The sequence below is a fragment of the Ammospiza caudacuta genome, chromosome 18 (assembly GCF_027887145.1).
Source record: "Ammospiza caudacuta isolate bAmmCau1 chromosome 18, bAmmCau1.pri, whole genome shotgun sequence".
NCBI lineage: Eukaryota > Metazoa > Chordata > Aves > Passeriformes > Passerellidae > Ammospiza > Ammospiza caudacuta.
In genome coordinates, this window is record NC_080610.1 from 11,561,213 (window position 1) to 11,628,959 (window position 67,747).

At 50.8% G+C, this 67,747-nt stretch overlaps 7 protein-coding genes across 9 annotated transcripts in view; 4 read left to right on the forward strand and 3 right to left on the reverse strand.

The window, feature by feature from the left end:
* Positions 1-758: 758 nt before the first annotated feature.
* Positions 759-2,606, forward strand: C18H12orf76 (chromosome 18 C12orf76 homolog). The gene is made up of 2 exons (XM_058816489.1): positions 759-870; positions 975-2,606. Exons 1-2 carry the CDS (start codon positions 771-773, stop codon positions 1,058-1,060), a joined length of 186 nt encoding a protein of 61 aa, XP_058672472.1. The 5' UTR covers positions 759-770; the 3' UTR covers positions 1,061-2,606.
* Positions 2,607-3,518: 912 nt separating this feature from the next.
* ANKRD13A (ankyrin repeat domain 13A) lies at positions 3,519-16,026 on the reverse strand. The gene is made up of 15 exons (XM_058816488.1): positions 15,476-16,026; positions 13,113-13,245; positions 12,870-12,994; positions 12,382-12,427; positions 11,605-11,748; positions 11,011-11,206; positions 10,365-10,431; positions 9,440-9,521; positions 8,707-8,765; positions 7,963-8,099; positions 7,509-7,666; positions 6,995-7,099; positions 6,677-6,828; positions 6,404-6,468; positions 3,519-5,649 (listed from the first exon to the last, which is right to left on the reverse strand). Exons 1-15 carry the CDS (start codon positions 15,569-15,571, stop codon positions 5,451-5,453), a joined length of 1,764 nt encoding a protein of 587 aa, XP_058672471.1. The 5' UTR covers positions 15,572-16,026; the 3' UTR covers positions 3,519-5,450.
* A 509-nt stretch (positions 16,027-16,535) lies between these two features.
* On the forward strand, positions 16,536-40,524 carry GIT2 (GIT ArfGAP 2). Of its 3 annotated transcripts, none has more exons than XM_058817015.1 (20): positions 16,536-16,666; positions 20,810-20,943; positions 21,429-21,541; positions 22,213-22,318; positions 22,620-22,706; positions 22,843-22,973; positions 23,434-23,528; positions 24,069-24,114; positions 24,885-24,936; positions 25,399-25,471; positions 25,798-25,895; positions 26,160-26,271; positions 26,727-26,869; positions 27,585-27,734; positions 29,070-29,318; positions 30,588-30,677; positions 32,971-33,053; positions 33,208-33,390; positions 37,082-37,145; positions 38,349-40,524. In XM_058817015.1, exons 1-20 carry the CDS (start codon positions 16,615-16,617, stop codon positions 38,559-38,561), a joined length of 2,274 nt encoding a protein of 757 aa, XP_058672998.1. In that variant the 5' UTR covers positions 16,536-16,614; the 3' UTR covers positions 38,562-40,524. The 3 variants fall into 3 exon arrangements, with proteins under 3 accessions (XP_058672998.1, XP_058672999.1, XP_058673000.1); XM_058817016.1 differs by having other exon boundaries at positions 24,888-24,936; XM_058817017.1 differs by lacking the exon at positions 30,588-30,677.
* A 334-nt stretch (positions 40,525-40,858) lies between these two features.
* On the reverse strand, positions 40,859-45,313 carry TCHP (trichoplein keratin filament binding). The gene is given in 11 exon segments (XM_058816866.1): positions 40,859-41,296; positions 41,741-41,827; positions 41,898-42,083; positions 42,248-42,329; positions 42,552-42,724; positions 42,983-43,049; positions 43,350-43,462; positions 43,670-43,828; positions 44,032-44,100; positions 44,676-44,732; positions 44,885-45,313. Coding segments are annotated over 11 exon segments (1,455 nt in total). The 3' UTR covers positions 40,859-41,263.
* A 1,148-nt stretch (positions 45,314-46,461) lies between these two features.
* GLTP (glycolipid transfer protein) lies at positions 46,462-49,164 on the forward strand. Its single transcript, XM_058816855.1, has 5 exons — positions 46,462-46,601; positions 47,275-47,336; positions 47,530-47,663; positions 48,152-48,302; positions 48,466-49,164. Exons 1-5 carry the CDS (start codon positions 46,499-46,501, stop codon positions 48,646-48,648), a joined length of 633 nt encoding a protein of 210 aa, XP_058672838.1. The 5' UTR covers positions 46,462-46,498; the 3' UTR covers positions 48,649-49,164.
* Positions 49,025-57,957, forward strand: TRPV4 (transient receptor potential cation channel subfamily V member 4). The gene is made up of 18 exons (XM_058816492.1): positions 49,025-49,080; positions 49,425-49,955; positions 51,419-51,531; positions 51,714-52,143; positions 53,206-53,378; positions 53,536-53,688; positions 53,798-53,938; positions 54,130-54,428; positions 54,854-55,033; positions 55,117-55,275; positions 55,383-55,475; positions 55,632-55,705; positions 55,791-55,956; positions 56,149-56,215; positions 56,423-56,736; positions 56,862-56,989; positions 57,180-57,301; positions 57,556-57,957. The coding sequence occupies exons 1-18, from the start codon at positions 49,025-49,027 to the stop codon at positions 57,687-57,689; spliced, it is 3,333 nt and encodes a 1,110-aa protein (XP_058672475.1). The 3' UTR covers positions 57,690-57,957.
* Positions 57,958-64,030: 6,073 nt separating this feature from the next.
* The window catches only part of FAM222A (family with sequence similarity 222 member A), a 12,515-nt gene continuing 8,798 nt past the window's right edge, over positions 64,031-67,747 (reverse strand). The window contains 1 exon segment of the mRNA XM_058816922.1: positions 64,031-65,241. Within this exon segment, the coding sequence (XP_058672905.1) occupies positions 64,031-65,241 (1,211 nt within the window).

The window sequence follows — 67,747 nt, forward strand, 5'->3', positions numbered from 1 at the left end:
GTGACGGTGATGCTCGGAGATGAGGGGAGGGAGAGGAGCCGGAGCTCGCAGTGTTCGTGGAGCGCCGTGCGGGGCTCAGAGCTCGGGCTGGGCTGGGGGACAGCGGGGCTATCGCTGTCCATGGGGTGCTGTCGCTGTCCCGACACACTTTGTCCTGCTAAAACCATCCAAAATCTGACCGAGCCCGGGGGTGGGTCCCAGGTGCTGCTGAAGCCGGGCAGGTCGGTGCCTCCTTCCGCCCCATTGGGGGTGATGCAGGGAACAGGCATTTAAAGAGGGAAAAACCCCAATATATCTCATTTTAAACCAAGACCCTGGCTCGGGACGAGGCATCCCTGGGCCGTATCAATCAGCCACCTGCCGTGGCTTCTTATTCCCATCACTCCCAGAGCAGAATCAGCGCTCCTCGGTGTTTAGGGACCTTAAAACACCGGGAAGAACCCACGTTGGTGACAGCGGGGGCTGGGGAGGGGACACACAGGGCTTGGGGAGGACACAGGGGACTTGGCGGGACACACGGGGCCTTGGGGGGGGGGGGGACACGGGAATTGGGGGGACACACAGAACTGGGGGGCAGAGGATGCCCGCGGGGTGGACGCGCGGGTCTGCCCAGGGCGCAGCGCTCCCGGTGCCGCTCCCGGTGCCGCTCCCGGCGCCGTTCCATGGCCCCGCTCCCCCGGAAGGCCGGGGCCGGGGCGGGGCGGGCGGCAGGAAGGGGCAGGGCCGGTGCCGGCGCACAAAGCCCGGCGGGTCGGGGCTGTCGCGGCGCGATGGGGCTGGCGGCGGCGCGGGGCTGGGCGCTGTCCCCGCTGTCGCCGGGCCCGGCGGAGCGCAGCCGGCCCTACGCTGTGCTGCAGCACCAGAACCTGGGTGAGGAGCGGGGGGCACCGGGGACAGCCCCGCCACGACCCGGCCGGGGGCTCGGGAGATGCTCGGGGAGTGTTGGATTAATGTTCTTTCTCTTGCCGCCGCAGTGCTGCTGGGCAGCATCCTCAGCGCTCTGCTGCTCACCATCATCCTCATGGCCATCTGTGTGTACCGGCCCGTCCGGCGGCGGTAGCGGAGCGGGACCCGCCGGGGCATCCGGAGAATGCTGCATCCCACCCGGTTCTCCCGCCTGGAATCCGCCATCCCAGCACCGCTTCAGCCCTGCCGGTTCTCCCGTCTGGTTCCCACCGTCCCGGCTCTGCTCCGGACCCAGCAGGTTCTCCCCTCCGGTTCCCACCGTGCCGCCGCTGCTCCGGTCCCGCCCGGTTCTCCCGTCCGCTCCCGGGGATGCGCTGAGGATGCGAGCGTGGCTTTTCCCCGGTCTCTGCCCGTGCTGTATCCCGTGGCTCCATCGTGATGTGGCTTCCAGCAGTGCTCTGGCGGGATGCTGGAAATCATCCTCTTCCTCAGCAAAGACTCCTGAAGCTCCTGGGGCGTGTCCTGGAGCAGGGGCTGAGCAAAACCTCCCAAATCCCCGCGTTTTGGCGAGGCTGATCCCACCCCGTGTGTTCCAGAGCATCCCCGGGCCGTGCAGGCACCCGGGGCCTCGGTTGGCACAAGGACAGGGCGAGACTGGCGGCATTGTGCGAGGAGCAGCTCCACGTGCTCGGTCACACCGCCTCTGCTTTTTGCTTTCTGATTAATTCAGGTCCCTGTTTGAACGCCTGGGGGTTGGACGAGGCTTGGAGCAAGCTGGGGTAGTGGGCAGGGGGTAGAACAGGATGAGCTTTAAGGTCCCATTCAAAAATATTCCAAAGGTAAAAGCTCAGTGAGCCAGCCAGCAGTGGGTGGAGGGTCTGGCCCGTTCCTGCCACTGATGCATGATCTGATCCTGGTGTAGTTTTCCCAAGCCAGGCTTCTCATTCCCAACGTTATTTGCTTTAACTCCTGGCTGAAAAGCCCCAAATAATTTCCCATCAAACCAGCCCTGCTGAACCTGCTGGGAACTGGGGTGCAGGTGAGGGGTTCCAGCCTGTGCTGGTCACTGTCCTCCTGCAAACAGGAGCCTCCAAAGGTCTGCCAGCCAGGCAGATGCTCTGGAAGAGTTTCAGCTCCAGCCAGATCCATTTTATGCAGTTTCAGTAACAAGTGTTTACACTGAATCCCACTTCCATACGAATGCTGCTATTTTGTTTTGCACTGCTACAAGTAGTAACTGGATTTTACTAATTATTACTTTAATATTTAACATAGGGGTGTTTTGCTTAGTAATTTATTTAGAGTTTTAAAGTGTAACTTCCAGAACAATTGTTGTTGACCTGTTCTCAAGCCCTCGTGCTGCCTCTGAGGTGTTTTCTGTTTCAAGGACACAGAGTGCTGGCATTGAACAGGGATTTTCTTTGTTTTGAGAAATGACAGATGAGTTGTTAATCCAAGAGTGAGGCAGCAAGGCAGCACTGTTCTTTCTATTGCTTTCTGCTCTTCTTTTGATTCTTGTGTTCCTGATTTTCCTTGCTCCTTCATCTCTGTGAAGCCTGGCCTGCAGCCTGTGCTGCTCGTGGGGGTGGATGGTGAAGCTCCCAGCCCCAGCTCTGCATTCCCAGGAGCAGAATTCCTGTTTGCTCTCATTCCTCACTCCCTGCTATGCCTCTTTGTACAAATAAAACGCTCAGTAAACAATCCAGGCTCTTATTTATTCAATGGCTGTGCTGTTTGTTATTAACTGGGCTGGAAAGGGGTGAGGCTGTCCTGGTTCCCACCTCTGGTCCCCTCATGGCTCCTACCTTGTTTTTAGTGGGATTTGCAGTGCTGGGAAGGCCAGGGAAGAGGATGGCAGTGCTGGGGGAATGCTTCCATGGATGTCTGTCAGCAAGGAGCCCTTTAACAGCACAATGGAAGCACATCTTACAAAGGTTGTGCAGTTTCCAGCAGCTCAGCTATGAATCAAAACTCAGCCAAAGCAGTGGAAGAAGGGTTTCCAAATAAACAAAATCATGAATTGCTGATGTGAAAAGCTTTGAAATGGGGTCAAAAGCACAAAAAAAGCAGTCTTGCTTTCAGGAACTAGCAGCATCAAATTAAAGAACCTTTAAAGCTGGTTATAGTTTGAGAAGAAGCTACAGGTGTTTGTAACTCTGAGCTTCTCTTTCCTACATCAGCCTCAAGCTGCCTCAGAGAGAGGTTGGACTGTTGTTACACAACAGTCTTGGCTCTAATATTAAACACACTCAGAACCCTCTGCTCCTCTCTTACAAGAAGCTGCAGAGAAATTAATAGGATTTCCTGCTTTTCACTGCCTTAACTTCTGTGTTGTACTGATCCCCCCTTTTCAAGACAGGGAGACTCAAAATTTGGCTGAAAATGTCCAAAAGCCAGAACTACCTTGGAGCATTTCAGATTATAATGTCACTTTAATTTACAAAAAGACAGATAATTAGTAAAAAAAACTACTCTAAATACAGTTGAGAAAAAAAATTCCTCTGTGTGGTGTAATGTGCAGTACCTTTGGTTTTTCTTCCAGTACACAGAGCATGTCCATCTTACACTGAAAGGGTTAAGTCAGGCTTTAAGAGAAGCAGCACCTGGCTGAGGGAAGCAGGGCCTTCTAGTTTTAGCTGGAATGATACAAATGTCAAAGAAAGCAAAAAAAAAAAATCCCCAAAGCTAATCCAATTTATTTTACAGTCCCAGACTAAGAAGCAGGAGCGTAACAAAACTTCAACTGAAAGTGCTCAATGTTCTTTAGTTTAAATATAAAACCAGAACAAGTCAGCTTGAAAAAATGCTATTTTTACCCCTCTTGTAACCTTTGAAAAGCTTAGCAGAAGACAGGCAATGCCAGGCAGGGTTTGTAAAGGCAACAGCACTCTTTATTGCCACTGGAGGAATGCCCACAGCTCCATCTCCTGCCTCCCACCCTGCCAGGAGCTCAACACGAGATCTCCTCCCTTCTCCCAGCTGTGACAGTCACAGGAATCCCCTTTTGCAAAGAAAGAAATCCCAACCCAGCCCCTGTGCAGGACAGTCCCCATTCCAGCAGCTGTTTTCAGGGATGCAACTTGTGCCAGGGAACAAACCCAGTGTGGAGAGGCCAGTCCTAGTGTACACTGAAGGAATTGTAATCATCTCCTATGTAAAACAATGGATTATTGGTTTAAAATAGGCTTCCAACTGCCACACTGGTTATGATCAAGTCCATTTTAGAGTGATTTTACATTGGTTAATTAATAGTTGGTCACCCAGAAGTGCCCTGTTCAGCCTGAGGAACAGGAGCAGTGTTAGGAGCAAGCTCAGAGCAGCTGTACCAAAGGTCCCTCCAGCCCTGGCAGGCAGAGCAGAGGGATATTGCTCACATTTAACAAGTGTAAGGCTTTCCTGTGGCTGTTCACCGTGTACCTGTGGAGTGCACTTGAGAGTCACAGTGTGAGTACTGTAAACACCGAGAGGAGTGCAGATAAAAGAGCTACAAAGATCCTGCATGGCCAAAAACCTGAGGAAAGCTGGTTAAAACAGACCTAGGAATCGTTGCAAGACCAGTTGGATGAGTGTAGGCCTAGTGGTTTGGTTTAAAATCAATAAAAATATTCAGGTAAAAAAATAGATGTATTCACATGAAGGACAAGAGCTGGGGATTTAAAAAGCAACACACGTTCCCCTTGCAGAATGAAAACTTCTCTTCCAATAAGGACACATGAAAAACTCCCCTGAATTCTTTTCCTGGCTGCATTTAGCACCCACAGTCAGGCATGCACACCAAGAGATCCCAAAGAAGCACCTGTATCTATCTATGCCTTAATTTCTTGCTGCCCTCTGAGCAGGGGAAAGAGCTGGTTTGGAATCACTGCAGAAATTGCTGCTGTGCTGGACAGGTGGTCCCATTTCAGCATCTAAAATGTTACTGGCTACTTGGTTTGTCCTTTTTTCAGAAAGCACTAGTTTAATCTGGAGCTTGGATGAGCTGTTCAAGTATAAAATTATCCCTCTTAAGCCAAAAATCTCAATAACTAGAGGAGAGAGAACCATATCTAAACAAAACTAACAGAAACCATCTGTCAGCATGAAGAACTACAGTGTGTGTACAGGCAGGGAGATGCTCTCCCATGAAACAGCTGGAAAAACAGGCAATGGCTTTGAATTATTAAGAAATAATGAAGCAGATGAGTATTTCTTTGGTAAGTAATGAACTTTCCCTCCTGAACTCCCCATAAATCAGGCTTTCAAGCTTTACTGCAATCCTACATCCTGATGCAAAGCAAAATTTCCATCTGCTCTTCAATAAATAAGTTTAGATAAAAACATTTCCTTCAAAGCTAAGACTGCATGGCTGGGGAGCCAGATGTGGAGTCCTGTGATCTACAACTCCCCCAAACAAAAATAAATCAGGTTTTTGCGGCTGATGCCAACTTAGAAGGCAGCAAAACGTTTCCTTAAGCAATCCAGGAGTGGTCTTCAGACTGACAGCTCTGACAATCTCCAGTTTGACACAGATTTGGTCATCCCTGCTTCAGGAGGTCACTTAGGAGTTATTTTTCCACCAGAGAGAGCTGTAAGACTTGCTGAAGCTCTGCATCCTCCTGTTCCTGACGCTGCTTCTCCTGCTCCTCCTGCTCCCTCACTGACAATTCCATGGCAAGCTGCAAGTCCTTCTCAAAGCTGGAGGCTTCACTGGAGGTGCTGCTGTGGGAGATCCCTGATCTTGACAGAAAGCTCTCCTGAAGTGCCCTGATGGAAAAGAACAACTCTGAGAAGGAAAAGAGACAGAGCCTGACTCATATTCTTTGCAATGATCCTTCCTGGCAACTGTTTTAGATTCACAAATCTGAAAATCTCTCCCAGAGGGGAGAAAACAGTTTGAGGATATGAGAGCAGCTGTTCCAACACCTGTAAAATTCCCAAGGACAAACAGGGATTCCTTTGAATCATTCATAGATACCAACAGTTGTATTTTCAATGGGGCTCTAAAAGCATTCTCACCCAGTTTAAAGGATTTTTCATGTATAGAAGAAGATTCAATTCTCGGTTTCTTTGCACTTAACTGCAGAAAGACTTCACAGACATCAGAGCCCATTTTTAAGTGCCCATTAAATCTATGTTTTTAAGGATTACATAAGAATTTTGAAAAGAAAGAAGATCTGCCTTGAAGTATACAGCCTCTAATAACCAAAGATTCAATGGAGAGGGACCAAATTCAGAGTTTTAAGAGCAGAAGAGGAGTACTGGGTTTGTATGTTGGGTAAAGAATCTGCTGTGTGCACAGACTAGCCCCACAGCTGGAAAGAACTACACAACATAAACCAGGGAGGCCCAGTTTGGAGTCCTTGTTTTCTTGGAAAAGTTGGAAGAAGCACAAGGAGAAAACCTCGAGTTTTGTGCATTTCCTCATATATATTTAAAAAAATTGCCAAATTGCTCCATGGTACTGCTGGGGGTAGTTTTGCTCTGTCACTGCAAGGTTTGATGTGGAAAAAAAACTTACTTCTGATACTGCATGTTGAAGTCTGAGGAATATGCAACTGCTCCATTGGAAAGCATCTCCAATTCCTAGAGATGGGCAAAGAGACAATTCCACAGCAGTTATCAGATCTGCAGAGTAACTCACTGAAAGCAACCCTTAAACCACCTTTATTTCTTCTTTCAAATACATTATTTTTATCTTCTAAAGTAGAAAAACTGATCCTACACTGGTTTCCTTCAGCTCTTTCTGCACAGTCCTTGCCCAAGCTGCCACAGTACAGACCCCAGCACTTACTTTATTTGCACCAGATTCCAACAAGCTCTGCTGGATGGCAAACTGCATGATCTCATTATCCTCATCCTGCACGTGGATGTTCCTGCCATCATCCTGGACGTGGTAGGACTTGGGGATCTCAAACACCGACTGGTCAACCTCAAAATTAGCACCTACAGGAGGCAAATAAAGTGAAAAACACACTGTGCCCTGTTTGCAACAAGGTGTAACTGAAAATTCTGATGAACGGTTTTGCACCTTGCAGCTCTTCGTGTTCCATTCCCTGCAGTTCAGCTTCTCCCTCAGGGACAGGGATGTAAAAAAGGGGAGATCCCTTACCTGCATCACTCTGTGCACCTCCAGGAGAGGGTCTCTCAGCTGTCCTGCAGCTGTTGACATTTTCAAAAGTAATTCGAGCATTCAGCACATGAAACAGGGGAATTTCTGTAAGAGGACAAGATTTCTGTCAAAATGAGAACAAATATTTGCTTCCACAACAGCTTCCTATAATGATAAAGCACAGAGGAACTAAACTCACCAATAAGGTGGCTTTAGTAATTTATTGTTTTATTATTTATTTAGCTCAATCTCTCTCTAAATCTCTTATTTTAAAATAACATTTGCCAAATTTAAGGCACTGAAGCTAAGAGGAAAAGGGCTGACAACAGCTCATTCTCACAGAAATGACATTGTCTTTAAAATGATATTTCTGGATTGACTCCAGATGTACAAAACAATGTTTTAGGTAGCAGTGAGACAACTAAAAAACCAATGTGGTTTTTTGTACACAATACATTACAAAACCAAAGGGAAAAAAATGGACAAGGTTACAATAAAAATTGCTAAATGTTACCAATTTTGACAGGAAATCCTGGTGGAAATTCCAGAGTGATGAAATCCCTAAGTCTGGCAAAATGAGCACTGGTTCTGGCCATCAGGTCAATGATTGGAGTGACTTGTTCCATAAGAGACAAGGGGAACTCTTCACTCATCCACAGGGTTGCTTTAAATCTTAAAGACAAAGTAGGATAAAAACATCCTAAATTCACAGTTTAGGAACAGATGTAAAGCAAAACAGGCAGCTGGGCAGTGATAGGAGATTACTAACAAGTCACAGCACCAGCCCAAATGTTTGCTTTGACTCAGTGGAATTAAAAATATATTATAGCTGAATACTTCAAGATCTCTCTTCTAATTAATTGTGAAAACTGGCAGAAAAACCACACTGGATATTTGTAAAAATGGTTTCCAGGGATTAGATAACTGGGAAGAGACACACTAGAAATAGTTAAAATGGTATTTCTCACTTCTGTGTTCTAACAGTGACTTCCTTTGGTCTTCCTATGTCTCTGCCTTTCAAATCAAATTCTGGGTTGAAGTATTCCTCCAGAGTAATAGCAGTGGGATTGTTGGTTGCAGCATATTCTGTAGTTCTGGATGTACTCTGGAAGGAAAGAGAGGGAAAAAAACAACCCAAAAAGTAATGAACAGTGGTTACTACAAGAAACTTTAAATTTGCCCTTTGTGAAGTAACTCCTTCTCTATTTCAGTGACACACAGCCATAAACACCAGCTGTTATTAGACTGAGGTTTTATTCTGTTTTACTGAGGTTAAAAATCTCAAAAATTTTTAGATAGAAAAAATCTTAGACACTTTAAAGCTGGAAACCAACTAGACATACACACGAGTCACAGCATTTCCAGGCTCCAAATCCTTTACTAAAGTCAAAACCTGGATGGAGGATTTGAACCCAAAATCTCTAAATCCCTGTAAATGTGCAATGCCATCCTGACAGAGAGCCAGCAAATCCATTGTCCACTGCTCTTTCAGAGTTTAGAAGCAAGGGAGCTCCTAAAGCCACATGGAATCATGGAATGGTTTGGGCTGGAAGGGATCTCAAAGTTCATTTATTTCCAACCAAACAAAAACACCCTCAGGGCAAATGAAAACCTCATAATGAAAACTGCTGCCAAACTAAGGAAACAAGAGGTGACTGCACTCACCAGGAATTCTCCTGGCACAGTGACCTGTGCTGACATCAGACACTCACCTGAGCACCACATTCATGCTCCACTGTCCCCAGGAATGATTCCAGAGGGCTCCTGTCAGCTTCAGGTAACAGGAGAGGAAACAAAAACAGCCATTAGCATTAATTAGCAGTAAAAAAGGCACTCAGGCCAGGCTTCCCACCCAAAGGGAAGTTGTTCAGATCTCCTGTGAGCTTTACCAGGCAAGCCCAGGACCTAGAGTCCAAAACAGGTACAACACAGAATAGAGCAAAGAATTTCAGTGGTTTCTATGATTAGCAAACACCTTTATGAGTCCCAGTGCCTCAGTGGCCTCAGGATAGGAGAATTTCCATATAAAGTTACTGGCTGGTCACCCTTTAATCTAATTCAAATACCAGAAGAAATTAGTAGACCAAAACAAAAATTCCAAGCAAACAAAGCCTCTGTGAATCTTGTATCCATGGCCAAAGTGAAGTAAGGGCAGGAATACATTCCTGAGCAGAAAAGTGCAGCCTTTTAAAACTGTCAGCAAACTTTCAACAGGTTTGAAGGGTTTTTATTCCCTGTAAATACAGGGATAAAACCAGGTTCATTTGTAGGTTAAGAGTGAAATAACGAGCTGCCTCAGACACAGAACACATCAAAAAAACCAGGGCAAAGTCAGCAAGAAGAGAATTTCCTTGTTTGCCTGCCCAGTTCTTTAGACACAAAGGAGGTGTCAGACGACCAAAGGGAGATTTGTATTTATTCCCAATTTTCCTCTGGGGAAGATACCTTTATATCTCCTCTTCTCCTCTTCTGTCAAATGCTCTGTTCTGATTCGTGTGATCACATTCACGTTGTTTGCTGTGTAGACCTTAAAAAAAACCACAGGGACAAAAACCAAGCAACATCACAGGTTAAAAAAAGAGTTCCCCAGTAAAACATCATGTACACAAAACTAACTGAACCAACCTCAACACCAGACAGGCATTTCCAAGAGATTTTAAGAAGTTATATTTAGTAACAGTTTGGGAACACTAATGAACCCTCTGTCCAGCTGAACAGCCCTGCAGTCTTATCAGGAAAACCTTCAGATAAATGTAAAAGCTACTCAGCACTTACTCTTATGGTGAATTAAATTACAATATGTAATTTATTGCACCAATTCCCAAACCTGGAGTAAACACAGAATCAGGGAAATTAAACCTTGTGATTCTGAATCTAAACTCCTACCACAGTAAGGTTGCACAACCACCTTGAAAAATACTTCACTGAGGTGAAACAGAGGTCAGAACCAGTGTCAGGAGGAACCATTCTAAGCAGTTCGTGAATTCATGATCCACTCATGGCTGCTGGTCCCTTGCAGTGCTGTTATTATCATATTATTATTATTATATTCCTCAACTTTCACCCACTGAAACAATGGCAGTGTTCAGGTGTGAGTTAAGGGCAGCCCTTGGAAGGGAAGGACCACAGGCAGCTCTGCTGGATCTCCTGTCCCTCCTCTCCCCTCTCTGATCCCCCTGAGGACATTCCTGCACTTGGCTCCATCCCTCCCACAAGCCTGGAGGTTCCTCACTCCAGCCCAATTCTGCTGGCAACACAATCAATGTCCCAATAGGAATTTGAAGACCTGAAATAGTCAGGAAATACAGAAAAAACACAGCCAGAATCCAATTTGCGCCAACATCTGTCAGAAGAACAGAACAGGATTTACCTTGGCTTCATAACCATTGACACCTTCTGATTTTTCTGTCCTCCATACCCAGAATCCAGATGTGGTTCTGACAAAAAGGGAATACCACAAGTGTCTACACAGCTGCATTTTTATACAACCCCCAGCTGGTTCCTCTAAACCTCATTTTAAACAACATTTGACAGGTTATTAATCCCAGATACCTGGATAAATAGGTGTGTAGTCATTAAGAAAGACAAATGTGTCTGTTAAAAGACACACTGTGCATATTTACTTAAAGTATTCATGTGAGAGTTGACTTATTTGGTACCAAATCCAAGTTCTTGTCCATCAGTTCCAGCATATGAATTTGTGTGAAATGCATATTTGCAGTGAGCAATTGACTCAATCCTAGAGGCCTTTTCCAACCTTAATGATTGTATCCCACTAATATGATAAACTAGAAGTTTTCTTCCAATGATTTCTTTCAACTGGGAACTTTTTGCTAAGCAATAGTGGCAATTTGACCAAACCATATTTCTTCATCTAGTGATTTATGAAGCTTAAATTAATTTCAGACCTAGCCCTAAAAGTTTTAATTACCAAAACTTTTGTGAGTTTGTCATTAAAGCTTTTTTCAGACATAACATCAAAATGCTTATTTGCTAAGAGAAACTCCCTGTCTTACCTTTCAAAAGCAATGTTTTTGGTATCAAGGCACGTGCTGATGATTGGGGATGTGAGGCGCCTCTCCACATCTTTCCTCTTGGGAGTCATGGATCCTAAAGTCAAACGTTTCATGTGCTGGGAGATCTCAAACCTCTCTGTTGTCACAAACTTGTCATCGTGGTTGATCTCAATGAGCTCTGCCCAGCCACCAGAGTCTGGTGGAAGAAAAGGAACATTTCAAGTTAACATTTCAAGTTAAAAAACTCAGCAAGTGCTCCAGGGTGAAGAGCTGGGGGTATATCATGTATCAAACCCAGCTGTTTCTGCACTCAGCTGGGATCAAGCTTGGAGATGGAACTAAAATTATCTTTTATATGTAGGGCAGCAGAAAAGAAGGAGGGAAACAGTAAAATACTGACATTTTACCCCATCACTAAATTTTTACCTCAGATTTACTCAAAGCAAAAAAGTTACACCATCATAAAACAGCATCTCTACGACACACAAACAACCATAAAACCTTCATAAAACACAAGAGGCCTTTTTGGTGTAAAATCAGGATTTGCTCACACAGTATTTGGGGGTGAGTGGTGCAGACAGGTGAACTCTTTACCTTCTCCCTTGAAGATGACAGTCCTCCTGCCCCTCTCCCAGCTCATGTTCTCAAAGCCCAGCAGGGTGATGTCCACGCGCAGCTTGGCCCGGCTCTTCCAGATGCGGCACACGTCGCTCGGGCACACCCTGGAAACCAGGGGCACTGCCAGAGAGGGAGAGATGGAGAAATGGGAAGGGAAAATGGGCAAAGGTGCAGCACAGAGGGAATGAATTCTAGCACAGGGATTGCTCGCTCCTGGGAAGGCCATTCCAGATGAAATGAGATACTGATCTTCTTTAGATTTAAGAACAACCAGCTTAGCGTACAAGTAGCGTAATTTAAAGATGAATGTGAAAAGCAGGAAGATATTTGTTCAGACTGAAGGGTGTGAAATGGCATAAACCCCATGCCTGGCAGTCTAACAGTTTTATATTTTAAATATTCAGTCAGCTGTGAGGCCTAGTGTTCATTCTTTTCAAGGAAAGGCAGGTACTTCCCAAACAACCAGAGCATCCATAGATAACACATGATCACATGGCCAGGGACAGGTAAAAAAAAAAAAAAACCAAGAAAAGTCCTCAGCAACTGCAACAACAGCTAAATTCTCCACTACCAAAAACTAACCAACCAACCACACAGGAAACAAAGTATAATTGTGCAACAAAAGCACAAGAGATCATTTAGAGATGGAGGAGAGGAAGATTCTGTGGAGTGGATACTTCCCTGCCTGTGTTGTGGGACTTTTAAAACTCATTTTTACAGCTTGGAATTGGTAACAAGGAGCAGGATCCTTACCCCAGCTAGTGAACTCCCATTTCATTTCCACATAAAAGTCAGGAGTCTGCAGAAGGAAAACATCAGATGAGACCTCATGAAATAGTTTGACATTCATTGCAGCATTTCCTGTGAACATTTTAGAAAAAGGAAAAAAAAAGGAGAGCAGAACTGAAGAAATGGTTAGCCAATGCTAAAACTGAAATTGAAAGTAGCAACAGCAGGCACTGCCCTGGCCCTGCTGCTTTCTGGGGAACTGTTCTTCCTTGTTCTACTGGAGTGGCAGTAATGCCTTCAAGATTCAGCCTCCAATGTTTGAGTACATGCAAAGGATTTAAATAAAGTTAAGAAAAAGCCTCTGTATCCCTCAACACTATGGAATATGCAGGTTGGAACAAAACACAATTGCCCAGCTGATTGCAATAGTTCACTTAACTGAACTACTTGAATGAGAATTCAAGCAGTGACTTCAGTCTGGAGTGAGAGTTTACACTTCAATAAATCATTACCTCATTAATTTTCTGCAGTAACTCAGGAACTCCTCCAAGGGTCATGGAGGTCTGCTGGTAGTCCCGATGCTGCAGGATCAGCTGCACCATCTCTGGATCCCCTGTGCTCACAGCCTCGTGCAAAACTGAAAGAAACCCAACCACAGCCTCGTGTCACTTTGCTGCCCAAAACTCCCCATAAAAACACAAAACATCTGCTGCTTGAAGAAAAACACCCCAGGTTGTTCCCCTGGCTGTCCTTACCCGTCCATCCCTGTGCATTCTCCTTGGTCACATCTGCCTTGTGCTGCAGGAGGACCTTGGCAGACTCGATGTAACCCAAGGAAACAGCCAAGTGCAGCAAAGTCCTGCCCCGAGGGTCCCGCTGGTCAACGTCCTGCCAGTGCCCAGGAGAGAGGAACAGAGCTCATCAGAGCCTGCACACACACAGGGCTAACCCAGGAGCCAGCACTCCCTGCCAGTGCCCAGGAGAGAGGAACAGAGCTCATCAGAGCCTGCACAGACACTGGGCTAATCCAGGAGCCAGCACTCCCTGCCAGTGCCCAGGAGAGAGGAACAGAGCTCATCAGAGCCTGCACAGACACTGGGCTAATCCAGGAGCCAGCACTCCCTGCCAGTGCCCAGGAGAGAGGAACAGAGCTCATCAGAGCCTGCACAGACACTGGGCTAATCCAGGAGCCAGCACTCCCTGCCATTCCCATGGATCTGCTCCCAAACTCTCCTGCACTGCCCCTCTGCAGGGCTGGCTTGCTTCCCCACAGAAATAAAAGGAGAAGCAGAACAGGGCCTAGGAAATGACACAAAATCTGTAGGACAGGAGTTCTTGCTGGTGCTTTTCAATTCTCTCTCTGTCTCCCCCCAGAAGGCTCAGGAGGAGATGGGGGCTCTCATCCATGGGCATCACCCCACAGACAGCCTGAGACCCCACAGAGGGGTTAAACTGTACAACAAAATGGGGAGAAAACAGGAAAAAAAGGCAACAGGGCACACAACACAGCTTTTGGACAGCACTTTTGGAAAGGACAGAAGCAGATGGTGTTTCACAAAGCACACACAGCACAATGAGGAGTGAGGGCATTCTCTACAAGTCACTAAAAATAAAAAATAAACTACACAGGCACAAATATCCAAAACATGCAAGCACAACATACTCATACCTTACACATTTTTCACTATTAGCTTAGAGATTTGAAACAGAAGAGCATCTATAACTAAAGGAAAAGGGGAAAGTCAATAGCAGAATGAGAAAGGAAGGTTATTATGCACGTTAACAGCGTTACCTGACAGCTTCAAGTCAGAAATATCTCACAGAGAGTGGGAATGCTTCTCTTTAAAGCATCTACTGGGGTGGAACATTAATTAATTTGCTCCTCCACCTCATACAGCTGCAAAGAGCTCCAAGGGTCCCTCCCCACTGAGTTTGTTGCTGTTCCCTGGTCCCCACATGCCCAACCCTGTTTGCCACCCCAGCTGCAGCTGGGAGGTGCCTTTGATCCCTCCCCGCAGCAGGAAGCTCATCCCAAAGAAGCAGGGGGAAACAGATCTTTGGAATACTTAAAAAAAAGGAAAAAAAAAGGTGTTTAAAAGCAGGTAAAGGAAGTAAGAGTCACATCCATCTTCACACACTGCTGGTGTGCACAGGGAATGGAGGGAGGAAGCAGCACTCCACAGGTGGGAGCTGCTGAGTGATCCCTGTTTAACCACAAACTCTCACAGGTGTCAGAAATAATCACACAGGAGCAACGTGCCAGTGAGGTTAAAGGTTTTGGTTAATGCAGAAGGTGACATGAATTAGATAAAAAGTGAGTGCATTCCAAAGATTCTCCCAAACCAGGGCAGGAACATGCTCTGAGCAGGAATTAGTAAGTCAGGTGCACCGTTAGAGCTGCAGGTGACAGTCAGGAGGTGGCACAGCTGGCCTTGGGCTCACCTACTTGTGGTGTCAGGTATGATTAATTAATCAGCTCTGCTTATTAACTGTACCTCACTCTGGCCCTGGTCAGAGCTTTTCCACAGTAGCTCAGCCAGAAGGATTTTTGCTGCTCAAGCTCTGCTGCAGCTTTCAGGCCATTTCCTTACGTCATCATGTCCCAGAGAGAGGACAGCTTTGTGTTTTCTACTCTCCAGCACAGAACAATGATTTTTTTGTTGTTGTTGTTGTTACCAGAGATGCTGAAAACATTCCAACCAATACAAAAACTCTGCCCTCAATCTTGGGCAGGAACAAATCTATAGGATGGTGCTCAGCAAGGTAGGGGCTGGTTTGATGTCCAGCAGCACCAGCCACTTTTGCTGCACGCTGACTTCCTATTAAGATAAACACTATTTATTGTTTTAATAAATAAATTAACGTCCATCACAGCTGCTCTTCTTTAGCTACTCCACAGCTGCACTGGAATGCTCACAGCAAAGCTTTACAGATAGGAAGCCAACAGATAGGATATGTTAGTACCCGATATAAAAATATATTCCTACACCTTCTTACATCACTCCCACACCACAAATAAACAGGTAACGAAGTGCAGGGATCCCTCAACCTCCTGGCAGTACCACCAGGGTGCTTCTCGCCGGCACAGCGAGGGCCAGCAGCCCCCAGCCCCCGTTACCTGCTCCTGCAGCTCCTCGTCCAGCCGCCTGTAGTCGTTGTTCCACACCAGGACGTGCAGGGGGAAGGCGCTGCTGGCCCCGCCAGGGGAGCTCATCCCGGCACGCACCTGCGGAGGGGCAGCCGGGGCCCCTCACTCTTCCCTCTCTGGGGGCTGCAGACCGCAGGTTACTCAAGCCTTGACTCCTTCAGCTTCTGCTCTCTGCGGGCACCCACCTGGCCCAGGTGTGTGTGTGTGTGTTTGTGTGTGTGTGTGTGAGAGCCACAACCCTCTAGGAACCGTTCACCCCTCTCCAAGGGGAGCCCCATGCAAACCCCACCGAGGGGGTCTCCCCTGCTCCCGAGGGTTTCCTCCCGGAGCCCCTCAGCGCCGCTCCCGAGGGTCTCCCCTGCTCCTGGTGCCCCTGGCAGCCCCTCACTGCCGAGGGTTTCCTCCCTGAGCTCCTCAGCGCCGCTCTCGGGGGTCTCCCCTGCTCCTGGTGCCCCTGGCAGCCCCTCACTGCCGAGAGTTTCCTCCCAGAGCCCCCTCAGCGCCACTCCCGGGGGTCTCTCCGCTTTCGCCCCCTCAGCCGTCTCCGTCCCTCTTCCCTGTCCCTCCGGGGACGGATGGGACGAACCACAGCGCGGCCGGAGCGGGGGGGGGGGCTCCTCGCTGTCCCCCGCACTCCACCGCCACCGACAACCGCACGGAAAGCGGAAGCCGCTCCCCCTCCCCCTCTGCGGGCGGACAGATGGAATGTCCCGTCCGCAGCTGTCCCATTGCCTTCCGCGAGGGGGGAGCGCTCAGCTCTCACCCCGCCTTCTCCCGGCCTTGGTTTCGCTCCCCCGCCCGCCATGGCGGGTGAGGGCAGGGCTTGCTGCACAGCGGCATCCTCCACCAGGCTTACGGAGCCCCGTCTCTCCCGTCACCCCGCTAAGAGGGCGCAGCCGGCGGGCTGGCGCAGCCCCGGGCGGGAACGCTCGGTGCTGCACCGCTGAACCAGAGCTCAGTTAAAGTCAGGCCCATGCCAGCAGTAAAGATGGCGGCATGGGCGACATGCGGAGCGGCACAGGGCGGCTCGGTGCGCATGCGCGGGGGCCGGCCCGGCGCTGGCGGGGCCCGTTACCGGCCCCGCTGCCGCCGCTGCCGCCGGTCCCGCGATGGCGAAGCGCCTGAGGAGCAGCGAGGTGTGCGCCGACTGCAGCGCTCAGGGTAGGCACGGCACCGCCACCGGCACCGCCAGGGCTCGTCCCGCCGACCCCTCTCGGGCCGGGGGCCGCGGGGGCGCCGCTGGCCCGGGGGTGTCACCGGCCCGGAGCGGCCGCCGCTGCACCTGTGAGGGAGCGGGAGGGTTCGGGTGGGAAGGGACCCAAAGCCCATGGGCAGGACAGGTTCCAGCAGCCCGGGCTGGGACCCTCGCAGGGCTGGGATAGAACTCCGGGTCACCGCCGCCCCTCCCGAGCCCGGGGCACGCAGAGCTCCGGGATATCCTGGAGATCTCCGGTGTGGAGGAAACGCGGAGATCTCCAGCTTGGGAAGGAGGAAAGCTGACAGAAATGCACCGGCTGAAAGGTGGGAGGAGGGCGTGGGTCGGGAATGTGTCACTGGAGGGACAGGGCTGCTTTGGGGGAGCGGGGAAGGCTCGGAGCTCTTCATCCGTTCCCTCCTCATCCTCTCAGGTGAGCTGGGACTTGTCCCACGGCCGGGTTGGGTGTCGGTGCCCCAGACTGCCAAGGAAAGTTGTGCTGAGGTGTCTGAGACACTCAGTGTCTGCTCTGGGCTGACACATATCCCACTCGGATCAGTTTGGGAGTGTATGGAAACAGATCTTGTCTTTAGAAAGGCTGTTGCATCTCCTGACCATCTGTAGTTCTGCTGCTCTTGTATCTAAAACTATCCTGGTTTATTTTATCAGCTCTGTATATTTTCTCTCTCTCTAATTTTTACTGGTTTTGTTCTGGGCAGGTTCTTCCAATACAAATAATTAATTATGCACGTACTGAAATGAATTGAAACACTAATTATTATTACATGTGTCATGTAGATGTCTGTGTAATGTAGATAACACTTGAATTGGCAGAAGATAAGATGTGGGAGAAGGGACAACAACTTTAGTTAAATCTGAGTTATGTTTCAAAAAACGATAAAAATTCTAAATTAACTTCCAGGAAGTTACTTTCTTCTTTTTATAGGAAGAATTCTTCCCTAGCAGAGTAGTGAGGCCCTGGCACAGGTTGCCCAGAGAAGGTTGTCCCATCCCTGGAAGTGTCCAAGGGCAGGCTGGACAGGGCTTGGAGCAGCCTGGGATAATTGATGGTGTCCCTGCCCATGGTAGGGATTGGAACTGGGTGAGCTTCAAGCTCCCTCCAACCCAAACCAGTCTGGGATTCTGGGATTTTGCTTGAACCCCTGTAGAAATTTGGTTTTGCACTCAGTGGAGCTGGCATCTCTCAGGCAGGCAATTTTCCCTATCACACAAGGCAGCCTATCTATGCTTGCACACCTCGGGGGTGTTGTGGCTCGCAGATAAAGCTGTGTGAATTGTGTTCCTTAAGCTCCTGGGGTATCAGAATCACTGTCTGGTAATCCTGTAACCCTGCCTTTTATTGTGCCATTAGAGTACTGCCAGCTCTCTACTTATTTACTAGAAACCTATGGCTTATCCACATATATATATAAATCTTAACTTTACTTATTTACTAGGAATCTGCTGGCTTATCCACATACAGAAAGAAATCTTAATTTAATCTTTTTGTAAATAAAACCAATCAACCCTTTCCTTTAGCTAAACCAGAGAATTTTTCCCTGGGTGCAGGGGGGCTGTGTCGGGAGACCTGGGGGCTGCACCAGGGTGGGTGTGCCCAGCACCTGCATTAATTATTGCTTCCCCTGGGAGCTCCTCAATGCCCCCTTTGTCTCTGCAGAGTGTGGAGGGTTTTCTGTGACTGGGGGTGATCTTAGAGCAGCTCTTGTGCTGCACTTCCTATCCCGAGGCAGGAGCTCGGTTCTCAGAGCCAGGGCCGGGTTTGTCTCCATCTCACACTTCCTGTTTTGAACCACCCTGCAGGTTCCTGAAAGAAACCAGCCCAGCCCTGCAGCTTCTCCCCCAATTGTCCTTTGTGTCAAAAGCAGCGTGGGCAGCAGGGCCAGGCTGGGAGCTGCACACTGAGGGTTGCTTTGAGTTGCTTTGTCCAGCTCTGGGCCCCTCACTCCAGGCAGACATGGAGCATGTCCAGGAAAGGGAATGGAGCTGGGAAGGGGCTGGAGCAGCTGAGGGAGCTGGGAAGGGGCTCAGCCTGGGAAAAAGGAGGCTCAGAGGGGACCTTGTGGCTCTGCACAACTCCCTGAGAGGAGGGGATACCCTGGGGGTGTCAGGCTCTGCTCCCAGGGAGCAGGGACAGGAGGAGAGGGAACTGCATCAAACTGGGCCAGGCTGGACACCAGGAGGAATTTCCTCATGGAAAGGATGCTCAGGGCTTGCTCAGGGCAGTTTGGAGTCCCCATCCCTGGAGGTGTCCAAGGAATTCCTGGATGTGGCACTCAGTGCTCTGGGCTGGTGACAAGGGGATGATCAGTCACAGGTTGGACTCAATGGTCCCAGAGGTCTTTTCCCACCTCAGTGATTGTGGGATTCTGTGTATTTTGGTTAAACATATTCTGATCGAGTCCATAATTAGACCTCTCTTAAAAATGACTCAAATTCCAGGACAGACACTTCATTGCATTAAATTTAAACCTGAAACATCCAGGGGCACTGGGTGTTGTGGTGGAGATAAAGAAAACCCCAGTGCTGACTGTTGATAATGCAGAGCAATGCTCACAAACAGCCTGGGAATGGGCAAGAGAAGGATCCCTAAGGATCCCATCCATGTGTGATGGGTTTGTCTCTAACAAGAAGGGACCAGGCTCATTAATCTGGAAGGCTGCCTCAGTTTGGGTCATTAGGTTGCCATGAAATCATCTTCACTTCATTGCTGTTCTTTTCTTCTTGGAAATCAAAATTGCTAAATAATGGAATGATTTTACATTTTGTAATTTGTTGTTTAACAAATTAATTCTTTTTTTGTCTCACTTGCTTTAATTTGGCTCTGGGCTGGTTCTGGCGGGTCAGGAGATGCTGCTGTCCCTCCTGGCTCAGACAGGTTTGCCTGCAGCACACCCAGATCACCAACTCTGCTCAGAAACCTGAGCAATCACATCTCATCTGCAGGGATTCAGTCCATTTGTGTGGGTCAGAGGAGACTTTTCCATATGATGCACCAGTGCTCAGATGTGTTCTGACAGGACTCAGAAGTTCTCTCATCAGATACCAGGCAGCCTTGTGCTCGCTTATTTGGCCTCAGACTCATCTCTGCATTTGAAATTAAGATTTTTCCAAAATAAAAGAGATCTTTATTTCCTTTTTTGTTCTGGGAGGTGCTGGGTCTGAAGCTCTGTCTGGTTCCTCAGTTGCCTGTTCCTTTAGGGTTCTGGCACGTTGAGTTTCATGTGTCACTGACAGAAATTGCAATTTCTTCTGGAGACTGAGCTCTGAGCAGCTGAGGGACCTGTTTGGTGTCCTGTGGGCATTTATTGTTTTAACCTAATCCACCATTCCTACTTGATTTTATGCCTTTTGATGTTTGTAGCTCATATATATTATTTACTACTTCACTTCCCATCAGTTTTCTTTCTGGGCTGCTTATAAGATGGTTCAGTTCAGATCTGCTGTGAGATGAAGTTATTTTCCTTGAGAATTCTGGATTTTGTTGAGCCTTTGACTTGGCACAGATGTATCCTTTTTTATTATGACACTCTTGTGTGACTTTATTATTTAAAGTGAAAATTTAAAAGATGTTGTTATAATATAGAACTAAAAACTGAGTAGTAGGGGGAAAGGCTGAGTGCTGTGACAACTTTTTGTGTAGATTTTGTGTTTCTAAAAAGTATTTTTTGACAAGTTTAAAAAAAAAATCCCAAAAAACAGAGTTTTTTTCAATGAGCAAGTAGGCACTGTTGTTAGGAATACTTCTGTGGGAGTCCACAAATAAAAAGAAAAGCAATTCAAGGTGCTGATAAATTCAATGTTTTGTTATGTTTGTGAAAGTATTTTCACAAGAAGAACTGCAAGCAGTGGGGCTTCTCCCCAAATTTCCACTGCAGATCTTCTCACTGTCCTTGGCATCCCACATCCCCCATGAGTGCCAGGACTGGTGTTTCCCATTTTCCCAGCATCCAGAGCCCCAGCAAGGCTGTGACATCCCCAGGCTCACACAGTGGCCAGGCAGGGAAGGTTAAAATGCTGATTTTAGACTCTGCTCTTGCAATCCAAGGTCGTGTTGCTCCCTGTGTTCTAATGGATGGCTTCTTTTGCAGATCCTTGCTGGGCATCCATAAACAGGGGGATCCTGATCTGTGATGAGTGCTGCAGTGTGCACAGGAGCCTGGGCCGGCACATCTCCCAAGTGAGGCATCTCAAACACACCCCGTGGCCTCCAACACTGCTGCAGGTACAGAGGAAAGCTGTTTTTCTTCATTAAAACCAGATTTTTTTTAATGTAATTTAAATCACTAAACCTTTTTTTGAGAGAGCTAGTCCTTTTAAGCTTTTTTTCTAAGTTATTCTCATTTTGTTTCTCTTGTTTTGTTGTGGTGGATCACTAAAGTCAGAATTACTTTTGTATTTTGAATTTGATACCTTTGCTTTGGAAGGTCACTTCAACTTTTCTTTCACTGTACATCTGTGAAAGAAATTCCACTACACATCTGCTTTAACCTGAATTTTCTTTTCACTGCAGGTGCTGTTGGGAAGAGCAGAGAATTTTAAGGGAGTTCTCACTAAATTCCACATAACATCTCAAACATGTGCCCAGTTATGATATCCCAGCAGGTTACAGATGCTGGCACACAGAGTGGGAATCTGTTGCTTGAAAATAGTTCCAGATAGTTGATTAATGCAGCCAGCAGCAAAATATCTGTGTGTTCTGGCTTTCAGATGGTGGAAACTCTGTACAACAATGGTGCTAACTCCATCTGGGAGCACTCCCTGCTGGACCCTGCGTCCGTGATGAGCGGGCGGCGCAAGGCCAGCCCCCAGGACAAAGTGCAGTAAGTGGGAAATGCAGAATTGTTATCTTACAGAAATGGGATTGTTTCATCCAGCAGTGACAGGGCAACGCACAGGAATCTGTATGTGTTTCATCATTATTTTTTTCTTTTATTTTCAAGTATTTTCTTTTTAATTTTTAGCAGAAATAGGAATACGGTGCTTGAATTCTCTGGATTACGGATTCCTGTTGAATAGTGAGGAGCTCTGCTTGCACTTTAGTCAAAGGACTTTTCTTTGTCATATGCTTCAGTTAACTGAATGCTGCCAACAAAATGGAGTTTGGTTGAGGAATTAAATAAAAGTTCAGATATTTTTGTCCCTGACTATGGTGCTTCATTTTAAAATGTAAATAACTGTGTAGAGTAAGCATAGATCTTAAGTTGGCATGATTTTAAAGTCTGTATTTCTTTTAAGAAATAGATACCACGTGCTACAGCCTGCAGATATTTGATGATTGTAACAGACTTTTTCTCTATATAGTCAGACAATCTGCACTGGGTTGTTTTTTAATGAAAATATTTTTCCATGCCTAACTTTGCCATCAGCAACACAAATCTCTGATTCGGTCTTCACTTGTGAAATTTTTCTTTTTCTGGAGCTTCTGTATTACTTATGAAAACACTGATATTTCTTTCCTTTCCCTTCTTGCTGCCTGGATGTCTCTGTGCAGTCCCAACAAAGCAGAGTTCATCAGAGCTAAATATCAAATGTTAGCGTTTGTGCATCGCCTGCCGTGCCGGGAGGACGACAGTGTCACTGCCAAGGATCTCAGCAAGGTCAGTGCCTCCTGGGACAGCACAGGCACATCTCACTCACTTCCCCTGCTGGCTTCTGGCTTAACTGTTTCTGCTTTTCTGCACATAAAGCTTGACTTCAACATGAAGCTCCTTTTTTGTGGTTATCACTGGAGGTGATGACTGAGAGGCATTAATTGAGATGAACTTGGAGAAAAATTTTTACACAAAAGAGCTGTAGTGAGAACTCTGCATACTCTTGTTTCTCAAAGCATGGTTGAAAAACAACTGTAAAATCACTGTTGTTGCTGCTGTGTTAAATATAATTCTGCTTCTTTTTCAGCAACTCCATTCCAGTGTGAGGACAGGGAATCTGGAGACCTGTTTGCGACTGCTCTCCTTAGGAGCTCAAGCCAACTTCTTCCATCCCGTAGGAACACTTTTTTCATTATTTTGATGATATACAATCAATTCCAATTAATATTATTTACACTAATTCATGTTATATTTCAGTCTTCTACTCAGATTTGTTGGTTAAGGAGATATTTTTCCTTAATCTCTTGCAGGAGAAAGGAAACACCCCACTGCACGTTGCTGCTAAGGCAGGACAGACTTTGCAAGCAGAGCTGTTGGCAGTTTATGGTGCTGATCCTGGCACACAAGATTCCAATGGGAAAACTCCAGTTGATTATGCAAGGTAGGAGTCTCTGATGGCCATAAAATCACACAATGAACCTGCTAAAATACGTTTCTGTCCTGAAATAATTTGTCTGCTAAATGCTAATTATACTTTTTCCCAAAGGAAAGAATGAGTAAAATGAGGAATAAGTATTTTCATCAGATCACAGCCTGTGTTCTGTGTGCCTGAGATATCAGCTATGATGCCAATGACAGAGGCTGTGCCAATCTAGCAGCTCACAGGAAATCAATTAGAGAAGAGTTTCTGCAAGGTCAGGCTCCAGGAGTGAGGGTTAGCTGGGGAATTGCTGTAGGAATGTCCCAGACTGCAGAGATGGATTGAGGCACAGGGGGTGGAACTGAGCTCTAAATCTGTGATGGGTTGATGCACCAAACAATGCAGTGCTGGCTTGTACTAAATGTGTTTGTGTGACCATTTCTGAGTGTCACTGACTGTCCCCTGTCCTGTGTGTGAGCAGGCAAGGGGGGCACCACGAGCTGGCAGAGAGGCTGGTGGAGATCCAGTACGAGCTCACAGACAGGTTGGCTTTCTACCTCTGTGGCAGGAAACCAGGTGAGCACCACACTGCACCCTCAGACCTGTCACTGGCACTTACAGGACATTCAGACTCTGCTGTGTCATATTTGTGCACTGTACTTTTTGTAACCCTTCCAAATATTCAAACAAAATACACATAACCAAAAAAAGTATAAGATGCATCATTAGGGATGATGCATTTAAAATTGGGATAAAACTGCAGGGTTTTAAATAGAAACAAATTAAAAACAAATTTCCTTCCTTTTTTTCCACAAATACATGTTCTTTATATACTGTAGAAACTCTTCCAAGTAGTTTCTTCTTATTGAATTGCAACAGCAGGGGAGTGTTCTGTTAAGTGGGTGCTTTTTGAACACAAGCACACTTACAGATTTTTAACCATAAAGGTACCTGTGTTAGAATTTAATTTTCTTTTTAATGGACTTTCAATACAACTAATAAGCCTTAATTGATTAATTACATGCAAGATAAATTATTTAGTGTTCCCTGATGCTTGTTATTGAAAACTGTTGGCCAGTACCAACCTAGTAAAGTGCAATTTGTTTTCAACTCTAGAGCACAAAAATGGGCAGCACTTTGTTATACCTCAGATGGCAGACAGGTGAGTTATTGATTCCATCACATGTCTGAAAACATCTAATAATTAAGTTTTCTTTCCTTTCTGAAACACCTTTTAAGCTTGTTGCTATTCTAACTTTTTTATGTGTGCCTTTATTGCTCTTGAAAGCTCTTTTTTCAAAGAAAGAATATTGGGATATCAAAAAAATCAGAAAATGATAGAAGCTGATTGTATTTCTTAAAATGCAGGGAGAAGGTGAGGCATTTCTGGGAAAGGAAACACATGGGGAATTCCTAAGAAACAGATTGTGGAAATAATTTAAGGACCAATTGAGTCTTTTCCTGATTTTTTAAATGCTTTTAACTTTTGGTTGTGATCAATGAAATCAGATTTGTATAAGAAGTATCAAGTACTAATTTTAAGTTCCTGTTCCTCTTTTCTTGCTGTGCAATTGGAAATAAGACGGCTGTAAGTAAACCACTGTCCAACCTCCTGCTTGCAAAACTTGTGTGAAAAACTTCAGTAACTTAAAAATTGTGTGGGTAAAAACCTGTGGGTATTCATATTCCAAAGAATTTTTTGTATTATTTCATTTTAAATTTAAAAATAAAGCTTAAAAATATGCTAATTGTGATGTTATAGTAGCAATATTAATAACATCAGTGTGTTAAAAACAATGCTAAAAATACTGAAATATTTGGAGGGTTAAGGTAAAAGGGACATTTTAATCACTGAGTTACCAAAATGTAGAATTTTGATGTGTAGAAGCCATGAAAGGCTGTAGATGTAATGATCACTTCTTGTTTTCATAGCAGTCTGGATGTATCAGAACTGGCAAAAGCAGCCAAGAAGAAGCTTCAGTGTGTAAGTAAAACTCCTTTTCTAGATGTGGCACACTCTCATCTCTCAGGCTCCCTAGCACAAGTATCTCTTGACCCATCTGCTCTAGGAGCAGCTTGAAACACACAAATATTTTGTGATCCTTCACTGTTCTTTAGAGTTCATTTGGTACCTCATTCCCACAGTGCCTCTGCCTCACCCCAAACACAAAAAGTCTTTTTGTGGTCAGATGGGAGAGGAAAAAATAAATCTATTAACCAGGAAAGGAGGAGTGTAGAACAGGATGGTTGCTTCTGTACCTAGAAATGGGGTGGTCATGCATGTCTGCTGCCTGTGCAGGCTGAGAAAGGAGCTTTTCTATGGATTACAGAGGCAGGAGAAAAGAGCAGAGTTGTGCTCTTACACTTTCTCAGTTATTTTCTGTTATCAGAGATCTTACTGGGTTTCATTTCTTTTCAAACTGTATTTATTCTCCTTTACCTTTAGCTAAGCAATCACTTATTTGAAGAACTTGCCATGGATGTGTATGATGAAGTTGACAGAAGGGAGACAGATGCAGGTGAGTGAGACTTTCTGGAATGAAATAAAACAAGTCTGGATTGTCACTTTACACACAAAATTCCAATCCAAGCACATGTTCTGTTCAAGTGCTTCTGTATTCAGCAGTTACTGCTGAGGGGAGTTCCTTTGTCTTGCATTGCCTGAAGGGGATGTTAATTGAAAAAAATCTTGTGTTTTCACAGAGCAGAGAACCCTCTGGGGAAAAGCTTTCCTCTGAATTGATTGTGTTTGTGTTTGAAATTGCAGTCTTTTATTTGACAAAGAAATACTGTCAAGCAGCACAGGAAGGTTATTCCCTCTTCTCTTTTTTTTCCTCTGGAGCAGTTTGGCTTGCTACTCAGAACCACAGCACACTCGTGACAGAGACCACTGTGGTCCCTTTTCTTCCTGTAAATCCGGAATATTCCTCAACCAGGAATCAGGTATGAAATCTTAATACTGTAAAAATAACATAACCCCCCAGATAATTAAGTTGGCCTAAGTAATATTGCTTTATTGCATTTTATTATTGTAGAAGAATTGCATCTGCTTGGAAAGAGGTTAAAATAATTTCATATTTGCCCTTTAAATCACACTTTTTGCAGTAAATGTAGTTGAGCAGTCAACTCCAAGTGTGTATTTTAGTTTTTTGCTGTTCTTCTGATACAGGATGTACTTTTCTTTCCTCTGCTTTATTCTGCATTTAGGGAAGGCAGAAACTGGCTCGATTTAATGCCCACGAGTTTGCTACACTGGTTATAGACATTTTAAGTGATGCCAAACGAAGACAGCAGGGGAATTCTCTCACTGGTTCCAAAGGTGAGTGAGCTTTTCTTGCCAGCTCCTTTGCAGGCACTTCTTCAGTAGTTCAATCACTCCCAGAGCCCCTCAGCAGAGCTGAATTATGAGAGAGATCTATAAATTGTTTTCATATATCTTTTTCCCTCTGGAGACAAAATATCAAAAAAATCTTTTCTAACTTTTAATATTTCCCTATATTTTTCATTTGCATGCTGACATCCATTAATCCAATGTAGTCTGTTTTTTTTTTAATTTATATGAATTTTATTAAGCTGCTAAAGGATTCTCACCACTTATTTTAATTTGCCCAAACACTTAGAAGAAATAAAAAGACAAAACCATAATACTTTGAAGTTTTGAACAGTAATCATTCATTCCTCCTTGGTGGATCTAAATTAATTTTTTTTTCCAAATTATGAACTTCTGTTTCTTCTCCTGACTTAGTGGTATGTGTTTCATGTGTTGATCTGCAGAAAATGTGGAGCTGATCCTGAAATCAATCAGCAATCAGCACAGCAGTGAAAGTCAGGACAATGACCAGCCTGATTATGACAGTGTTGCTTCAGATGAAGATACAGATCTGGAAACAAATGCAGCTAAATCAAACAGGCAGAAGGTAGGATTGAAGTAGTGATACACCCTCAAGTGTTATTCATAAAGGTCATTTGCATAAATTATCAGAAAATTAATATTTTAATTAATTTTGTAATTATGCCTCAGTCTATGAACTTTCTTAAATGCTGTTGCTTAAGGATTTTTTATTGTATAAAAAAGCCTCTCTAGAAAAATAATGTGTATGGCTGGAGACAAGGTACAGATTTAATTGCATAGATGAAATAATTTGATCTGCCAGAAAGCTGTAAATCAGTGATTCCATGGTATTTCACAAACATTTACTGCTTCTCACTGGAGAAATACTCACAGCAGAGCAATGGTGTCCAAGTGAGTTAAACCATTCCTGGAATAATACAGAATGGCATCAAAGGGCAGTAAAACCTGGTGATTCTACTTTAATCTTCCCTGGAAATGCATACTGAATATTTAGCAGTCTGTCTTTCATAACTTTGCAGTTCTTTATTGCATGTTTTTAAAAACACCCTCATAAAACAGTATTTTATCACTGAAATTCTGATGAAAATATTTTTAGAGGAGCTAAGAGCTGATGGATTTTCTAGAGGACTTCAAATGATTCTGGTTAATGGCTCTTATTAATTTCAACTTAATTTGAACTGTGATGCCTTTAAAGTAAGTACATGAAAAGCTGTTGAAATCTCATTTTCTTGTTTTCTTCTTCTTAATGGTGTAAGTATTTTTCTCTTCCTTTCTCCTAGAGCTTGGATTCAGACTTGTCAGATGGACCAGTGACAGCCCAGGAATATATGCAGGTTAAAAATGCCTTGGTGGCTTCTGAGGTGAAGATTCAGCAGTTAATGAAAGTGAACATCAACCTGAGTGACGAGCTGAGGATTATGCAGAAAAAGGTAACAGAGGAACCCCTCCCTCCAGCTCTTGGGGTATCTGAAATTGTCAGAATAAAACTGCTGGAAATGAGAATGAAATAATCCAGTATTAGGATAGTGACAAAACTCATTTTGAAGTGGTGGTGATCCAGCCCTGCAAATCATGAGGATGATTTGACTTATGTCAAAACTTTAACATCAGTTTTCCAAGTGACAGGACAGTTGTTGCAAGTCTTGGGTGTTTTTGCTCTCTTGCTTCAATATAAGCAGCTTTAAACAATGAGGAATCAATGCCAGCACGCCTTGTGTGTGTGAACTTATCTCTATTTTTGTGGGGTAACGAACAATTTATATCTGAGTTCACTATCCTGTCTGGCTGGCTAGAAAGGGCTAGCTCCTTACCCTCAGATTAATTGGAATATCCTTGTCTGTTAAGTGCCAATTCTATTCTTTTGGAATGGTGAACACTGGGAGATCTCAGGGTGTTTCAACAACTTCTACTGGTTTCAGCATTTCTCTTGCATCAATTGAAATAATTTTTCACTTAGTTTCTTTAGACAGATATATAATCATTTAGGGCAAAAAAAAAAACCTTTGGGGCCTATGAATTAATGAGGCTTTAGTATATTTTCATGGTGAAGCAGAAGGAGGATCCTTGCTGTCCTGCAGTTTTTCTTCCCATCTTTTCGATGTGTTAATATAGCAAACTTACTCCAAGTCCACAAAATAATCAGAATTGGTACATTTTCACTATCAAATAAATACATAATAATAAAAAGCTTTAAAATGCTTTCTTGTCGGCTTCTTAGATAGCAATAGCTGATGCCTAATTTTCATAAGCTGAGCTCTCTCCTTGCTTTGCAGAGCAAGCTCAAGTTCCTTTGTGCTGCCTCTGGTGTCTGTGCTGCAATTCTGGCATTGTCAGATTTCTCTGGCCTTATGTTAAAGTCTTCTAAGTCCTTGTATTGGCTGCTGCAATGGATCCCTTTGCTTGGAAAACTGTTGTGTTGGCAGTCCTTCCCCCACAGGCTCATTCCATCCCAGGATTCCTGTGCCAGTAGAGCAGGCTGGAGGGAATGGGTTTTGTGTTTTTAACTACAGCAGCCAATTTTAACATCTAACTTTAGTTTACATCCCAGCAGCTGCTGGAAATCAGCACCTAAATATTTCCAGATCTGGAACAAAAGTGTTTCTATGCTTACCAAGCAAGCCAAGTAGATTTTGAAAAAGAAATGATTCCACAGGCAGCAGTACCTGGATTTTCTGGTACAGCTGACAAGCGAGTGTCGCGTGGTCACTTTGCTTTTGGCACTTGCTCTTAGGAAACCAAATCCCACTGCTGCACATTTCTTTCAGCTCCAAACTCTCCAGAGTGAAAATACCAACCTCAGAAGACAGGCCACAACCAATATCTATCAGGTGCAAAGTGGTTCTGAGTACCCAGACCCCAGCAGCAATTCCTCCCTAAAGCGGCGCCCGTCGGCCCGGGGCAGCAGGCCCATGTCCATGTACGAGACTGGCTCGGGGCAGAAGCCCTACCTGCCCATGGGGGAGGTCACCTACCCAGAGGAAAACATCACCAGGCTGCAGCCCTTCCCTCCACACGTGAGTAAAAGTGCTGCTGCTTCTGCACTGCCTCTCATGTTCAGCTTTGCTGTCTCTTCCGACGCCGCTCGTTCACTCAGCTTCTGCTTCAGAGGGGAAAAAAAAAACAGGGGGGATAAAACTGTGAGAATTGTTCATGTTTGCTGTATTAACATGTCTGCAGGAGCCTGATGGTTTGAAAAGCAGTGTATGTGTATATTTATATATATAAAATATCGATATGTGATTGTCTGAAAACCAGGAAGGGAGGGGAAAATAGTATTCCAAGAAGGTAGGTAAAGTTCATGTATTTTTCTGGAGATAAACATGCAGGTATCAATTTGTGGAACTTCATAACCACCTTACAAAAATAAAATAAAATTGAAAAATTTTCTCCAGACTACCAGTTTCTTATTCTGAATTTCGAACTGGAGCCTGGAGATGGTTTAGATCTGCCAGTCAAGCAGATTCTTCTGGTTTAGTGTTTTCCTGTGTGATGTGGAGAGGGAGTTCTCTGTTGGCCAGAGGGACTTTGCACTGAAGTGTTCACACTTTATAGAAGTGACCCAACACATACTAGTGCATTTAATTAATTAGCACAGTTAATTTTTCTTAGATTGCCCGGTGAGCTAGAATACAGGACAGTATCTTTTAGACACACATTGAAATTGTGTGGATTTTTGACAATATCATTCCCTCTTAGTAACAATGTCTTTTATTTCCTTCCAGTCAAATCATTAAGACCTTTAAAATGTATTTTGAAGTTACCTTTGGCATGAGGGAGAGCAAATATTCCATGCACATTCCACAGAAGACAGCTGAATACACCAAGGGAACCAATCCCCATCATCAATTAAATTAATTTAAGCTATGAAATATGGATAATTTTAAATTATATTGTCATGTTGATATAATGGCAGCAAGAAATGTCAGAATTCATTTGTGTGTGCAAAATGTGGCAGTGCTTTGTATAGGTCCTATGGTCATTTGGGTGGAAATTTGGATGGCAGTGGCTGTTCTAAGGCATTGATTTGTTTTGTGGAGTTAGTTAAATTGGCATGTGGTGAATTTTTTTTTGTTCTCCATGGAATTTGGCACCTCTGGAATCTCAGAATTAGAATGAGCATGAATTCAATTGTATTTTGAAAGAATTAAGTCCCCTCAGCCTAAGCCAGATTCTCAACATCATTCTTGCTTTGTGTCATCTCCATGCTTTTAAGAATGTTCCTTTGATTTCAGTTAAGAGTTTGTTTGTGTTTTGGTTTTGGTTTTTGTCTTTCCCATTTTTAGATCGGGAGGAGTGCGTTTGTGACCTCCTCTTCATCTCTACCTTCCTTCCCCTCCACGCTCTCCTGGTCGAGGGATGAGAGCACACGAAGGGTTAAGTACCTTCCCCATCGGTCTTTTCCCTGGAGGAGGTGCCAATCTCCCCAGAAGCACATCCTCTCTCTTCCCCCTCTCACTGCCTGGCCCTTCCAGCCTGCATGGAGCAGAATTTCCTCACTTCCATTCCTGCTGCCCCCAGCTCCGGGCTCTGCCTCTCTCTAACTTCACATCTTCAGCCTTTAACACCGTGCACAGTTCTCCAGGTCACTCCTTCAGCTGCACAGCAGCCCCAAGACAAGCTGGCTGCTGTTTGGACACTGATTTTCCAGGCTCTCACTGATGTTTCTAAGGCAATGTACAACTCTCCTGCTGACTAAAAGCATTGCATGAGGCCCAGCTTCAAAGCTGCTTTCCTTGGGGGCTGGTGTCTTGCACCAATCCAGGTGGTTCTGATTGATTGTTTGCCTTACAGATAACAAATTTGGGGGTTTAAATGTTTACTCTGGACTTTCTCTGCCAGGACACATATCTTGCTTTTTAATTCCTTCTGTTCCCATTTTATTTTGACTGTATCCTGTACCACATTTGGACATATTCATTTAGAAAATATTAGATTTGCATGTAAGGATAGAAGAAAAACTTTCAAGGGAATATCCTGCTTGGCCAAATGGAAATCTGGGTTTAGCTGCAGTGCTGTCTGGTATTGAAAACTTGCAGAGTTTGGTTGATTGTTTTTATTCTACACTGATTCTATATTGCTGATTCCATAGTAGCTTCTTCTTGTAATTCATCACTGTTGTTTGTATTTCTGACCAGATGGTCGAGCTTTGCCACTGTTAGGATTGTTGTCTCTATACCTGGGAGAGGGGAAAGGTCAGACAAAGGTCAGACTCTACATAAAATAGTTCCTCATCTTCAAAATACATTTCACTTTTACAACTGATCTTTACCAGCTGTCCTGAAAGAAGAGTGTTCAAAAAATGCTGGTTTTTCCTTCTGTGCAGAGTAAAATTGAAAAGAGGTTCTTAACTCCAGGTGCTTCACTTAAGACTTGATGGGTTTAACATCAGATGAGTGCTTAACAAATGAATCTCAGCCAGTGAAAACCAGTTCCTGGTGACATTTTTGGTCTGTCCTTGAGGCAGAAATATTATTTGATCAGCAGATGAGAGGTGTCCCTTACAGTTTAACCCTAGAGATTCCCTCATGATGACTTCAGGGTTTCTGTAAGATCCTCAGGGCTGGTTGTTGGGGCTGTTCTGGGATCAGAGTGACACCAGCATGGTGTATTTGACACCAGACACACCATGCTGGGCACCTGGGTGAAGCTTTGCAGTTTTTAGAAGACTTGGGGAAGCAGATATGTGGTGATCCTGGGGCCTGGCTGAGGATTTGCCCTCCAAGCTCATTTTGGTATCCCTTTCTTCATTCAGCCTTTGTTCTGGGATCAGCCTCCCACTTTGCAGTGAGCCTACAGAGCTCAATCCAGCCTCTGCTTCCCTGCATTCCTCCTGCTCTCATTTCAGCTTCCACTTTGGAATTGGCTCCTCTCCTCCTTTTGACACTTCTTCTGTGGCCCTCTACTCTCATGGTTGGTTTGGCCTTGTTGCATCCAGAACTCTCACTTCTTTGGTCTTCCACCTCTGTTCCAGCATTAAGCATTCAAGGGGCCTCAGTTCCTCACACTTTGGCCTCCCACCCTGTTTTGGGCTTCACTTTGCAATGGTCTTTAACCCCTCTGGCCCCCAATTGTGATGAGCTCCAGGTCTCATCAGTCCCATCCATGCCCTCAGACCCAAACCTGCAGTTTGGGCTCCCCCATCTCTGTCTCCTGTCTTTATTTTGGCTTTCCAGTTGCCACAGTCTTCAGCCCTTGTTTTGGGCTCCCATTTTGCTGTGGCCTTCCCACTCTGCATTCAGCCTCCCCATTGTGGTCTCTGGCCTCTCCTCTACTCTTCATCTGGCCTCCTCCTCTCTGGGGTTCTCTCCCTCTCCAGTGGTTCTTATTCACTGTTCAGGCTCCTGTTTCGTGGTGCTGCTTCTCCATTTGGCCTCAGCTCCTGGTGGCCTCTCAGTTGTATCCCTGGGGCAGTTTCAGTGGCAGGGAAGGATGCTGTGCTCTGTCTGTCTGTCCTGCCGTGCTGGGTGTCCAGGGGCTGTGCTGGCAATGCCCAGGGCTTTGGGTACCAGCTGAGCAGCAGCCTGGCATGGGGAGAGGGGCACAGCAGCTCCAGGCTAATGCAGTAGCTGTGGTGCAAGGAGCAAATCCCCGTGCACAGCACGTGGCTCTGGCCCAGCCCAGAGCTGCTCTGTCCTGCACAGGCTGAACTAAATCTGTTCCTTGCAGGCCTCCAAGCTGGAGAAGCAGAGCAGCGTGTCTGAGAGCGACTATGACAACCCCACCACCCCCGTGGAGCTGGAGGAGCCAGGGTAGGTGCTGTGACACAGCTGGGGGTGACAGGGCACTGCTGTGTCCCCATGCCAAGCCCTGCTCTGTGTCCCCATGCCAAGCCCTGCTCTGTGTCCCCATGCCAAGCCCTGCTTTGCCCTGTCCCCGTTCCAAGCCCTGCTCTGCTCCCTGCAGGTCGGGCAGGAAGGGCAGGCAGCGCAGTGTGGTGTGGCAGGGGGAGGGCTCCATCCCCGAGGACACAGACCCAGCCCCCAGCTCCAGTCTGCCCAGTACAGAAGATGTGATCAGGAAAACAGAGCAGATCACCAAGAACATCCAGGAGCTGCTGCGAGCGGCGCAGGAGAACAAACATGACAGGTAAGGAGGGAGGGCTGGAAAAGCTCTGCAGAAAACAAAGGGAATTCTTCAAGTGTTTTCACCTCTAGCACAGGTGAATGTGAAATACAGCTCCTCTATTTCATACCTGTAAAATGTGTAGGGTTAGGTATGTGGTGTTTTCTGGTGTCCTTAGTGCCACAGGGCAGGTTGGGGACAAGTGACCAGCCCCTTGTGAGTGGGTCCTGGCTGCAGTGCTGTCTGCCCTGCCCTTAACTTGTGAGTCCTGCAAAACCAGAGTTGTAATAGACACAAATCAAATGTGTTCAAGTTTTTCTTGGATCTTCACCCCTCTATGTCCATAGATAATTACACTCTGCAGAGTGTGATAGTAACACCAAGCCTTGCTTCAGGAGCAAATTGTGGAAAAGAGAGAATTTGGCTTTCCTATTGAGGTATTAGTACAGATTTTGTAGCAGCACAAATATTTTGAACTATTGGTTTAGACAGAGCCAGCTGAGTAAGCAGAACACTGCCTGAGCCCATCAGGCTGCAGCAGCTTCAGCTCCCTCAGGGGAATTCTGGCCCACCTGAACAATTTCCAAAATAGCTGTGGCTGACTAAAAATGATCTACCCTTGCTGATCATCAGGTGCTGCTCCCCACACAGCTCTTTTAGAAGGCTGTAAATTAAAGGTGTGAGCACATGTTGGGGCTGGAACACTCTGGGCTCCACAGACCTGGCCCTGCAGGCTGGGTCTGGCTGTGCTGTGGCCCCAGCTCGGTGCCCTCTGTGCCTGGGAGGAGCAGCAGAGGTTTGTGTTGAGCCCTCACTTCCTGCCTTGCTCAGAGCAGTGAACAACAATGGGGCCACTTTTGTTCTGTGTTTTTTCCTTCTTGTACTTTGCTATTTTTAGCAGGGCTGGCGTGGCCTCTCCTTCTCACCCGAGTGATGACTTCTGCCGTGTTTGTGCTGAGCTCTTTGCCCTTGGTGTAACCTTTTCCTTGCAGCCTCTTGGTGCTTGTTTCACACAGAGAAGCTTTGAATGAGTGTGGTTTTTATGAATGTCACACTATACAGCTGTGATTTCTTTTAAAAATCATTGAAGGAAACAATGCAGTATACCTGGCTTTTGTTGTTGAATTGATCAGGTTTTTTAAAAGCCTGTTATGCTGCATTTTTTGTTTTCTGTACCACACATGGAGTGAGGTGTTTGCCTATGCTTAGATGAGTGTTGTCTTGCAAAACACTGAACTAGGAAGCTGCTGTTGTTTGTTTTCCTCTTCCTTGTTTCCTTAACACAGGAGAATGCTTCCTTACCAAAATGAGACACTTGAGGATGTAATAACACATCCTCCAAGTTCATGCTGGGAACGCAAAGAAAAATCACATGGAGAGTAAAAAAAACACACAATGCGAGAGTATCATCTATTAATGAAACCCCTTCTTCCTTTTGTTTCCCACTCTCTCCCACCCCTCTCCCTGTGCTCCCTGGGCTCAGCAGGCCCTTGGAGCGTGGGGGCCCAGCTCAGACCCAGCTCAGACCCAGCCTCCGCCCTGAGCCAGCGCCCCTGCAGCCTCAGAGCAGCCAGCAGCCCGGCCCTGCCTCCTGGTACTCTGGCCTCTGTCCCTGCCTCCCAGGCACAGTGCCCTTTCTCCTTCTCTCTGCTGCCTCTGTCCCTCCCTCTCTGGCTGCCCGGGGGTCGTGGAAGGCGATGCATGAAATGCTGCAGGGATGGGGAGCTGCAGGCAGCCCCTGCAGACCGGGGCTGTGGCACAGCCCCTTCAGCTCCCAGGAGGGATCAGTGGGGAGCAGAACCACAGCCTGGAGCTGCAGCTGGCTCTGGTGGATTCTCCTGGCTCTGTTTTTTTATTGCCTGTCAAGATAAATTAAATTACAACTTGGTTGGTTCATGGAATCACAAATAGTTGGGGTTAGAAGGGACTTTAGAGCTCACCTTGTTCCACCTCCTTCCACTGTCCCAGGTTGCTCCAAGCCCCATCCAGCCTGGCCTTGGACACCTCCAGGGATGGAACAGCCACACCTTCTCTGTGCCAGGGCATCCTCACCCTCACAGGGAAGAATTTCTTCCTTTAGGAAGAAATCTTTGAGGTTTGAAGGTCCCTTCCAACCCCGACCGTTCCTTGATTTTATGAACAAAACACGTGATTGCTGCTGCTTAGCACCATTGCAAAAGTAGCAGGAGTTTCACATTTCCAAGGTGGAACATTCACACCTGACAGATGAGGTCCCTCAGTGTTTATACAGCTGGGGGTCAAATGAGATCATTTGTATCCCAAATCCATGAAAAAAGATGTTTATATGGTACCTTCCAACCTGACCAAAACATTGTTAGTGCCTAAAATAAAAGTGACATTTGCCTGAGAGGCTCTTTAAAACAGAACTGCCCAGGTTCAAACCCCAGTCAACAAATGTCAGGATTGGAGGAAGAGATTAACACAATTTACTGCTAATGAGGGATTCCTTTCCCAAGCTGTCACTACTTGAATATCTTCCTGATGTCTCACTGGAGTGTGTGTAAACCCAACACAGTGCCAGAGCCTCTCACAGTGAGTATTTGGACATTAAACTAAAGCCATTCCTCCAGGCTACACTGGAAATTTAGCAGCTGACCTAGAGAACACACAGTGAAATGTTATTCACCTGAGTGTCTCATTCAGATTATTCTCAGGGCTTTCTCTGCCTTGTTAGTGAAGGGTTTAATCAGTAAATTGACTTTTTAATGAGGTAGGGTGCTGGTCACTGTGGCTGCAGGAGATTAATCATTAACTCCACAGCAGAAAGGTAATTGTGGTGAACTTGGGAAGACCTCTCTCCACTTTTAGTTTATTTGGGAGAACTCATGTGACTTGAGGCACATGGAAATAGTCCTTTTGAAGCAATTTTCCTGCATTGCCAAAATGACCCCAGTGTGTTGCTTTTCTCTCAGTGCATTTGCAAGTGAATGATTTTTTTGCACCTTTGGTGTTGCAAGAAGATCAAACAAAAAATTAATGGGGGGGGGGGTGAATTTGGGGGCTCTTTTTGCTTGAAAGGGCACTGGCCTACCATAACCCACACATGCTGAATAGTTTTCTTGAATGCTTTGTGAGTTTTGAGATTCTTTTGCTTAAGATTGGATCATGTCAACTAACTTATGCTAAAATTGAGTTTTTGAAGCATAAAAGTGAGTCTTTTGAAATGAGACTTGTGAGAGAGCACACTAACACTTCACTATTCACAGCAGTTGATGGGAAATAGTTCTATTTTGAACAACCCAGTTTTCATTTGGTATATAAATCAGAAGTGAAATCTGTGAGGATTCATGGAATCTGTTTTATTTTATTAAATAACTCATCAGAATTAGTGAATATTTGGAATTCACAGACTGTGAATGCAGTTGGTAGTTTGGGGATGCATGTGTGTGAGAATTTGCCTTGTCTGTTTTACTGGGTATTAATTAATCCAAGAAGGCATCTTGGTATTCTGGAGTTGCACACAAATGGAGACTTTCCTGACAAAGTTTTTATATAAAAAAGTATGAACAGTTATTCCTTCAAACCAACTCCGAAAAACAACGAAAAACTAAGAAATAATTTTGCACTGTTGGTTAAGTTCTTGCTTTTTCTGAAGTCACATGGTTGTTTTTAGAATAACAATCACTAAGCAGTGAAGAGGAGGAGGGAAGGGGGTCTCTACAATGAATAAATAACCCAGGGCATCTTTCTGCAGCTATATACCGTGCTCCGAGAGAATACATGTGGCAGTGACAGAGATGGCAGCCTTGTTCCCAAAAGTAAGTACCTGCCACCATCAGTTTTGGCCTCAATCTTTATGTGTAATTCCCCTTCAGAATGAAAATCAAAAATTATTTCATTTCAAAATGAAAACAGTAGGGAGAAATGATGGGGTTATGATGCACCTTTGTATTTATTAGCATGGCAACTGGTAAAGGCTAAAGTGTGAGTCCAGGCCTTTAATTCTACTCTTGAATGTAAAACTCTTGAAGAATTGTACAAAACTTGATCTGGCATGAAGAGTTGTGTGGTTATATGGGAATTTCACCAGACTCATCACCCCCTTTTCCATCTGAGTGCCATCACCTGGATTTCTTTCCTGCAGTCACGTTTCGATCTGTTATCCACCCATCAAAGTGATCTGTTTGGAGAGGTGGGTAAAGACTTTTCAAGAACTTGGTCATGGGGATTTAGGGATTGAAATCCCCATGACCAAGTTCTTGTAAAGTCTTTACCTGTGACCGTGGCCACAAGGGTTTGCAGGTGAAAAGAGAGGCAAGAATGTTGATTTCATGATCAGAGGGCTTGATTTATTATTCCATGACATATATATATATAAAATTATAACTATACTAAAAAGGAAGGAAAAGTTCTCAGAAGGCTAGCTAAGAATAGAATAGAATTGGAATGGAATGGAATGGAATGGAATGGAATGGAATGGAATGGAATGGATAACAAAGATCTGTGTCTTGGCAGAGAGCAAGAGCCAGCTCTGCCGTGAGTTTAGTAAATCTAAACATCCACAGGACACCAATCACAGATCCACCTGTTGCATTCCACAGCAGCAGATAACCATTGTTTACATTTGTTGTTGAAACTTCTCAGCTCCAGCAGGAAAAATCCTAAGAAAGGATTTTAATGAAAAGCTGTCTGCGACATTTACCCACCTCTCCAAAACTGCAAGGAAAGAGCCAAGGCTGCTCCCATCATCCTGGACACGCTGTGACAAGGCGTGGGCTGGGACAGTAAACAGCCACCAGAAATGTGCATGAGTAACTTCCTAAGGCAGGGCACGGAGCAATATCCCTGCCTGCTGCCTGGCAGCCCTTGGGCATCTCCCGAGAGGGGAGAGAGAGAAATTCCGCCCGCTGCCACGAGGGGAATCAGTGCTCGGCCGCATCAGAGCACCCTTGTGAGCACTGCCGGCTAATTAAAAGCTTGTGTCGTTGTGCCTGTTGCAGCGTCTGTTTTTCCCTTCGCAGAAGCCCAAGTCGGAGCTGGTGAGGACTTCGCTGCGGCTGCTGACCTCCAGCGCCTACAGGCTGCAGTCGGAGTGCAGGAAGGCGCTGCCCACCGAGCCCAGCCCCGCGCCCGACATGCAGCTGGTGACACAGCAGGTCATCCAGTGCGCCTACGACATCGCCAAGGCGGCCAAGCAGCTGGTCACCATCACAACCAAAGAGAACAACAACTGAGCCACCCGGCGCTTTTTACTCTGGGGCTTTTTTTTTTTTAAGGTTGGATTTCAACATCTAGGTGTGGAACTATGCGCATTTTTACGAGGGGAAAAAAAAACTTCAAGGGGCAAGAAACTTTTTGGTTTTTTTTTAAACTCAGTATTATTTTTGCATGTTTTCTAACAATTTTATGATTAATTTAACCCACTGCCTTATTTTGTGCCTGTGTTGCCAGTGTAGTTATGGATAATAGCATGTTGCAAGTAGCTGTCGAGCCACTCTCATGTCCCAGCGCTGTAGATGTTTCCTTGGGGCCACGTTCTGCTTTCAGATCCTGCTCTGACACCACTGCAGCATCTCCATCCCTCTGGAGCCTCCCCATGCTGGGATCCTGCTGGCTGAGGCTCCCCAGGCTCCAGGAACTGCTCCCAGCAGGAAGAAGGTTTGTCCTGGTAACGGGGTGCAAGCCCAACGTCCTCTGTTCCCATATCAACTGTTGTGCAATATGTTTTGTTTTTCTTTTTTTTTTTAGTCTGCTAAACCAGTAGTAGTTGTGGGCATCCAAGCTTGTTACGTGTAACTCTACAAGGTCTTTGTCACTTTATGTTTTGGAAGGAATTTGAAACTTAATAGTTATTTCTTTTAGTTGTCACTATGCCATTAATATATATGTTTGATGTTATTTTAGGGCATTAGTGGTTAAAATATTATCCTTTGTTTCTGAGTTAGTAATTAATTGTTAAGTTTCCTGCAGAATTTTCCTGTCATCTTTGAGGTCTTGTTTGCAGCAGCATTTCTCAGTAACTCCAGATGCAATTTCACTAGAGATTTCTGTGCTTATTAACAAAAAAAAAGGAAGTTAGAAGAGTGCCAGTGCAAAAGCAGCTGTGTCTGCCACAGCACATAACCTCTGTACCTCAACATATCCAAATGTGAAAACATTTCTCGTATCTCCTCTAAGTTTTTTATGCAAATATTTCAAAATTTGACAACTTGCTAAGTAACCCCTGCCAGGCTGCCTGGCCCCAGTGGCCATGTGTGCTCCAGGTTTCTCAGTTCACAGAAGTGTGTCAGTCCATAATTTAAAAATAGAGAATATTTTTGGGAGTCTGAATTTTAGGTGGTGCAGGAAATCACTGATTTTTGCCTCTGTTCATTTGGAATTGTGTTGTGCCTGCCCAGGAGCCAGCCATGGTGTGTTTGTGTGGAATCCACAGCACTGCTGGATTCCTGGTGCTGTCTGGCTCCCAGAGTCTGAGGGAGGGAAGGAATGGAGAGAGGAGATGACAGCCCAGTAAATTAATGTTCTTCATTGTGGTGTTTTATTTCCTTTCTGCCCTCCTGAACCCCAGAAGCAGCTCTAGCCTGACAGCAGAGGTAGGCTGGGATTAAAACTGCAAATGACCTTTGTGAAACCTACTTCAAAATCATGAAACTGGCAGTTAATTAAACACATGGAGAACCTTCTAGGAACTTTTCCTTAAATAATGTCTGAAAGGCAGCAGACGGTATTTTCCAGTCTCCCAGGACACCACTGTGTGCTGCTCTTTAACATATCTTACCTGCTTTCCAAAGCAGGGTGACACTGAGCTATGGTGTAATTTATCCCTTATTTAAACCTGCCTTTGATCCAAAACCAAGGGACACTTTAGTGCCAGCCCCTGCTCCAGCTACACTGAAATCAGAGTGGTCCACACCCCTCAGGAACCCCCAGCAGCAAGGTCATGAACCCTCCACTCTCAGCACTGCAGTCACAGAGTTTGTAGCACCTCTACAACAAAAGGTGTGTTTTTCTTTTAGGCCTAGATCTCTTGTTCCCCTGTAAACAAACTTGCTCTTCCTTCACAAAATGCTGCAGAGGAAAGGAAAAGCTTTTTTTGCCTTTTTCCAAACCTTGTATTTATCAGTGTCATTCTGTCTGTACAATATTTTGACTTTTAATCTTTTGTTTACAGTATTACTATAAAATGCTAAAACCCTTTCAGTGTGTGAAATAATGTGGGCTTATTTGACTGCTGGTTCTCTAAAGATCTCTGGAAAGGTTTCTACTCTTGGGGAAAGTGCCAGTTTTTGTAACAGCTCCTTGTGCACTGTGACAGGACTGATGTCAGTCTGCAGTTGTGGATGGTAACAGCAAGGAATGAACTGCAATAATCAACTCAATCTCCTCTCCTGTTGCTGCTGTAGTTTGCTCATGTAACAAAACCAAATCCTTGTTCAGGTTTCAATTATTCATTATTTATGAAACAAGTGAAAAACAATGGTTAAGTCTCCAGCACCTTCTGGAGAGGAAGTGGACAAGCACTGCTGCCCCAGCACACATGATCTGACTGATTAGCAATGTACATTATTAATTAACCCCTCACAGTCCAGTGGGAAGCCAGGCACAGCCTGATTCTCCAGGGTGGGAGTCTGGCACAGCCCCACAGCTCCTCTTCCTTGGGGAGACAGATTCTTTGGTGGCTCAGGTGAATTTGCTGTGTTGCTTCAGCCTCTCATGTACTGAAATACATGAGCACAACTCCAGAATGCCAAGTGAAGCAGTTCACTTCTTCACTTTTCTTCTCTTCATTTTGGCCACAACTAAATGTTTTCAGAAATCTACTGAGTCAAGTCTTGATCTCACTGTAGGCTATTCCAGAAGCACCATTATTTCAGGAGTTCCTTGAGTCCTCAGAGTTTTCTTTCTGTAGTCTGGAGCTGCATCTCATGCTCATTCCTCAGGTCCAAGCTGCTCTTGGGTAACTGTAGAACTAATGGGGTCAAAACAAAGATCAGCACAAGTTCATGGGCTCTGGAATTAATCCACAAAAACTCTTGAACATGCACAGGAGCTGATGGGTTGGGCAGGGGCTTTAGGTAGGGTTACTCAAATTTGATTTTAGAGCCAGCAAAGCAGGACAGTCAACAAAAACACTGAGCAGGGGATTTGCACTGTACCAACTGCACTAATGCAGCCAATAAATCCCTTTCAGCACTGAGCAACATTTGAGGCATTAGCAACACATCTGCCTCAAAAATTCTTTAAGAGAGAGGGACTAATATATCAATATCAGCAAAAAAAGGAAAGAGAGAAGTGTGGAGCTCTGTGAGGGGAAGTGCCCTGGCACTGTGATGTCTAAAGTGCAGATCAGAGACACTGATGGTGTCACTCCACGCTGGGCTCGTGTGTTGGAGTGACCCAGGTGTGACCTTACCCTGCTGTGCCAGCCCTGCTTGGCCTCCAGGTGCTGCTGGGCTGATCCCTCCTGCTGCTCCTCCAGTCCCAACCTGTGCTCTGTGCCCTGTGCAGGGGAAATTGGGTGAGGTGGGGCAGCCTCAGCAGCCAGGTGTGCACTGGGGAGCTCAGCCTACCTGTGCCTGCAGCTCCCTCCTGTGGCCTCTCTGCTGCTCCTGCTCCTGCTCCTTCTCCCGACGAGTCCCTTCCTTGGCCTCCTCGAGTTCTTTGATCAGCTGCTCTCGATATTTAATGGATTCTTCTTGGGCCCTCCTGTTTAGCTCCATCTTCTCTTGGATCTGGCGCTGCCTGCCTGCAAGGACCTGAGCAAAGGGAGGGGATGGTCACACAGCTCCCAGGAAACACACCAGACAAGCAAAACAATTCCACCCCAGCATGGAAGGTTCTAACTCTCCAGGGGGTGGTGGGTTACAAGTGGAACGATGGTTCCATTGAACCAAGGAACATCATCAATACAGGTCATCACCTCACGCATCAGGCGATCTCTGGCCACCTTCTCCCTTTCCCATTCTTCTTCCCTCTTCTCCCATATCTTTTTTGCTTCTTCCCTAAAGGAGAGAGGAGGAATTATCTCTGAGGTTAGCCCCCCTGTATACCCCACAGGCACAGACAAGCTATCCTGTGCTTTAGAGGAGCACTTGGGTTTCTCTTCAGGTTTGTTCCCTGCCTGTTGGTGTGTCCATACCACCTGTGCCTCTCAGAGACCCCCTGACCTGGAACATCCACACACATGGAGTCTTCAGGTGAGGTTCAGAGCTGGACAGACTCACCTGAAGATAGTCTCAAGCTCTGCTTCCCTCTCCTTTTCCAGCTGGAGTTGTTCCTCAATGACCTTCTTCATCCAGGCCACGTCTGCCACCACCCGTCCCTGCCGCGGGCTCTGCCAGCTCTGATCCTCCTCCTCTTTCTCCAGGAGGGCTGATAAGATTTGCCTGTCTGTCTCCTGGAGAAAAAATCATGGGATTAATTATCCAACAGCCTCCCAGCCTGTGTGCAGGGCTCCTCTAGGCATTACTGCTGAGTGTCAAGGGTGTGCTCAGCACGATGCTCAATCTGCTGCTTCCCCGTGAGCTTTGTGCTCCAGCCCTGTGCACAAGCTGGAAGGGGCCCCCTGATCTGTAGGAATCAGAGGCAGACACAAACCACACACAAAAAGTTTTTTCACCACACAGCATCTAGAAAGTACAAATGAATCTCTTACCAGTTCCTCCTGTACCTGCTGCGCTCGTCTCCTTAGCTGGACGTCACACTGATGCTTCAGAAAGCGACTGAAGGAGGAAAAAAAGCAAAATTTAAAAAAAGAACAGTATCACACTGACTGTAAAGCACCACATCATTGTACAGCAGCAGCTGGGGAGGTACATCTGTGACAATGAGGAACCTGCTACCAGAAACAAAAAGCAGTAACAGCACCAGTGCCTCTGCTCCTTGGCTGCTGTGGGCAAGTCCACCAAAACTCAGATATTTACATCCTACCACTGCTACCTGGAATATCTCCTGGTGCCCCAAGTACTGCTGTGGGCACAGGAACAGACTCCATCCAGAACAAGCTCCGCTTGATGTCCTACCCAAGCTCACTCTTCCTCCGCTGCTCTTCCATTTGTTTCCTTTCTTCTTCCAAATTCTCCAGCTCCCACTGCTGCTTTAATAAATTCTCTTGTTCCTTTTTCAGCTTTGTTGCCTAAAAAGGTAAACACAAGCACCAAGAGAGAGTACAACACCCCAGAGAGCATGCTTGACCAGAGTTTGTACCCTGCTCTGCTCCTCTGCAGGCAGGGAAAACCCTCCCTGCAGTGCAAACATGCAGAGAAGAGGTCAGGTCAGCCTTGTTGTATTTCCAAGTGAAGCAACAAATTCCTTTCTCCAATGAGGAGAAAGTCAAGATTACCTTTGTCTCCTGCAGTTTCAGTTCTTCTATCTGCTGAAGCAAGGTTTTCTCCAGCTGAGGCTTCTCTTCCTCTTGTCTCATTCTTTCCAGTGCTTCCCCTCGTGCCGTTTCGTACTCGTTTTCATAACGTTTTTTCTCTTCAAGTTTGGTCACCTCTTCCTTTCCCAAATATAAGAAAACAGCATTTCGGGTTAGCCTGACACAAAGAAACAACTTCTGGCTCAGAAAATCCACAGAGCAGACTCCTGCAAGATGTTAGTGCCCTTCCTGGCAGCAGCTCCCGTGGCACAAGTGTCACCCTCCACCCACACACACATTTCAGAGTCCTCCCAGTGACCAGAACACCAGGGCTGCCCCCATACCTTGTTTTGTTGTGTTGGCTGATCACCCCAAGCCTTCCCCACGTGCTTCTTGTGCAGCTCAGACTCTGCCTGGAGACACAACAGATGTAGCAGGGCCATCAGTGCCAGAGGTTCTGTCCCCCGGGACCTTCCAGACTCTCTGGAGCAGCACCTGAAATGCCAGGAGGATCTGCCTCTGCAGAGATGGACTGATCTGAGTGTCCAAGGTGCCCACCAGGCCCTGAGGGTCATTGTCACATGGGAAACACCACAGTGACAGTGACACGGGACTGTAATGTTGGAGCAGCACTTGGATGGAATAAAGAATGAGGAAGCACCACAGCATGGCAGGTACAACTGAGATATTAAGATTTATATTTTTTGTAATATTTATATTTTATGTGCCTGAGATATTGACATTGTGAGCTCTGAAAATTTGCTCAGAGTCTGAACAGATTTCTGACTTTTAAAAATACAGCTTTGAGAGAACTTTTTAAAACTATTTAAATTTAAACTCTTTCACTTCTCTGCCTTTTGTTTATCAGAACTTGGGGCAGTTGCTGTGATGCAAGATGAGTGACCACAGCAGAGATATGACGATTTTCAAGTTAAAAACCAATTTGATAAATACAAGGCAGCAGGGACTCAAGAGAAAGCAACATCACCTCTCGGAGCTCCGCGTTGTTTTTATTCCAGCGCTCCTGCAGCGGCGGCTTAGCAAACTGGGAACACAGAGCTGGGTCAGGTCAGGATACGGGAGTGCTCAGCATCCCAAACCCCGCCGAGGCTCACAGAGGTTCAGGGCTGGCAACTCCAGCAAGCGCCGCTGGTACAGCTGAAGCACAGGACGAGCAGGGCTGGGCCGCTCCCTCACCTTCCTCCCGCACTCTCCGGGCCCGTCCCGCAGCTCCTGGCTCCGCATCCCGCCCCGCTGCCGCCGCTCCCGCAGCTCCGCCGCCAGCGCCTCCCGCTCCTCGCCCAGCAGCCGCCGCAGCCGCTCCCGCCGCCGCTCCAGCCGCGCCGCCGCCTCCTCCGCGTCCCGCCGCGCCGCCTCTGCGCTGCCGCACACACCGGCGGTGAGCGGGATCCCCGCACCGCTCCGCGACCCGCCGCACCGACCGCGGCCCTACCTGGGCGGGGGGACGCGGGGCTCGCTCCACCGAGCCTGCAGGGAGCAGGCAGCGGCGGCGCGGGCGAAGGCGCGGCTGGTGCTCTCCCACTGCTGCCGGCTGCGCTCCTGCAGCTCCCGCCGCTCGGCCGCCCAGCGCTCCGGGCCGCGGCCCCGCCGCAGCCACAGCGACATCGCAACGCGCCCGCCCGCGACGGCTCCCGCCGAGGGACACGGCGAGACGGGCTCCGCGAGTACGGAGGGAGGCGGGGACCGACGGAGGGAGGCGGGGAGAGAGGGATGGACGGGAGATGGAGCGGCGGCGGGGAATCGGTTGGCTCCGACCCGGCCCGGTTCCACCGCGTCCCGAGCGCTCGCAGGATGTGCGGGTGCAGCCCTGTGCCGGCTCGGAGCGCGCAGCACCGCGGGGTTTGTGGCGCTGTGAATATCTCAGGGGTTAAAGGTTTCTGTTTCTGCCCGCCTTGGCAGGGCACCGGCGCGGCGCGCCTGCAGCGAACCCAAGCGGACCGGCCCCTGAGTGAGCCGGCACAGCCCGGGCACCGCCGGAGGGGCTGCGGGCATCCCGAAGTGAGCGCTGGATATCCCAGGACAAGCTCCGAGCACCCTGAGTGGGCTCAGGGCACCGCAAGCACCGTGGAACTGGTCCTGGCACCCCAGGAAAGGCTTCAAGCGTCCCGGGAGGGGCTCCGGGCAGCACGGGAGTCTGACAGCGGGGAAGGAGGCGGCACCAGCCGGCAGCCCCCGCCGGTGACCCGCAGCTCCCCGCACCCGCCTTGTATCCGCCCCCGCCCTGCCAGGCAGCGATCGCTATCGCCCCACGACCAGTTTTTCCAGAATAACCGGTAAAAACACCGCATGTGGGGCCCTGCCACCGGCAAGTCCGCTCCCCACGCAGCGGACGGGCTGAGCCTCTCCCTCCGCTCCCACCTCTTCTTCACCTCTCCGTGTCCCCGCTCGGTGTCGTTTTCCCACCCAACCCCTCACTGAGGTGTGTCATCACTCCCGCGCGTTGAGGTTTGTTTTCCATCTGTTCCCTATAAAATATTTATCTCCCGTGAATAATTAACGCCAGCCCGCCTGGCGCTAGGAACGCGGCCGGGGCAGCGCACGGTGCCGGGCACGGCCAGGCCCCGAGTCTGAGGGGGCGAGGGGGCGTGGTCTCCTCGTTAGACTCAAAGTCCCGCCCCCCGCCACTCTGACCAATGGCTGCGCATCGGCCGTACGGGAGATGAGCAGCCATTGGTCGGAGCGGCGGGGGGCGGAGCGTGGCGTGGGCGCGCTGCCGGGTCGGCCCCCGCTGCCTCAGAGCCCCCTCAGCCGGGGAGCGGTGAGGGGGAAAGTGGGGGAGCTGCGCCGGTCATGGCGCTGCTGCTGGAACACGAGTTCAAGCCGCTGCCGGCTGACAAGCAGATCGAGACTTTGCCCTTCCTGGAGGCCGTGGCGCACCTGCCGCCGTTCTTCGGTGAGACCGGGGTGGCCGGGGCTGGGAGATACGGGCTGGGACCAGGCCTGCTGCGGGCTCAGCCGCTCCGAGTGCCCCCTCCCCGGTTCTGGGTGGTGACCCCCCCTACCTGATCCAGGGCTCACGCCCGGCTCGGCTGCTCTGCCAGGACCGGGGTTGCATCACGATCCTGTCAAACCCGCCGAGCAGCCCCGTTGGGAAGCGTCCTGCCGTCCCCTGGAGCGCCCCATGCAGAGGCATCGCCCGGGGCAGGAGCGGCCATCCCACCCATGGATCCCACCCCGTGTCGGGACACGGGTGGGTGTCGGCGTGGCCGCCCTCGTGGCACAGCGTGCCCGCTGCCCTCCACAATGTCAGCTATTGTGTGGCGGCTCGGTGGCAGCCCCGGAAGGGCAGGACATAGGGCTGCGGACGGGCAGTGTCCGGTGCCGGTCAGGCTGTTCCAGGATGTTCTGCCAGGGCTGTGTCCCGCAGCCATGGGGATTGGAGGTCACTGATGGGGTCGCAGTGGGTGGCAGGGCTGTCCCAAGGGCCAACAGCCGTGTATGAAGCTCAGAGATCCCTTTCTAGTCTCAGTGGCCGGGCTGTGCTTAAAGTGAAACTTGTTATGGGAAGTGTGTGGTGTCCCCTGTGTCACCCATGTCTAGTTGTCCTCCCTCCCTTGTCTGCACAGATTGCCTGGGTACTCCCATCGTCTACTCGCCGGTCAAAGCAGACCTGACTGGAAATATCAAGGTAGGAAGGGACTCAAGTGGGCTCAGAGAGGAGAATCCCTAGGGGAAGATGCTGTGGGACTGGAGATGTTTCAAAGGGCTTTTCTTCCTGTGGGGACTTTGGGCTCAGCAGTGGCTCACCCCGTCACAGTTTATCCCAGAGCTCCTGCTCAAAGTCCCTGCTCATGGGTGCCAATCCCCTTTTCTGCCCTCAGAAAATCCGGGCGGTTTATGACTCCAACCCTGCCAAGTTCAAAACTCTGCAGAACATCCTGGAGGTGGAGAAGGAGCTGCACGGCTCGGCCTGGCCCAAGATAGGTGCAACACTGGCGCTGATGTGGTTGAAAAGGTGATTCACGGCGTCGGGAGCTGCTCTGGTTCTGTCCCGGCATGTGGGAAGCTGGAGAGCTCCAAATGGAGCCTGTGTGGGCTGGGCTGGGCCCTGTGGGCTGGGGCTGGGCAGCTGGAAATGGGGTGCTGTATTTGGGGAGCACAGCTGTTGGGAACCCTCTCCGCAAATCTCCCCACAGGGGAATTCAACCTCAGAGCTTGAGCCCACAAATTGGACAGGTCCAGACCTGGAGGGTCCATGGGGCTGCACCTGCCCAGCTCAGCCCTCAGCCCTGGCCTCACCTGGGGGTTCCATCCTGCCCTGGGGCTCCATCCAGCCCTTCTCTCTCTCTCTCTTCCCTGGATGGACACACAGGGACAAGCACCAGCTTTGTGAGAGGGATGCGCTGCTGGACTGCGGGTTTTTGGGACGCTTGGAAACACCAGGCTGGAAGCTGGGAAGCAGCACCCACTTCCCTGAGCCCAACACCTCTGCTTTTCTCCCAGGGGTCTGAAATTCATTCTGGTGTTGCTGCAGAGCATCTCTGACGGCGAGAGGGATGAGGAGCATCCCAACCTCATCCGAGTGAACGCCTTGAAGGCTTACGAGATCGCGCTGAAGAAATACCACGGCTGGATGCTGCAGAAGCTCTTCACGGTGAGCATCCCCTCCCTCTCCAAGCACCCAGCCACCATCCCTAAGGCTGTTTCCATGCACTGACAAGTGTCTGGAGAGCCCACAACATTGGCACATAGGAACAACCCCACCCATGGTCTCTGCTGGGTTTGTGGGAGTCAAACACCCTCTCCCTGTTTTATAGGGCTCAGTCTATGCTCTTCCCTACAAATCCGATTTGCTGAAGGCCTTGGAGAAGGGTAAAGAAGTCAAGGAAGAGGAAAGCATAGAAAAAATCCACCAGTTTCTCGCCAGGGTCACTCCAATCCTGGATGCAATTTATGAGATGTACACAAAGATGAACGCTGAGCTGAGCTACAAAGCCTAAAGCTGGCACAGGATTGGCACAGATTAAATAACGTGTGATGGGTGTTCCCTATGTCTTCATCACTGAGGCAGCTGGGGCGGCTCCCAGCTCTCCGGTGACTTCGATTCCTCTCTGGATCTGCAGTGGATAATGTCTTTTCTAACCAAAAAATTAACAGTAATTAACTTTCTATTAAGAATATGGCAATAAAACAATTGTGGGTGTCGCCCTTGGATTTCCCAAGAGGAAGAACAAGTGTTTCTAGTCCCAACCCCTGGATTCCTGTCTCCAGTGGGGCAGGGAATGAAGTGTCCTGCTGATGAATGAAGTGGCACTCGGGCTGTGCCTGGAACCCACCGACGGGCACCTCGTGTTGATTGGCACTGGATTGTCCGGAATGATGCCCGTGGAGGAGGAACTGATGACTTTCCTGGGTGATCCCAACTCCTCCAAGTGCTGGCCTGGGATCAAGCCCCAGTGCTGGGATTCAGAAACCAGGGACTGTCCCCAGGAGCAGCAATTAATAAAAACTGACAGCACCCGTGGCCTGGGAGCCTCATTTGGGGCTGAAAGAGTGTTTGGGGAGGTTGTTTTAGGGAAGGTGTTTTGCAGCAGGGCTGTTTTGGGTAGGGAAATTCGGGTTTTTTTTTCCTAGGGGAGCTGTTTTGGAGCCGTTCCTGGGAGGCTGTTTTGAAGCTGTGTCCTAGGAGAGCTGTTTATGGGAGGGGTTTTGGAGCTGTTCTTCGGGAGGCCTATGCCAGAGACGCTTTTCCTGGGGGGGCTGATTTTTTTTGAAGGGTATTTTGGGAGGGCTGTTCCTTGTGGGCTGTTTGTGGCCGGTGCTCCCGGGGGCGGGCGGGGGCCGAGCCCGAGGGCGGGTCCCGGTGGCGCCTCCGCCGCTGGAGCCGGGGCCGGGGCGGGGAGGAGCCGCTCTGGGGAGCGGCCCCGGGCGACTCGGCGGCGCCGGAGCCTACGGGACTTTCCACGGGACCTTTGGCGGTACGGAACCGGGGCAGCGGGCAAGAGGGGCACCACCGGGAGTGCGACGGGCCGGGACACGGGCAACCGGGGCTGGATGGAGCCGCCGGTGCGGGGACGCGGAAAATGGGGCGGGATGGGGAGCACGCGGGGAGCGGGGCAGGATGGAGACCAGGTCGAGGGCTGAGCTGGGCAGGGCAAGGTGGACCCTCATGGATGCCCCGGCAGTGTCCGGACAGCCTGGGGACTCATGATCCGAGATTGAGGTGCCGGGTGGGTTTTGAGGAGGGGGCTCCCACCGGCACCGAGCCCCCCATGCTGCCCACACTCAGCTCCCGGCTGTTGCCGAGGTGAGCACAGCAGTGAGGATGATTTTGGGAAGCAGCTGCATCACTCAGGATGAGGATTTCCGACTAGAACTCGCTGTGGTTTCAGTGATTCACTCCCACCCTTAATCACCCTTTAATGCCGTGGGACACCCTCCCTGCCGCCCACCCGTGGATGTCCCCGCACATCCCGGTGTTGGTGACATCCCCGTGGTGGGCAGGAGTGGGCACTGACTGGGGACACTGGTCCAGCTGGGAGGTTGGGATGCTGGGAAGAGGTGGGAACACAGGTGGGGTTTATGTTTGGATGCAAGAGCTGTGCCTTGACTCGGTTATTCCATGAGGTGAGGAAGTTTGAAAAATCCAAACCCAAATAACCCAGGGGCCAAATCAAACCCCTGTGACAGCACCTTTCCTGGCAGCACCGGGGCTGACGGCACCAGCCTTGAGTCCCTCATTCCCCACACAAGCTTCAGTCCTGGCCGGTGACAGCAGGTGTGGGACAGCCCGTGCCGCATCCAGGTTTTCCTTAAAGCTGCATTTTCCCGGGTCCCAGCACAGTTTGGACAGGTCAGGTGCTCCGTCCCCATTCCCAGCCCGCAGGGAATTGCTTGGCAATTCCCTTGTCCAAGGTCAAGCCGGCCATGCGAGGGCTCCTGTTTGCATGGGGTCGGGATGTGGGACCTGCGGGCTTTGGCGGGTGCTTGTGGAATTTCTTGCAGAGATGGGGATGGCAGAGAAGTCAGCAAAGAGCAGAATCTGTCAGCTCTGTGTCCCCCAGGGCTGCACTGTCCTTTCTGGGTGTCCCCAAGTGTGGCAGGGAGAAGGGGGTCGCTGCCTGAGCCCCCTCCCTGTCACTGCAGGGTTTGGGGCCGTTTTCTCCCTCATCCCCCGTGCCCACCGTGTGGCTGCCAGCACCCTGTGCCTCATTCGAGCCCTTTCCCCGGCCGGGCTGCCCTCCTGACGAGGCCCAGCCTGCCCCTGTGGTTGTCGCACAGAGCTTCAGCCCAGCACTAAATGACACGTTTCCCGCTGCTTTTTCCGTCCCGGGAGGGCTGAGCTCCCCGCGGGCAGGAGCCGTGCTGAGCCCTGACGCTGCTCAGGGTTTCTCCGGAGGGTTTTGGTGGGAAGCGGGGCTGGGGGAGTGCCTGGGGTCAGTCACCTGTCCGTGCCGCGGACGTGGCGGGCAGGACGCGGTGACACGGTACAGCGCTCTGCTGGCACGTCTCTCCTTCATCCCCACGTCCCTCTGGGTAACCTAAACCCGTAATTTCTTGTCCCAGCCGCTGTTCCTGCCCCCCCGTGCCGCTCCCATCCCCTCCCGGTGCCCAGATCCGCGTCCCACCGAGCCCCCCTGGCTTGGGGAGCATCAGGAGCAGCCCTGGCCCCGCTCCCAGCCCTGCAGCTGTGGCAGCTCCTGCTGCCTCTGGGCGCTTCCTTGGATGTGGGGAGTATCCCAAGGAATGTTTTCTTTCCTTGGGCGGCAGATCGCAGCGCACAGGGTCTGCTCTGTGCCCTGTCCTGGGCTGCACCCCGGCTGACCGCAGCGGGGCCGGGCTCGCCCTCGCCCAGCGCCGCAGCCCGAGGGGCCCCCGCAGACGTGAGGGGTCCCCGCAGAGAGTGGGTGGGTGCCGAGCAGAGCCGGGACAAGGCAGGACCGGCCGGGAGATTCTGAGCTACAGCGGGTCCCAACCTCTGCCAGGGTGGGTGTGGGAGCTGTCCCGCCGCGGGGAAAGGATGGGGAGGGTATTTTGGGGGTGACACGGAGTTTTCCTCTGCCAGGTCTCCTGCTGTCGTGGAAGGAGCCGGGGGTGACAGCCAGCCAGGCGGGTCAGCCGTGCCCGTCCCTCCGGGCAGGGACCATGGCAGACAGCGATGCCGCGGAGGGCGCGGGGGAGGACGGCTCCCTGCAGAACGAATCCTTCCCGCTCTCCTCTCTGGCCAACCTGTTCGACAGCGAGGACACCCCGAGCCCCGCCGAGGCAGCCCGGGGTGCCCCCGGCGCCGGGGATGGAAAGCAAAACCTCCGCATGAAATTCCACGGGGCCTTTCGGAAGGGCGCCCCGAAGCCCATGGAGCTGCTGGAGGCCACCATCTACGAGTCCCCCGTGGTCCCCGCGCCCAAGAAAGCCCCCATGGACTCCCTGTTCGACTACGGCACGTACCGCCACCACCCCAGCGAGAACAAGCGCTGGCGCAGGAGGGTCGCGGAGTGAGTACGCGACAGCCCGGTGGGGATGGGGATGTTCTGTTGGGGACACCCCGGTGGGCTTGGAGACGTTCAGCTGGGGACACCTCGGTGGGGTTGGGGACGTTCTGTTGGGGACACCCCGGTGGGTTTGGGGACGTTCTGTTGGGGGCACCCCCGTGGGGATGGGGACGTTGACCGCCCGGTGGGGATGGGGATGTTCTGTTGGGGACATCTCGGTGGGGATGGACACGTTCTGTTTGGGACATGGGGGGACCTCCGAGCGGCACTTTGGGGTGTTTTGGGCAGAGGTGCCGCGCACAGGGAGCAGCTCCCAGCGGGTCCCAGTGGCTGTGCCGTGCCGTGGAGCGGCTCCGCAGCCCCCGGTACCGGGAGAGCGCTCCCCTTCCCCCTTACGGACACCATGAAAGAAGCTCTGTGCGCCCGGCCGCTCCCCTGGCCGGTGCGGCCGTCTGGCTGCGGCATGAAAAGGCTTTTCAGGAGAGCCTCCACCCTGCCCGCGCCAGGAAACCGGAGCCGGGGGGGGGCAGCCCGCGGCCGGGCGCACAATGCCCCTCTGTGCCGGGCACCTGGGGCGGCCCGCCAGTGTCCCCACCCAGGGGTGCAGCCGCCGTAGGAGAGCGGCTGGAGGGGGCCGGGATGCCCCATGAGCCCTCAGACTGGAAATCACCGGCTGGAGCAGCCGCCAAACGTCCTGCCCCCATTCCCGGGGCGCGGAGCTGCCCCCGGTCCGTCCCCCCCGCTCCGCTGCCGACTGCTCCGACCGGTCTGGCTTCACCCGTGGTGCCGGAGCGTGACAAACCCGCGGCCCGTCCCTGCTGGGGGGCACAGCTGGGGGCCCCAAGCGCTGCAGCACCTGGGTGGGAGCTGGAAAGAGCTGGCAAGGCACTGGCAGCACTGCGCTGCTGTGGACGGGGATGCTGCCCTGGCCTCACCGGTGACCCCGGCCCGGAGATGTCCCCAAGTGCCTGTCCCCAGTGGCTGAGCACCCTCAAGCTCGTCGCACAGGTGGGGGAAGCCGAGACAGCGGCTCCTGTTTTCCCAGCGCTGGCGTTTCCCCCGCAGGAAGCAGCCGCCCGCAGCAAAGGGGCCGGCTCCCGACCCGCCCCCCGTCCTCAAGGTCTTCAACAGACCCATCCTCTTCGACATCGTGTCCCGGGGGTCTCCGGCCGGCCTGGACGGGCTGCTCTCCTTCCTGCTCACCCACAAGAAGCGCCTGACAGACGAGGAGTTCCGAGGTGAGGACCTGGCTGCTCCTTGCCCTGCTGCCAGGGCTGGGCTGTGACCCCTGGCGATCCCTGTGTTCCTGAGGGATGGGCATGCACAGCTCTGGCATTGGGAACCGGGGCCCTGAGGGGTTTGCCCTGGCCCCCTGTCAGCACCCTCCACTCGCAGAGCCCTCCACGGGAAAGACCTGCCTGCCCAAAGCCCTGCTCAACCTGAGCGGGGGCAAGAACGACACCATCCCCGTGCTGCTGGACATCGCCGAGAAGACGGGGAACATGCGGGAGTTCATCAACTCGCCCTTCAGGGACGTCTACTACCGAGGTGGGGGACACTGGGGTGGTTCAGGGACCGGAGAAGGGACCTGGGGAGGCTGGGACGCGGGGGGAAATTGCAGGGACAAGGCGGTGGCTGACAGGCGGTGCTGGCACAGGTCAGACAGCCCTGCACATCGCCATCGAGCGCCGCTGCAAGCACTACGTGGAGCTGCTGGTGGAGAAAGGAGCGGATGTCCATGCCCAGGCCCGCGGCCGCTTCTTCCAGCCCAAGGGCGAGGGCGGCTACTTCTACTTCGGTGAGCAGGGAAAGACCTGGGGGGATGCACCCCGAGGTGTCCCCGCAGAGGGGAAGGGTGACAGGAGCCGCGGTGCTGTGTCCCCGCAGCGGGGAAGGGGTGACAGGTGCTGTGTCCCCGCAGCGGGGAAGGAGTGACAGGTGCTGTGTCCCCACAGCAGGGAAGGAGTGACAGGTGCTGTGTCCCCGCAGGTGAGCTGCCGCTGTCGCTGGCCGCCTGCACCAACCAGCCGCACATTGTGCACTACCTGACGGAGAACGGGCACAAGCAGGCGGACCTGCGGCGCCAGGACTCCCGCGGCAACACCGTGCTGCACGCCTTGGTGGCCATCGCCGACAACACCCGCGAGAACACCAAGTTTGTCACCAAGATGTACGACCTGCTGCTCGTCAAGTGCGCCAAGCTCTTCCCCGACACCAACCTGGAGGCGCTGCTCAACAACGATGGCCTCTCCCCGCTCATGATGGCGGCCAAGACTGGCAAGATCGGGGTATGGTGTCCCCTCCGTATTTGGGGACATCTCCCTGCTGTCCCTGCTGAGCCCTGTCACACTCAGTGCATGCACGGCTTCTCTCTGCAGATGCTGGTGGAAACCTGGATGTGCAGCCCTATTAACCTGGCTGATTAACACCCCTTTGCGTTCTGGCCCTTTCCCAATTAACTCCAGACCCTCACACTGCCCATCTTCTCCCCTGGCCTGCCCTTGGCCTCTGGTGGGGCAGGCAGGGGAGTCACCAAAAGCTGCAGCATCCTGCAGGGCTGTGACAACAGCCCAGGAGCACCTGGGAGTACCCTGAGCCCACTGGGATGCAGGGAGGGGGTTGAGGGATGCACCCAGGATGGGGTGGGAGGAGAACAGGGTGCCCCAAGCAGGTCTGGGGGCAGCAGTCCTCCCTCCATCCCTCCCTCTGGTAGATCTTCCAGCACATCATCCGGAGGGAAATCACGGATGAGGACGCCCGGCACCTCTCCAGGAAGTTCAAGGACTGGGCCTATGGCCCTGTTTACTCCTCTCTCTATGACCTCTCCTCGCTGGACACCTGTGGGGAGGAGGTGTCCGTGCTGGAGATCCTCGTCTACAACAGCAAGATCGAGGTGTGCAGGGCTGGGGGGACTGGGAGGGGTCTGGGGGGCACTGGGTGTCCCTGTCCCCTCTGCCATCACCCATGTCCCACCAGAACCGCCATGAGATGCTGGCTGTGGAGCCCATCAACGAGCTGCTGAGGGACAAGTGGCGCAAGTTTGGGGCTGTCTCCTTCTACATCAGCGTGGTCTCCTACCTCAGCGCCATGATCATCTTCACCCTTGTCGCCTACTACCGCCCCATGGAAGGCCCCGTGAGTCCCCAGGCTGGCACAGCCCTGCCTGGCAGGGGGGTCTGGCAGAGCTCTGTGCCAGGGCATGAGGCAGCAACTCAGCTCTGTTCTCTGTCCTCTCCCCACAGCCGCCCTACCCCTACACCAGCACCGCCGACTACCTGCGCCTGGCCGGGGAGATCATCACCCTCCTCACTGGAATCCTCTTCTTCTGCACAAATGTCAGTGTGGCAAGCCAGGGGGTCCTCCCCTGGCACCTCTTTGGGGTCTCCAGGGGTGACAGCCCTGTCCCCTGAGGCATCCACCCCTGCCAAAGTGGCCCCAGACATGGGGACCCTGCCCCTCGAGACCCTCCAAGCTCTGCCTCTCTCCCACAGATTAAAGACCTGTTCATGAAGAAGTGCCCAGGTGTGAACTCCTTCTTCATAGATGGCTCCTTCCAGCTGCTCTAGTACGTGGGGAGCCCCCAGGGCCACCCTGAGCCATTGTGCCCCCCAGGCTCGTGGCTGCAGGGTGTGACCCCAACTCTCCTGCAGCTTCATCTACTCGGTGCTGGTGATTGTCACGGCGGGGCTGTACCTGGGGGGCATCGAGGCCTACCTGGCTGTCATGGTCTTTGCCCTGGTCCTGGGCTGGATGAACGCCCTGTACTTCACCCGTGGCCTCAAGCTGACAGGGACCTACAGCATCATGATCCAGAAGGTCTGGTGGGGTCTTGTCCTTCTCCAGGGGTGATGCTCTTGTGGAATTACAGCCTGAAGAGGTCCCTGCAGGCCTTGTGAAGGGTTCCTGTGGCTCTCCACTGGGCTGGGAGCAGGGCAGTTGTGCCAGTGGCACAGCTTGGTGATGATGCTGTGGTCCAGCACACCTCACCCTGCCCTCCATCACTTTCAGATCCTCTTCAAAGACTTGTTCCGCTTCCTGCTGGTCTATCTGCTCTTCATGATTGGCTATGCATCAGGTAACCAGGGCAGGGACAAGCCCTGTGGTTCAGCCTGGCTGGGCAGGGGGCTGCAGACCTCCAGCTCCATCCCGCCTGCCCACAGCCTCAGCCTTTGCCTCCTGTCATGGTGAGAAGGTCTCAGCCAGCATGGAGCCACGCTGGGGCCCATTGTGGATCCTGTCCTTGTCACAGCCCCACACGCTGTCCCTGTCCCTTCTCCCCCAGCCCTGGTGTCCCTGCTCAACCCGTGTCCCAGCAGTGAGTCTTGCAGCGAGAAGTCCAACTGCACAGTGCCCACCTACCCGTCGTGCCGGGACAGCCAGACCTTCAGCACCTTCCTGCTCGACCTCTTCAAGCTCACCATCGGCATGGGCGACCTGGAGATGCTCGAGAGCGCCAAATACCCCGGCGTCTTCATCATCCTCCTCGTCACCTACATCATCCTCACCTTTGTGCTCCTGCTTAACATGCTCATCGCCCTGATGGGCGAGACCGTGGGCCAAGTCTCCAAGGAGAGCAAGCACATCTGGAAGCTGCAGGTACCACCACATCTGGGCGTGGCGGGATGGGGGCTCCAGGAGCCGCCTGTGGCTGTGGGGCTGCAGCATTGAGCTCCATGGGTGAGGGACCTCCATGCTCAGGCAGTCCCTGGTGTCCCTGGCAGTGGGCCACCACCATCCTGGACATCGAGCGCTCCTTCCCGGTGTTCCTGAGGAAAGCTTTCCGCTCGGGGGAGATGGTCACCGTGGGGAAGGGCACGGACGGGACTCCCGACCGCCGCTGGTGCTTCAGGTAAAGGTGGGCGCCCTCGGGGGCTGGGGGGGCAGCTTTGCCTGTCCCAGCAGCATTTTTGGGGGGCTGGCACCGTGCAGCACTCATTTGCTGGGTGCTTTGTAGTGGTCTGTAACTGGTGTTGCTGGTGGGTGCTGAAGGTCCTGCCCTAGCTCCCGTGCAGCCCCTGTGGCTCTGACCTTCCCTACAGGGTGGACGAGGTGAACTGGTCCCACTGGAACCAGAACCTGGGCATCATCAGCGAGGACCCGGGCAAGAGCGACACGTACCAGTACTATGGCTTCTCCCACACCGTGGGCCGGCTGCGGAGAGGTGAGCACCCTGCTGGGGGCTGGGACATCCTTCTAGATGTTCCTTGCAGCCTCTGATGAGCCCCAGGAGCAGTTCTGGGGCTGGGACATCCCTCAGGATGCTGCTGGCAGCCTCTGACGAGCCCCAGGAGCAGATCTGGGGCTGGGACATCCCTCAGGATGCTGCTGGCAGCCTCTGATGAGCCCCAGGAGCAGATCTGGGGCCCTGGCGAGCAGCCACAGGTGGTCTTTGTCCATCTCCCACCTTCTCCACAGATCGGTGGTCGACCGTGGTGCCCCGCGTGGTGGAGCTGAACAAGAGCTGCCCTCCGGAGGAGGTGGTGGTGCCCCTGGGGACCATGGGCGCAGCAGAGCGGCGGCACGGCCATGCCCCGAGCTCCCCGCTCTAGCACGGCAGCACCGGCAGCCCACGGACTCTGCCCGGGCCCTGGAGCGGCTCCGGGATCGCCGCTGGGCTGGATGGAAGGTGCTTGTCTGCTCCTCAGGGATTCCTGCAGCCTCTGTCCCCTCCGGTGTCCCGCCTGGATGGGGATGCCTGGAGCTGCCCCGGTCTCGGCTCTCACCGAGCGCCACTGCTTCACCTCGCTGTGCCGGGGCCGTGCTGTGCCGGGAGCCTCGGGACGGGATGGGGAGCACGGCCCCGCTGAGGCCGATGGTTTTGCCACAGAGTTTTGCACAAGGTTTATACGGTTATTTATTTAGGAATAAAGACTGACGCGCCACCGCCGTGTCCTCCTGGCGCTGAGTGATTCGGTGTGGGACAGTCAGGATGCCAGCAGGGTTTGGGGAGGGACAGGATGGAGGAGCTGCCTGCCCCCAAATTCTAACCAAGCCAAACCGTGCCGAGCTGTGCCGTGCCTTTGGGCATGGTCACCCATCGGGCTGAACTCAGGTGTGGTGCAGGGCCGTGGTGTGCAGGGATGTGATGATGCACAGGTGTGACAATTGTAGACAATGCACAGGTGTGATGCACGGTTATGATGCACAGGTGTGACACGTGGATACGATGTACAGGTGTGACACAGGGATACGATAATGTACAGATGTGACACATGGATATGATGCACAGGTTAAAGGGAGTTAAGGAAAAGAGAAATTAAGGAAATAAAATCACAGAATCCACGTGAAAGTAATGGATAAGGCAGGGATGTTATGATGCACAGGTGTGGTACACGGTTACGATGCACAGGTGTGACACATGGATATGATGCACAGGTGTGACACGGGGATGCAATGCACAGGTACAGTGCACAGTTATGATGTACAGGTGTGGTGCAGGGATACGATGCACTGGTGTGACACATGGATATGATGCACAGGTGCAGTGCAGGGATTTGATGATGTACAAGTGTGACGGGTGTGATGCGATTCAGGTGCGATTCAGGGATACGATGTACAGGTGCGGTGCACGGTTACGATGCACAGGTGTGACACTCGGTGACAATGTACAGGTGCAGTACACGGTTACGATGCACAGGTGCGGTGCAGGGATGTGATGATGTACAGGTGCAGGGATGTGATGATGTGCAGGTGCGGTGCACAGTTACAATGCACAGGTGCGGTGCAGGGATGTGATGATGTACAGGTGTGACACATGGATACCATGCACAGGTGCGGTGCAGGGATGTGATGATGCACAGGTGTGACACATGGACACCATGCACAGGTGCGGTGCAGGGATGTGATGATGCACAGGTGTGACACATGGACACCATGCACAGGTGCGGTGCAGGGATGTGATGATGTACAGGTGTGACACATGGATACCATGCACAGGTGCGGTGCAGGGATGTGATGATGCACAGGTGTGACACATGGATACCACCGCAGGGATGTGATGATGCACAGGTGTGACACATGGACACCATGCACAGGTGCGGTGCAGGGATGTGATGATGCACAGGTGTGACACATGGACACCATGCACAGGTGCGGTGCAGGGATGTGATGATGCACAGGTGTGACACATGGATACCACCGCAGGGATGTGATGATGCACAGGTGTGACACATGGATACCATGCACAGGTGCGGTGCAGGGATGCAGTTCGCGCTCGCTCCACTGGAGGGCGGCACACACCGCGCGATGCGGGCCCGGTCCCGGTCCCCCGGGCTGACCCCGCACCCCGAGCGCGGCGCTGGGGCCGCTACCGGACCGCGGCAAACCAGCTCCCCGCATCCCCAAAACATCCGTGCCCCATCCCCTCCCGCCCCTAGCCCATCCCCATGGATCCCCATGCCATTCCCATCCTCAGCCCATCCCATCCATCACCCCTCTGTAACTCCTTTCCTCCTCATCCTCCCTGCCACCTGCAGGGGTGAGCGTTCCTTTAACAGCTGGATTTGGTACGCGGTACGTACTTTGGGCCGGCACCAGTGACATGGTGACACGGTGACACTGACAGAGACCCTGGCCAGGGCCTGGGGACTGCCCTGCTCTCTCAGCAAACACTTTAGCAGCAGAGGGGACGCTTCATCTTCCAACTCGATGAGTCGCCGTCAGCGTTAACGGCACCGTCTCCGTTTAAATGTGATTTACATACATCTCTCATATTGTGGTTTAAGTATTTCCCCAGGGTGAGGGATGAATATGTTTCATTATCGCTCCTTGGGAGAGGCGGAGGTGGCGGCTCCTGCTCCATAATAGAGTGAGGAGCTGAGCTGCTCTGCTTCTAGGCTGGATCTTGGGTGAAAACAATGAACTTGGCTTTCACCTGACTGGGTCTGCAGTGGGCAGTCCTGGCTGGGCCGTGTGTGGTGGCTGGGGAGCCCTGGAGCAGGACTCAGCCAGAGATGGGCTCAGCACCGTGGCTGCCCCCGGCTGCAGCACCAGAGATGGGATTTTCCAGTAAAATGAGACATAAACCAATTTCCTCCCCTCGCGTGCAGCTCTTAATGCCCCAAAGCCAAGAGGCCACATATCAGTGAGCTCTAAAAAGATTTGGGCTGTGGGAAGGACAGCTGTCACGAAGCCCCTGCATCATCATCATCATCACTCTGCACCCTGCGGTGGCTCTGTGAGGACAGAGCCACCACAGCCACCATGGTGACATCCCAGTACAGGAAGCCTCTGCCACCTTCAGGGGTTGATTTTGGCCCTTTTACCCCCAAATCTGGAGCTATTTCAGCCTCAGCTGGTGCACGGGGGGTGCTTGGCCCCCTCCCCGCGCCGCCCTGCCCTGCCAGAGATGACAAACCCAACAAAGGGAAGAGAAAAGCACTTGTCATCCAGAATGCAGAGCGTGGAAGCAAATTTATTTTTAGATAAATCTAAAGCTTAATTTGTGAAGCTAATATCAATCAAAATGAGAGATGGGTTTTTTTAAGTCCTTTTGCAGCCGCGCAATTTATACTGCCTGTCTCTCCTCCTCGCTCCCAAACAGCAAAGGCGGCCGCTAAGTTTAATATCAGCCTCGTGCACGCCTGCCTTAGAAATTTGTGTTATTATTGGTATTATTATTGGGATAATTTGAATAGGAAGGTATTTGTAGGCCAGAAGCAGCATAGTTTCTTTCAGTGTGTTCCCACAGTGATTGTGGGCGCTGTGCTCCATGGAATGGCAGGGCAATGGGCTGTGGTGGAATGTACCTCAGGTGTCCCTGCCCCATGTCCCACCAGTGTCTGTGCACATTTTTGGCAGAGCTGGCACTGCAGCAGGTGCCCGCCAAGGAGGAATGGTGCCCACCATCCATTTTGCGTTCCACACTTGAAACCTCCCCCAGCGCAATCCTCCTCCCAAGGAGCGATCTGAGGGCAGAATTAACCTGCTAAATAATAAAAACCCCCGCACACCTCCTAATGAAATGTAATGACTTGGAGACCTGCAAGATGGATCGCGCCGTCGCTCCCAGCCACTCGCCCTGATTTATGGCGAGCTGGGGAATCTGATGGAGGCAGCGCTAATGAATCCTCCTCCCACGGGCACCACTGAGGGAGCAAAGTTTCTCCTGGAGCCCCCAGCACGGCTCCGTGCACCCCAGCCTTTGTAGAGTCCCCCTTTGGTTCAGGGGCTGCCCTGCACAGAGGCCCCGCCGTGCTCCAGCCTCACATTCCTTTGATGTGGCATCTTTTTAATGACAAAGATCTGAGCAGAGATCTTCCTCCAGACGGAATAATTTTAACGTGCAGGCAGGCAGTGGCACCCCCCCATCAGCAGTGTTAACCTCTGTGAAAATTTCCTTTTGTCCCAATTTCTCTTTGTTCCCCAGATCGGCTGTCACTGCTCGCTGCTGCCGGTGACAGAGAGGTCCCCTCCCGGGGTGCCACAAATACCGGCGGAGCCACGCACGCCCTTGTGGGGCAAAGGAGCAAAGGAGACGAGTGGAGCTGCCAGCCCTGGCCTCAGCCATGGCCATGGGACAGCTTCAGGCACATGGCTGTGTCCCCATCATCATACCTGTCCTTGTCCCCATCCTCATCCCATTCCCTCCCATCCCATCCCGTCCCATCCCATCTCATTGCCATCTTCATCCCCTTCCCCATCCTTATCCCATCCTATCCACATCCCTGTCTCCATCTCATTCCCATTTTCATCCCTGTCTTGCCCAAATCCCATCCCATCTCATCCTGTCACAACCCCATCCTCATCTTGTCCCCATTCCCGTCCCCATTGGTTCCCATCCCATCCCATCCCGTCCCATCCCATTGCCATCTTCATCCTCTTGCCCATTCTTATCCCATTCTATCCACATCCCTGTCTCCATCTCATTCTCATCTTCATCCCTGTCCTGCCCAAATCCCATCCCATCCCATCCCATCCCATCCCATCCCATCCCATCCCATCCCATCCCACCCCTGTACCTTCCTGGTCATGCACAGAAGGCAGCTGAGCCTCTGCCACCCTCAGTCCCCTCCCTGGCCACGCCGTGTGTCCCACCATGGGACACAGAGGCTGGGGAGATTCATCCACATCCAGGGGCAATTTGGGATCCAATCCCATTATCCTGCTGTGATTGCTGCTGCTGGGCAGAGCAGCAGGGTTGGATTTAGGGCCTCCAGAGAGCCCCCACCCCACCTGGGCACAAGGAATGGCCCTGCAATGGAAACCCAGTGGGAAACAGGAGTGATGGATGGCAGCAGAGGTGCCACCCCCTGTGCTGGTGACAGGATGGGGACATGGTGCCTGACCCCGTCCCCTGGGTGCACGTGAGGCCACAGCCCTAATCCAAGGGATTTGTCCCATGTGCCACCCCTTGGGCGTGAGGCGGAGCCGTCAGATTAATGGCTCAGCATCGTTAACAGGTTATTTATAGGTGCTCCTCCGTGCCCTAAAAATCTCTGGGAGCAGGGGGGTGCCTCGGCTCTGGGGGAGGCCACAGCAAAGCAAAGAGACTCCAGAGCACACATCCAGCGAGATCCTGGTTTTACTTTGGGAAAAACACCATCCGGACACACGGCTTGCGGGTTTTGTGTTGTTTTTTTTTTTTTTTCTTTTTTTTTTTTTTTTTTCATTTTTGTTTTCTCATTTTTAAAACAATATAGTGCAGCCAGCACTTCTCACAGTAGAATATAATGGTCAATTTTAGTATAAAAAAAAAACATTCTCAGAGATTTGTAAATGCACTTAGTGCTTGAACAGGCTTTCAGGGATACAGTACCTCTTTTCCGAGCACAATCACCTTGGGTTTCATCGGGATATTATTCTTCTTTTACCTTTAAACATCAAAACACTTTGTATTTCGTGGTGAGGAGTCTTTTGTAAATGAAAAAATCTATTAAACACAGAATTACACAGAGTGAATAACGGACCATAATAGTTTTGGAATTGTTTTGGGTTTAAAAAAAAAAAAAAAAAAAAGAGAAAAAAAAGGAGGTATGTGAGCGCCCCAGTACCGCAACCCAGAACCAAGGAACCAAGGTAGAACTGACAGTAAGGGGGGAAATAAAACAGCCTGGAAGTGTGAGAGCCAGGGGTTCCCAGGAGAGAGGGGCTGAGGGGGCCCCCAACCTCCTGGTTGAGTGGGAATAGGAGCTGTGGCCACTGTGGGGCCGGGTGAGAGGAGGAGGATGAGGAGGAAGAAGGGTGGGAGGAGACTCTGTAGCAGCCAACACGAAGATGTACAGCCTAGTCAACTAAAAAAAAAAAAAAAATATCAAAATTAAAAAAAAAATCAAAAACATCTGTTCAAGTTTTCAAGTGTTTTTCTTAAATAGCCTCCAGACTGTCCCCAGTTATTAGCTTTAATCAAAGCAGTGCAAGTTACGGACTTCAGCTACAGGTCAGGCGCCAGCTCCCTGCGGCCACACGCCGGGCTGGGACAGGCCACCTCTAGGCTGGCACTGGCCACCACGGAGCCTCCTGTGCCAGGACAGGCCACTGTGGAGCCTCCTGGACAGCTGCCAGGCCAGCACCGGCCACCACGGAGCCTCCCAGCCCCACACTGGGCTGAGACCCACCCTGGAGCCTCCCGGGCTCTGCCCCGCTCTGGGCACCGCCAGCACAGCAGCAGAGCCTCCCCTCCCTGGATAGCAGCAACTCGTAGCAATTCCCTGTTCACATTCGTGGAGATAAAATGATTTCTGAGCTATATAGACAAGCGGTCCTTCGGCTTCCAGCGGGTCGCGGGCGTGTCCAGTCTGGGGACCCCGGTGCAACGCCAGTGTCCCGGGAGCCCTTTCAGCAGCCAGCCCCGCGTCCCCCTCCCTGTCCCCCGCCCTCGCTGCCGCGGTCCGGCACCCGCAGCTCGCGCCAAAGTCCTCGCCCTGGGTTTGGGAAGAGCAGCATCCGTCCCTTATCTGTAGACGGGCAGGCGGATGTGGGCGTGCTGGTGGTCCAAGAGCCTTGGCACAGACACGGTCTCGTAGCCCTTGCCCAGCATCTGCTCCTTGATGCAGGGCGGGTGGATGTCGTTGATGAGATACTCCAGGGACTGAAGGCTGCTGCTGAGGATGGAGGTATTGCAGAGGGTCTTGCTGGGCAGCCCCTCGCCCGGGGGCACCCCCAGCTCGCGGGGCGCGGCCCCCAGCTCCGGCGGGTTGTAACAGTCGCTGTTGGGGGTCACCAGGATGCTGTTCCAGGGGGGAGCGAAGTACTGCCCCACCGCGAAGTTGCCATGCATGCAGTTCAAGGGGGACGAGCTCACCTTGTCGGCGGCGCTGCCCAGCCCGTAGGGCCGCGAGGCGCCCGCGCACGTCTCGGGGGATTTGCTGAGCGCCCCGCCGCCGCCGCCGCTGCCCCCGCTGTACATTCGCAGGTGCTGCTGCTGCTGCTTCTGCTGCCACACCAGGTAGTCCATGCCCTCGGGGTACACGCCTGCCTTGGGCCCCAGGGCGGCGGCCGGGTTGGAGCCCAGCGCCAGCTCGGCGCCCTTGCGGCACTCGGGCAGCACGCTGCCGCCGTAGCCGGGGACGAAGGCGCCGTGCTTGGCAGGGCTGGGGTGGGCGGCCACGACGGCCGGGCAGCCGGGCTGGGCACCCTGCGCCTGGCACTGCTGATTGATCTGGTAGATGATGCTCTGGATGGAGGGCAGGTTGGAGGGCGGCAGCGCCAGGCTCCTGCCCGCCAGCGGCAGCACCGAGGCCGCCACCGTCACGTTGGGGGGCACGGGACCCTCCAGCTGCTTCTGGCTGCCGTGGTAGCTCAGCTGCCCGGCGCAGGAGGGACCTTGAGCTAAAGTGCTTGAGGCGGGGTAGGGAGCGACGCCCACCTGGGCGGGCGAGAGCTTAGTCCGCTTCCCCTCCGAGTTCTTCACCACGCTTTTGCCGGAGGCTTTGACGATGGCCAGCAGCCCCTGGTAGCCGCCGGCGTGCAGCGGGTAGGGGCTGTACCTCTGCCCCGTGGTGTCGTAGCCGTTCACCGTCCGGTTAAGGTGCTTGTGCTGGGGGACCCTGATGTTGGTGGGGAAGATCTTGATGGTCAGCGGGCTGTTGGCCACCTTCTGTGCGTAGGCGTCCAGCTCGGCGGGGCTGGGGTAGCGCGGGGAATGCATGGGGGCCGTCTCGCCTGCGGGGGCAAAGTTTGGGGTGAATCCAGTGCCAGCACCCAGCACCATCCTCCCACCATCCTCCCCAAGACCTCTCCAGGCAGAAACCAGGTCACGGCACCGAGCTGTCCCCTCCCGCTGACGGGAGTCACTTGTAAGTGGCCTAAAATAAACTCGGTGTGGAGAATGGAAATGTCACTTTACCCAACGGGGGAATCTTTCTCTGAGATTGGATTTAAACTACATTATACAAGCAATTTCATGGGTGCTTTGCGCTGCTACGAGAACCTCACCAAAAATGGAAAAGCATTGCATTTACCAGCCATAAATCAGCAGTTCCTATAATGAGCACAAAAATGTCACTTTTATGCAATTTTACAGATGAACAAAACTGGTGAAATTAACTGTGGTAACCTACTGGAGTCAGCAAAAGCCACTGCAGAAAAAAAAATTATATATGTATATAGTTTTGTTCCTTTCAAACTCTTTCCTGAGCAAGTTTCTGCCATTCTGGTGTGAAAACTCATTTGTCGTTCCCATTATACTTTCATTTGGAGTTTATCTTGAGTATCCAATGAGCCACCAACTGTGAAAATGATTAAATCTACAAAATCTATCTAATAGATGGAATAAATTAGGTGTTTAAAATCTCCACACACACTCACACACACACACACAGAGGCACGTGCACGTACACGTCGGAACATGGGAATGAGGGTTGGTTCGCAGCTGGTTCCCAAAATTCCCAGCCCTGCCAAGGGATGTCTATGGCACACTGGGAATACCAGAGCTGGTGCATGCCCAGAGGAAGGTTTTGCAAGGGAGAAATGGTAAAACTGGAGGGTTTGGGGAGGCAGCTTAGCCCCCCCAGCACTCTGCTCCCAATGCCACCAGCATCAGCAACCCCTGATGCCACCACATCCTGGATGGCAAAGTCACCACGGAAGAGCTGCACCTCTGGGCACATTCCACATTCCCTGTGAGGGGATTGCCAGTCCCAGTTCCACTCTGAGTGACATTTCCATGGCTTTGACATGCCCGGATGAACCAGGCATTGGCTAAAACCAGGATTCAGCAGGAGGGACGCACTGGAATCTGTGACTGTCCACATCACCCCTGCTCCCAGCAGAAGAGAGGGGACACAGCAGCGAGGCTGTGGCTGCTCTCCATGCTCTCCAGGCTCTCCATCCATGGCCACTCTCCGTGCTCCCCATGCTCTCCATCAGGGCAGTAATTGGCCAGGCAGGACGCAGCACCTGTGCCAGCCATTGCTCCCATTAAGCTGATGTTATGGGATTTTTACAGGTGTCTTAAATAGACATTGTCATTAACAGGTGTATTAAGCCAATTAAAAGCAGTGCCTTTGAGGAGGATTTAGAGGAGCTGTCGGAACACGGGAGGAACAGCACCTGCAGCTCCCTCTGGCAGGACACGTGAGGACGTGTGGCACCAGGACATCCCAGGCACTGAGCCTCCAGCCCTGGGAAGATCCTGCAGGGCCAGCAGGGCACTGAGGGGGCTCTGCTGGGCATGGGAACCCCCCAAGCCAGTGGGTGCAGGAGGCTGAGAATGGGACCTCTCTGCCCAGAGGCACAGCATGGAATGGCACAGCACAGAATGGCACAGCACGCACATCTGAATTCCCCTTCATGCCAGCACCACTGTCCTTGGAGGTGGCAGCATCGTGAATACTCAATTAACATAACACTAATTAGCTGGTGACACTTGCAGAATCCTTAATGAGCCCTTTCTGTGGAAAATGGTCCTTTCTGAGAAAAAAATATTAAAAAAACCAAGGAGCTGTTACAAGAGGGAGGGAAGGAGGTGGTGTCACCTGTGGTCCACGAGGGCTCCCTGACGGGGATAACCAAAACCCTGTCCCTAAGCACTGAGGCTACAGGTGACACTTTAGGGCTGGCCCTGTGCCATGGGACAAGAGGGTGATCTGAGCCTGGATCCGAGCCTGGATCCGAGCCTGGATCCGAGGGCACTGCCACCCGCCAGCCGGGGCGCGTGCCCGCCGCAGCCTTTGTCGCCTCCTTGCTCCAGCTGCGTTGGATGTGACAAGGCACCGACTCGGTTGTGTTGTCACATCTCAGGGTGACGCAGCGCACCCCCGCCGGGAAAATTACAGAGAGCCGCTCTGCCGGCGGCGCTGCCGCTCTCGGCAGTAATTACTGCTTTCCAGGGGCCCTAATTGCTGCGGGATGCAAACTCGCCCGAGCCACCGCGGCACCGGCGGGCGCAGCCGGCCCCGACACTGCCGCTCACTGTTTGTCCTCTGTGTCCATCTCCTCCCGAACCCGCAGCCAGCCCCGACACTGCCTCTTGCTGTTTGTCCTCCATTCCATCTCCTCCTGAACCTGGAACATCCGAGTCTACCCTGGCACTGCCGCTCGCTGTTTGTCCTCCGTGTTCATCTCCTCCTGAACCTGGAACATCGGAGCCTGCCCTGACAGTGCCTCTCGCTGTTTTATCTCTGTGTCCATCTCCTCCTGAACCTGGAGCCAGCCTCAACACTGCCTC

Coding starts and splice junctions, on each gene's coding strand:
- C18H12orf76 (XM_058816489.1), top strand. CDS start 771: ATGGGGCTGGCGGCGGCGCGGGGCTGGGCGCTGTCCCCGCTGTCGCCG. Junction 871..974: donor GCTGCAGCACCAGAACCTGG/GTGAGGAGCGGG, acceptor TTGCCGCCGCAG/TGCTGCTGGGCAGCATCCTC.
- ANKRD13A (XM_058816488.1), bottom strand. CDS start 15,571: ATGAGCTCCCCTGGCGGGGCCAGCAGCGCCTTCCCCCTGCACGTCCTG. Junction 8,100..8,706: donor AGCATGAATGTGGTGCTCAG/GTGAGTGTCTGA, acceptor CTTTCCTTCCAG/AGTACATCCAGAACTACAGA. Junction 7,667..7,962: donor GTCACTGTTAGAACACAGAA/GTGAGAAATACC, acceptor TTTGTCTTTAAG/ATTTAAAGCAACCCTGTGGA.
- GIT2 (XM_058817015.1), top strand. CDS start 16,615: ATGGCGAAGCGCCTGAGGAGCAGCGAGGTGTGCGCCGACTGCAGCGCT. Junction 22,319..22,619: donor CTGCCAAGGATCTCAGCAAG/GTCAGTGCCTCC, acceptor CTTCTTTTTCAG/CAACTCCATTCCAGTGTGAG. Junction 33,391..37,081: donor CAGGAGAACAAACATGACAG/GTAAGGAGGGAG, acceptor ATCTTTCTGCAG/CTATATACCGTGCTCCGAGA.
- GLTP (XM_058816855.1), top strand. CDS start 46,499: ATGGCGCTGCTGCTGGAACACGAGTTCAAGCCGCTGCCGGCTGACAAG. Junction 46,602..47,274: donor GCACCTGCCGCCGTTCTTCG/GTGAGACCGGGG, acceptor TTGTCTGCACAG/ATTGCCTGGGTACTCCCATC. Junction 47,337..47,529: donor ACCTGACTGGAAATATCAAG/GTAGGAAGGGAC, acceptor TTCTGCCCTCAG/AAAATCCGGGCGGTTTATGA.
- TRPV4 (XM_058816492.1), top strand. CDS start 49,025: ATGATGCCCGTGGAGGAGGAACTGATGACTTTCCTGGGTGATCCCAAC. Junction 53,939..54,129: donor GGGCGGCTACTTCTACTTCG/GTGAGCAGGGAA, acceptor GTGTCCCCGCAG/GTGAGCTGCCGCTGTCGCTG. Junction 57,302..57,555: donor CGTGGGCCGGCTGCGGAGAG/GTGAGCACCCTG, acceptor CCTTCTCCACAG/ATCGGTGGTCGACCGTGGTG.